The sequence below is a fragment of the Phoenix dactylifera genome, chromosome 14 (assembly GCF_051530095.1).
Source record: "Phoenix dactylifera cultivar Ajwa chromosome 14, Ajwa_hap1_PhDact_Kaust_v1.1, whole genome shotgun sequence".
Classification (NCBI taxonomy): domain Eukaryota; kingdom Viridiplantae; phylum Streptophyta; class Magnoliopsida; order Arecales; family Arecaceae; genus Phoenix; species Phoenix dactylifera.
This window is the reverse complement of record NC_143203.1, coordinates 10,741,053-10,813,141: the sequence shown is the minus strand read 5'-3', so window position 1 is coordinate 10,813,141 and position 72,089 is coordinate 10,741,053. Positions and strand designations below refer to the sequence as shown.

General features: G+C 38.9%; 1 protein-coding gene across 2 annotated transcripts; it reads right to left on the bottom strand.

The window, feature by feature from the left end:
* Positions 1-39,290: 39,290 nt before the first annotated feature.
* LOC120112754 (DNA-damage-repair/toleration protein 111-like) lies at positions 39,291-51,889 on the bottom strand. Of its 2 annotated transcripts, none has more exons than XM_089927166.1 (3): positions 51,748-51,889; positions 50,085-51,043; positions 39,291-40,072 (listed from the first exon to the last, which is right to left on the bottom strand). In XM_089927166.1, exons 2-3 carry the CDS (start codon positions 50,964-50,966, stop codon positions 39,776-39,778), a joined length of 1,179 nt encoding a protein of 392 aa, XP_089783292.1. In that variant the 5' UTR covers positions 50,967-51,043; positions 51,748-51,889; the 3' UTR covers positions 39,291-39,775. The 2 variants fall into 2 exon arrangements, with proteins under 2 accessions (XP_089783292.1, XP_088566567.2); XM_088710441.2 differs by having other exon boundaries at positions 50,085-50,994; positions 51,748-51,884.
* Between the last annotated feature and the right edge of the window lie 20,200 nt (positions 51,890-72,089).

Below are 72,089 nucleotides of genomic sequence, written 5' to 3'. Positions count from 1 at the left end.
AAGAAGATGTGCCAAAGAAGAAGTCAATCGCACTCAAGACTACTTCAAGTGTTTGTGAAGAAGAAAGCAGTGAGAGTGAAGAAGAAAGTGAAGATGAGGACTTGGGTTTAATAGTAAGGAAGTTCAAGAAATTCATGAGAAGAAAGAAACCCTTCTCAAGAAAGAAGTTTGGAGGGAGAAATGATTGGGAAAAGAAAAAAGAAAAAGAAAGAGACCCAATCATATGTTATGATTGCAAGAGACCGGGACACATCCGCTCCGAATGCCCTCAACAGAAGAAGCACTATGGAAAGAAAAAGAAGAAGGCATTGAAGGCAACTTGGGATGATAGTGACACATCCTCCTCCGAGGAAGAGAAGGAAGAGACCGCCAACTTATGTTTCATGGCATTCGACGACGATGAGGTATGTCAAAGCTCAACTACAGATTTTACTTTAGAAGAATTATATGAAGCTTTCCAAGAGCTCATGAGTGATTGTAGTATGTTAGGAGCAAAAAATAAAGAGTTAAAGGCCTCCAATCAAAAACTAAAGGATGACATTGAAAATCTATTGATTGAGAAGGAAAGCTTTGAAAATGTTAACACCATTGACCTAGAGAATAAAAATTCAAAACTTAGCTTTGAAAATGAAACGGCAAAAACACTCATTAAGGAATTAAATCTAAAAGTTAAATTCCTACTCAATAGTAATACCTCACTTGCACAAAATGTTGAATCCCTTAAAAATGATAAGGAAGAATTGGCTAAAGAAAATTTGGATCTTAAAAATGAGGTACATAAATACAAACCAATTGTGGAGAAATTTACACATAGCTCTGAAAAATTAAATCTTATTCTATCCAATCAAAGAGCTGTATTTAATAAAGCCGGATTAGGATACAAAACTAGCAAACAACAAAAATATCTAAAGAATTTTTTTGTGAAAGCAAAAGATATCAAAACTGAAAAACCTACATGCTTCCATTGTGGGAAAAGTGGACATAAAGTCTATTCTTGCATTCAAAGAAAGATTCAAATTAACAAGAATACATTTGTAAAGGGCAAAAACACAACTAAAGTGTGGGTGCCTAAGGGAACCAATTTCACTAACCAAGAAGGACCCAAGAAAACTTGGGTACCTAAGAGCTTCACATGATTATTTTGCAGGTATGCCTTGCAGCCGGGAGTAAAAAGAGAATGTGGTATCTTGATAGTGGTTGCTCAAGGCATATGACCGGTGACAAGAGCCTTTTCGTCACCTTGAAATCAAAAAAAGGAGAAGTAGTCACATTTGGAGATAATGCTAAAGGTCAAATCATTGGCGTTGGTAAAATCTCCATATCACCCTCCTCATTTATTGACAATGTATTGTTAGTTAATGGATTAAAACATAATTTATTAAGTATAAGTCAATTTTGTGACAAGGGCTTTAAAGTGTCTTTTGAATCTTCACTATGCATAATTAGTAGTCCAGTTGACAATGAAATCATACTTACGGGGCATAGGCGTGGAAATGTTTACATGGTAGATCTTGATGATCTCACCATGAAGGATGGCCAATGTCTTGTAGCCATGGATGCCAAAGTCAATGAGACTAGCTGGTTGTGGCATCGTAGGTTAGGGCATGCTAGCATGGATTTAATTTCTAAATTGATTACAAAAGATCTAGTCAAAGGACTACCAAAAATAGACTTTGAAAAGAACAAAATTTGTGCTGCATGTCAACTAGGGAAACAGATAAGAAGTTCCTTCAAGTCTAAGAACATAGTCTCAACATCAAAACCTCTAGAACTAATTCACATGGATTTATTTGGACCCACTAGAACTGCTAGTCTAGGGGGTAGGAAGTTTGGTCTTGTAATTGTTGATGATTTTTCACATTTTACATGGGTTTCATTTCTTGCACACAAAGATGAGTCCTTTTCCGCTTTTATCAAATTTCATAATAGGATTTCGAATGAACTTAATCTAAAACTAAAAGCAATTAGGAGTGATCATGGTACCGAGTTTGAAAATCAGCATTTTGAAAAATTTTGTGAAGAAAACGGTATCAATCACAATTTCTCGGCCCCTAGGACACCCCAACAAAATGGGGTGGTAGAAAGGAAGAATCGCACACTAGCAGATATGGCTCGTACCATGTTGTGTGAATCGGATCTACCAAAGTACTTTTAGGCTGAAGCAATAAATACTGCTTGTCATATTTTAAACCGTGCTTTAGTTAGGTCTATTTTAAAGAAAATCCCTTATGAATTGTTGAAAAATAAGAAGCCTAATATAAGCTATTTCCATGTTTTCGGTTGTCGCTGCTTTATTTTAAACAATGGAAAGGACAATTTAAGTAAATTTAGTGCTAAATCAGATGAGGGGATCTTCTTAGGTTATTCCTCATCTAGTAGAGCATACAGGGTCTTCAACAAGAGAACTCTCGTTGTTGAAGAATCCATTCATGTTGTTTTTGATGAAGCTAATGGAGATTCTTCTAGAAAAGAAGAAGATGGTGATGCAGGTATACTTGAAGACAGAATGAAGGAATTCTCCATACAAGACAAACAACATGAGGATGAAATCAAAGAAGATACAATTCAGCAAGATGAAGAAGATCAACCTCCAGCGAGAAATCAAGATCTTCCTAAGGAATGGAGGTATGCACATGGTCATCCAAGGGATCTAATCCTTGGTGATCCTTCACAAGGGATAAGGACAAGATCCTCTTTAAGAAACACTAGTAATTATCTTGCATTCGTTTCACAAATAGAGCCTAAATCACTAGGAGTAAGCCGAGAAAGATGAAAATTGGATAAATGCTATGCAAGAGGAATTAAACCAATTTGAAAGAAATCAAGTTTGGACTCTAATGAAAAGACCCCGTAATGTTTCAATTATAGGCACCAAGTGGGTATATAGAAATAAACTAGATGAAGATGGAATAGTAATAAGAAACAAAGCTAGGCTAGTAGCCAAAGGATATAATCAGGAGGAAGGAATAGATTTTGATGAAACTTTTGCTCCTGTTGCTAGGTTAGAGGCTATTAGACTACTTTTGGCATATGCATGCTTCATGGATTTCAAACTCTATCAAATGGATGTAAAAAGTGCCTTCTTAAATGGTTATATAATGGAGGAAGTTTATGTAGGACAACCTCCAGGTTTTGAGAACCACTTACATCCAGATTATGTTTTTAAATTGCATAAAGCATTGTATGGACTTAAGCAAGCCCCTAGGGCATGGTATGAAAGATTAAGTAATTTTCTAATTGAAAATAAGTTTAAGAGAGGAAATGTAGACAAAACCCTCTTCATTAAAAGAAAAGGGAATGACTTATTGCTTGTGCAAATTTATGTGGATGATATAATTTTTGGTGCTACTAATGATAGTCTCTGTCAAGAGTTTGCTAAGCTTATGCAGGGAGAATTTGAAATGAGCATGATGGGTGAGCTCAACTTCTTCCTTGGGCTACAAATAAAACAATCAGAGGAAGGCATCTTCATCAGTCAGTCCAAATACATCAAGGAAATGTTGGAAAAGTTCAAGATGAAGGATGCAAAGGAAATCAGCACACCCATGGGCTCAAGTTGCAAGCTTGACAAAGATGAAAAAGGTAAAAGTATAGACTGTAAATTGTACAGAGGTATGATAGGTTCTTTACTTTACCTTACTGCTAGTAGACCAGACATATTATTCAGTGTTTGTATGTGTGCTAGATACCAAGCATGTCCTAAAGAATCACACTTGCAAGCTGTTAAAAGAATATTCAGATATCTAGTAGGGACATCTAATGCAGGCTTATGGTATTCTAAACAATCTGATATAAATTTAATTGCTTATTCCGATGCTGATTTTGCCGGGTGCAAACTCGACAGAAAAAGCACAAGTGGCACATGTCAATTCTTGGGTGCTAATTTGGTTTCTTGGTTTAGCAAGAAACAGAATTCAGTTGCCTTGTCCACAGCTGAGGCTGAGTACATTGCAGCTGGAAGCTGTTGTGCCCAAGTTCTTTGGATTAAGCAACAACTTGAAGATTTCGGTATCAAAATGGACAACATACCAATTAGATGTGATAATACAAGTACAATTAATTTAACAAAAAATCCTGTTCAACACTCTAAATCAAAACACATAGAGATTAGGCATCACTTTATAAGGGATCATGTGCTGAAAAATGATGTGATGATTGAGTATGTATGTACTGAAAATCAATTGGCCGATATCTTTACAAAGCCCCTTTGTAAAGATAGGTTCAACTTTTTAAGGAATGCTTTGTGCTTGTATGACCCTAGCAAATAGATTGAACTTGTAATGGAATGCTTTATAAGCTCTAGAGATACATGTGAATGCTACTCAAACTAATAATACACTTCAAGGTCACAAATAGCAAACCTAATATCTAATAAGTGAAAACATGAATCTATCAAAGTTAGATGACGAATTGTTTGACTTTCCGGAGGATGGTTACCCTCCCTTGGACTCTTCATGGAGATATTTTCAGAGCCTATTTCATAGGCATTCAAAATTTGGTCAAATATTCCTCATTTCAATATTGATAATTCAAAAAATCATTATCAAACTTTTATAGGATGTATTATTGAAGGGAAGGATCACAAGCAAACTCACTCTATATTCACCAAAAGAAATCACGCTGATTATTGTGGTTGAATAAAATAAATTGGGAAAAGATAGAAATCATTGTGAAATTTTTCAGTGCCGGAGACGTCTCTGGCAAATCACAGAGACGTCCCCCCGGCGAGACGTCTCGCATTAGTCGCGGAGACGTCTCGGGGACCGAATGAAAGTTTTTAAATTAGGTCGAAACAGCTCGAGCCGACCCGAGCTACCTTCTTTCGTCCCCAACGAAAACACAAACCCTAGCCTCCATTTTCTCTCCACCACAAACCGAACCAAAATCTCTCCCCATTTTCCTAGATTTCCAATCCATGGCACCTAAGAAAGCTAGGCGAACGGGTGGGAGGCGTCCTAGAGTAGCGAACGACGACGAGGAACGGAGGGAAGAGCCCTCCGCGCCGTCTCCTCCGGTTGCTCCGCCAACTGTGACTCTCTCCTGTGCAAATCGCACGGTAACCACAGGTAGATACATAGATTTCCAGTTTCTAGCTAGTGAGGGGTTCTCTATTGGAGAGAGACTCCATGCCCAAGGTTGGGAACATCTATGTTCCCTAAAAATTTCAACCTATCCCGACCTAGTGAGAGAAATGTTTAGCAATATGGCCTTAGGGGACTCGGGGTACACCGGATATGTCCGAGGCACATTGATAGAAATCAATGAGGACATCCTATCTAGCTTGTTACAAATCCCCAAATACGGTGAGGCTCCGACCTCACATCCCCAAAGAGAGATTGCCCTAAACCTAATTTTAGGAAGAGAGGACTGCGACCCTCTTGACATAGTTAAGTCCCAAGACCTCAATGCCAAAATGAGATTGCTTTTGAGCATAGTTAACCGGCTCTTGTTTCCAAAAACCGGTCACTTCGATTTCGTTTCGGAGCGAGACTTAGCTATTATGCAACATATCTTGCTAGGGATTCCCCTAAACCTCCCTAGGCTCATGTTAAACTACATCTCCGTATATCATAGGTATTCCAGATTTAGCATACCATATGGGATGGTTTTCACCCTTCTGTTCAAACATTTTAAGGTTCCAATTCCAGAAAATGAGCCAGAAAAACCTTTGAGAAATACTGACTACTACAATGAGAGCACATTACATAGGATGGAGTTTCACAAGAAAAACGGGTCTTGGGTTAAGGCCCCTAAAAGAAAATCCCAAACCATAGAGCCTGAGATCCAACATCAGGAGCCTGACCACCTCTCTCCTCCACATAGTCCTATGGCCTTCCCTGATGTACCTTCCAGCTCGGCTGGACCATCCACCTCAGTGCCTCCTCCTCCTCCAGTCAGTGGAGCATTCACTTTATCAGAGGAACAGATGCACACTCTAGCATCTGTGATGTGCCAGCAGATGAGGGAAGAGATGAGATCCATCATTTCTGCTGAGTTAGCTGTAATAACCCCAAATTTTTTTTTATATAAAAAAGGGATAGAATAGTCCTTTAAAATTGATATAAGGGGTAAAATTGGAAGGAATCAAAAGTTAATGGCATAATAGTAGATGCGTTGAAGTGTTAGGGGCAAAATGGGAAGGAATCAAAAGATAATGGCATAATTGCAGATATATCGAAGTGGCAAGGGCAAAATGGGGATTTGGTTTTGTTTGATGTGACTTAATTGGTGGGTTGAGTGTGCTGTCGGTGGAATGAAACCGAGAAGGAGGGGAGGGGGTCTCAGGCGGTAGAAACACAGAGAAGGAAAAAGAGAGAAGAAGAGAAGAAGAGGGAGAGTCCAAAAGAAGAAAAAGAAGAGAAGGGAAGGGGGGATCCCGGTTGTGTGCCGGCGGAAACAAAAAAAGGGAAGTGTCGGTTTCCTTTTCCTCTACGCAAGGACCCAAGTTTCACAAGAAGAAAAAGGTAAATACCCGTCCCTACCTAGTATTCTAAAGAATTTATGCTATAGAAAGGGTAGATGATAGTTGTAAAGGGTGTTAAAAGGGGAAGAATCGGATTTCAACAAATTTTTCCGGCACTACGGAAAAATCGTGTCAAAGTCCCAACTTTGGCGAATTATTTAGGGGGTCAAACGGCCTCCGATAGTGATGCATGTTACCTTTTTGGAATCCCCTATGAGTGTAGAATGTTAAGTAAAAATTTCATCAAATTTGGAGTCTGGAAAGTTGATCAAACCCGGGATGAAGTAACCGGCTGTCGGTCCAGGTTACTGTTCATCCGGGTGGAAAATAGGAGATTTCATGCTATAATAGGGTATTAAGCCTAGATCAAGCTAAAAGGGACCTTGTACTCGTGCAAGGGAGTTCCTAATACACATAAATGATGAGTTAATTAATAGAAAAACAAAAAGAGAAAGAAAAGAAATGATTTAGGGAACGGGGGAGTTGAATCAATTAAAGTTCCCTATATTATAATTGGCACGTAGATTATAGCCCTTGATACAAAACTAAATGTATTGTAAATGCATGTCACAGTTGGGCAAGAAGCTAGGGAACAAGAGGAAGAAGTCCCCTGCTGCCTACTGTAAAATTCTAGAGGCGTATCGAGGCCGTGCCGGATTGGCAGGTGAGTGGGAGTCATGTACTTTGCATCATGAGCTTCCTTAATTCATTTTCATGAATGTCGCCAAGTGTGAATTGATTCCACTTGAGCATATTGATTGATATTGTAGTAGATTCCTCTATAATCTTGATTCTCTATGCTTGATTATTCTGTACATGCATTTGAGGAAACATTGAGAGGAATTACGAGGGGTTGATGAGTAATCAAATTGGATCTGAATTGTGAAATGATTTCTTTTGTAAATTGATTTCATTTCCTCTATTTCAAAGACTTATGAGTGGTAGCCTTGATTATACTCTTTATGAGTAATTAAATTGGATCTGAATTGTGAAATGACTTCTTTTGTAAATTGATTTCATTTCCTCTATTTCAAAGACTTGTAAGTGGTAACCTTGATTATACTCTTTATGAGTAATTAAATTGGATCTGAATTATGAAATGACTTCTTTTGTAAATTGATTTCATTTTCTCTATTTCAAAGACTTGTAAGTGGTAGCCTTGATTATACTCTTTTATGAGTAATTAAATTGGATCTGAATTGTGAAATGACTTCTTTTGTAAATTGATTTCATTTCCTCTATTTCAAAGACTTGTAAGTGGTAACCTTGATTATACTCTTTATGAGTAATTAAATTGGATCTGAATTGTGAAATGACTTCTTTTGTAAATTGATTTCATTTCCTCTATTTCAAAGACTTGTAAGTGGTAGCCTTGATTATACTCTTTTATGAGTAATTAAATTGGATCTGAATTGTGAAATGACTTCTTTTGTAAATTGATTTCATTTCCTCTATTTCAAAGATTTGTAGAGCCCATTTCAGTGGTATATTGAGTTGCATTGCACACCCTTGACCCCTCACTCCCAAACCTGATGTTAGTTTATGATTGGGTCGGAGTCGAGTGAGTGGTAGTCTTAATTATGCTCCTTTTAGTAGAGTATTGGGAGGGTGCATTATGGCATTCATGCATGGCTTGACAGTATCTGCAGGACACCTATAGTCGATGGGGTTGAACATCGGCCTTTGTGCACATAGTAGCCTTCTGGGTGGGCGGAGCCCAGTCCCTTCCTAGGGGGGACACGGCCCTAGGCGTAGGATTGGCCAGTCCTACGACTTATATTCTGCTTGCCGTCGGGCATAGTAAGACCTCGCGAGGTGCAGTATGGCTTTCCGCGGATGTAGAATTCCCGCGAGGTGCCGTTTAGTATATAGATGTGAGATGGATTTCTGTTCTGGATACTGGCTTGCATTTATATTATCAGTATGGTGTCTTATTCTGCATATGCATGTGATACTGGGGAGTTGTTGCTGGTTCGCCTGGGGCGTAAAACCCACCTCCCGATAGCTATCTAGCATTTATATTATTGGTATGGTGTCTTATCCTGCATATGCATATGACAGTAGGGAGTTGTTGCTGGTTCGCCTGGGGCGTAAAACCCACCTCCCAATAGCTGTCTTGTTGATGATTCAGCATATTGACACCTGATTTGTATGTTCCAGCATTATGATCTGTTGAGCATATTCATGAGTAGTATATATGTTTACTCGATTATTCCATATATGCTTCAGATGAGTTGATTGTGATTGTGGTGATATTGATGATTTACTCCATATTCTTTATGTTGAGTTCATGTTCATCTTGTTATTGATCTGGAGATTTCACCTCGAGCCATGATTATATCTTGTCTCATGTGCATAGTACTCTCTACTCCACTCACTGAGTATTTATATACTCACTCCCCAGTTTGGTGTTTTTGATTGCAGGGCAGGTATTGTATAGAGAAGAGCAGGGTTAGAGATTGCCTGTTAGCTGTGCCGCTCCATAGTATAGTATAGTATAATGTAGATAGAGGTTTATACCTTTTGGTGTATTATAAACCTTCTATTGTATATAGTGCATAGTTACAGTCATAGATCCTGTTGTGGATATGGGTTTGACCATGGATGGATTGGGAAGCAGGTATATATATATATGTGTGCAGATCAGTTGTGTGCCTGTGATAATGTATTGCTATATATTGTCCAGGTTTATTATGTGACAGATTATGTGATTGCTGCTCTGACAGGTAGTGTGTTGTATATATTGAGATAATCCTGACAGGTCACTATAGAAAAAGTGATCATTTTGTGCATGTATCATGCCAAATTTTTCAAGATCTATTGATGATTGATAGGTAGTAGGGTTCTACGCGGTGGCTGGTGGCCTTATGCCTACCCGCACCCTAGGACCGTCGCGGCGGCCTGCCGGGAACGGGGCGGGGGTCGTGACAAGAAGTGGTATCAGAGCAAAGATTAAGAAGAGTCCTGTCAGAGCAATAGGGTGAGTCAGAATTAAGTATAGGATTATACTATGGAGCATAGGGTTTTTCTATATGTTATTTTATGAGTCATATACAATTCTGTAAAATATATTTGGGGATGAGACTTAAGAGTTCTTTTTGGCTCTACTTGAGACAAAATTGTATATCATTCAGTTTACAATCAAGATTTATATTTTGACAGAAAGTCAATTAATAAATTCGGAGGATATTGATCAGAGTTGTGTAGCGAAAGTATAGTGGATCGAATCAATTTAAATTGGTCAAAAATATTGACTGTGATGGGAGACTAGATTTTTCAATAATGAAGATTTGTGTTAATAAGAGAAGGTGAATATTGTAGATTCTCAGATTTATTATGATATGACTATGTGATCTCTTTGATGGTTTTGCTATTTTACTATGTTAAGAGATAATTTATGTAAACTCATCATAAACTCTTGATTGCTAGGTAGCCGTAAGCAATATGGAGGATGAAAGAGAAATAAGGGCACCTTCTCCGAACCCTGATAGCCAATCAATTTCACAAACTACTCCACACTCCATAGCAACCCAGGCAGATTTAGCAGGAGTGTACCAGTTAATAGCACAACTGCTTGAGCAACAGCAGCAGATGCAGTTAGCTGCCCAACCTGTACAGCCGATAGAATCCTATTACGAGAGGTTCCGTAGGCTGAATCCACCGATGTTTAATGGTGGGTCCGATCCCATGATAGCTGAGGCCTGGATCCGGGAACTGGAGAAGATGTATGAGTTACTCCAATTTTCCGAGGAGGTAAAAGTCAAATTAGCTATCTCTATGCTAAGGGGGAGTGCTGACTCTTGGTGGACTGCTATGGAGACAGCATATGAGGTCAACGGAACGGCCTGGGGAGATTTTAAGAGAATATTTTATGCTAAGTACTTTTCGGACTCAGTTAGGCAAATGAAGCAGAATGAGTTTTTATCGCTGACTCAGTCCGAGGATATGACTGTTTCGGATTACATCAATAGGTTCGATGAGCTGGGTCGATTCTACCCCCAGTTTATGGAGGATGATATGAGTAGAGCCAACCGGTTCGAACAAGGGCTTAGACATGAGATCAGGTCCCGGACATCTTCACAGTTAATTACCAGCTATATGGATATTTTGGACAGAGCCTTGAGAGTAGAGGCTGAATTGAAAAGATCTGATAGAGAAAGGGCTGACCTGATGAGATCCAGATCAGATAGAAGTCAGAGTGGCAGGCCATGGGATCTCAGGGGCACTCCAATTCAAGAGAAGCCCAGGGTCCGCAATTACTCTAGCAGATCCCATAGTGGAATCATCAATATCACCATAGCAGATCCCAGAGCCCGCACTTACTCTAGCAGATCCCATAGTGGGCCCTATATGAGGAGAGCGAGGGCATGTTATAGTTGTGGGCGGACTGGACACCTGGCACGTGATTGCCCATACAAGAGGAGGAATGAACTCAGACCTCCTGTACCTGGTGACCAGAGGCCAAGAGGTAATGCTCGAGTTTTACACTGACCTACCAAGATGCTAGTGCCAATGACCGGGTGGTAACAGGTATATTACCAGTCAGCTTGATTGATCCCTCTATTTTGTTCGATTTTGGCACTATGCATTTCTTTATTTCAGTTAGTTTATCTAGATAACTACACTGCATACTTGAGGAACTAGAAGAATCACTGTGTGTTCCTACACCCCTATAGGAAACAGTAATTGTTGACATTAGTGCAAGAATTGCATAATTCAAATAGGGGTAGGAGAGTTAGTGACAAATCTTATATAACTTGACATGCAAGATTTTGACATCATTTTGAGAATAGCTTGGAGGTCTCAGTACCACACTCATATTGACTGCTACAGTAAAAGAGTGATATTCTAGATACCTGAAGAACCAGGGTTCTTCTTTCAAAGCGATGCACCCGTGTAATGTAATTCATCATAACATTAATTTCTGCCCTGAAAGCTAGGAAGGCATTAGAAAAGGAGTATAAGACTTATTTAGTCTGTGTAATGGATACCTGAAAGGAGACCAAATTAGAGGATATTCCAGTAATGAATGAACACCCTGATGTTTTTTTTCAGAAGATCTTCCTGGTTTGCCACTAGAGAGAGAGATTGAATTTGCAATTGATTTGATTCCCAATACCATACCAATCTTCAAAAACCCCCTATAGAATGGCTCCAACTGAAATAAAAGAATTAAAGGAAAAGTTGCAAGAATCGCTTGATAAAGGCTTCATTCGACTTAGTGTGTCATCTTAGGGAACTCTAGTATTGTTTGTAAAGAAGGAAGATGGAAGTTTGAGGTTATGTATTGGTTATCAAGGATTGGACAAGGTAACAATACAGAACAAATATCTTCGGCCATGTATTAATGAATCTTGTAAGGTGTATACTGATCATAAGAGTTTAAAATACCTTCTTACCTAGAAGCTACTCAATATGAGACAGGAAAGATGATTGGAATTGATAAAAATCATGCCTTGTCTATACACTACTCTCCGAAAAAAAAAAAAAAAAGCTAATGTTGTGGTAGATGCACTGATCAGAAAAGGTTTTAGTGATACAAGAAAGGTTGAGGATAGTGTTTAGTAGGCAGAAGAGCTACGCAGATGTCAGAAGGAGAGATGTGCAGTTTGGCACGGGAAATCATGTGTTCCTAAAGATCTCTCCTATGAAAGGAATAATGAGGTTTGGAAAGAGAGGCAAGCTTAGTCCTAGATACATTGGCCCCTTTGAGATATTAGACAAGGTTGGCACTGTATCTTACAGATTAGCACTGCCTCCAAACCTCAGTCATGTGCATTCAATATTTCATGTATCTATGCTCCGGAAGTATGTGCCAAATCCATCCCATGTGCTGTCAGTGCAGGAAGTTACAGTAGAGGGAGACCTTTCTTATGAAGAGCTTCCTCTAGCTATCCTTGATACTCAGATCAAGAAGCTAAGAAATAAGGAAATATGTATGGTAAAGGTCCAATGGCACCGGCACAATGTTGAAGAATGCACTTGGGAGTCGGAGCAAAGTATGAAGAGCAAATACCCTCACCTCTTTGAGTAATCAGATAATTTACCCTTTTAAATTCGAGGACGAATTTTATATAAGGGGGGGAGGATGTAATAACCCCAAATTTTTTTTTATATAAAAAAGGGATAGAATAGTCCTTTAAAATTGATATAAGGGGTAAAATTGGAAGGAATCAAAAGTTAATGGCATAATAGTAGATGCGTTGAAGTGTTAGGGGCAAAATGGAAAGGAATCAAAAGATAATGGCATAATTGCAGATATATCGAAGTGGCAAGGGCAAAATGGAGATTTGGTTTTGTTTGATGTGACTTAATTGGTGGGTTGAGTGTGCTGTCGGTGGAATGAAACCGAGAAGGAGGGGAGGGGGTCTCAGGCGGTAGAAACACAGAGAAGGAAAAAGAGAGAAGAAGAGAAGAAGAGGGAGAGTCCAAAAGAAGAAAAAGAAGAGAAGGGAAGGGGGGATCCCGGTTGTGTGCCGGCGGAAACAAAAAAAGGAAAGTGTCGGTTTCCTTTTCCTCTACGCAAGGACCCAAGTTTCACAAGAAGAAAAAGGTAAATACCCGTCCCTACCTAGTATTCTAAAGAATTTATGCTATAGAAAGGGTAGATGACAGTTGTAAAGGGTGTTAAAAGGGGAAGAATCGGATTTCGACAAATTTTTCCGGCACTACGGAAAAATCGTGTCAAAGTCCCAACTTTGGCAAATTATTTAGGGGGTCAAACGGCCTCCGATAGTGATGCATGTTACCTTTTTGGAATCCCCTATGAGTGTAGAATGTTAAGTAAAAATTTCATCAAATTTGGAGTCTGGAAAGTTGATCAAACTCGGGATGAAGTAACCGGCTGTCGGTCCAGGTTACTGTTCATCCGGGTGGAAAATAGGAGATTTCATGCTATAATAAGGTATTAAGCCTAGATCAAGCTAAAAGGGACCTTGTACTCGTGCAAGGGAGTCCCTAATACACATAAATGATGAGTTAATTAATAGAAAAAGAAAAAGAGAAAGAAAAGAAATGATTTAGGGAACGGGGGAGTTGAATCAATTAAAGTTTCCTATATTATAATTGGCACGTAGATTATAGCCCTTGATACAAAACTAAATGTATTGTAAATGCATGTCACAGTTGGGCAAGAAGCTAGGAAACAAGAGGAAGAAGTCCCCTGCTGCCTACTGTAAAATTCTAGAGGCGTATCGAGGCCGTGCCGGATTGGCAGGTGAGTGGGAGTCATGTACTTTGCATCATGAGCTTCCTTAATTCATTTTCATGAATGTCGCCAAGTGTGAATTGATTCCACTTGAGCATATTGATTGATATTGTAGTAGATTCCTCTATAATCTTGATTCTCCATGCTTGATTATTCTGTACATGCATTTGAGGAAACATTGAGAGGAATTACGAGGGGTTGATGAGTAATCAAATTGGATCTGAATTGTGAAATGATTTCTTTTGTAAATTGATTTCATTTCCTCTATTTCAAAGACTTATGTGTGGTAGCCTTGATTATACTCTTTATGAGTAATTAAATTGGATCTGAATTGTGAAATGACTTCTTTTGTAAATTGATTTCATTTCCTCTATTTCAAAGACTTGTAAGTGGTAACCTTGATTATACTCTTTATGAGTAATTAAATTGGATCTGAATTGTGAAATGACTTCTTTTGTAAATTGATTTCATTTTCTCTATTTCAAAGACTTGTAAGTGGTAGCCTTGATTATACTCTTTTATGAGTAATTAAATTGGATCTGAATTGTGAAATGACTTCTTTTGTAAATTGATTTCATTTCCTCTATTTCAAAGACTTGTAAGTGGTAACCTTGATTATACTCTTTATGAGTAATTAAATTGGATCTGAATTGTGAAATGACTTCTTTTGTAAATTGATTTCATTTCCTCTATTTCAAAGACTTGTAAGTGGTAGCCTTGATTATACTCTTTTATGAGTAATTAAATTGGATCTGAATTGTGAAATGACTTCTTTTGTAAATTGATTTCATTTCCTCTATTTCAAAGATTTGTAGAGCCCATTTCAGTGGTATATTGAGTTACATTGCACACCCTTGACCCCTCACTCCCAAACCTGATGTTAGTTTATGATTGGGTCGGAGTCGAGTGAGTGGTAGTCTTAATTATGCTCCTTTTAGTAGAGTATTGGGAGGGTGCATTATGGCATTCATGCATGGCTTGACAGTATCTGCAGGACACCTATAGTCGATGGGGTTGAACATCGGCCTTTGTGCACATAGTAGCCTTCTGGGTGGGCGGAGCCCAGTCCCTTCCTAGGGGGGACACGGCCCTAGGCGTAGGATTGGCCAGTCCTACGACTTATATTCTGCTTGCCGTCGGGCATAGTAAGACCTCGCGAGGTGCAGTATGGCTTTCCGCGGATGTAGAATTTCCGCGAGGTGCCGTTTAGTATATAGATGTGAGATGGATTTCTGTTCTGGATACTGGCTTGCATTTATATTATCAGTATGGTGTCTTATTCTGCATATGCATGTGATACTGGGGAGTTGTTGCTGGTTCGCCTGGGGCGTAAAACCCACCTCCCGATAGCTATCTAGCATTTATATTATTGGTATGGTGTCTTATCCTGCATATGCATATGACAGTAGGGAGTTGTTGCTGGTTCGCCTGGGGCGTAAAACCCACCTCCCAATAGCTGTCTTGTTGATGATTCAGCATATTGACACCTGATTTGTATGTTCCAGCATTATGATCTGTTGAGCATATTCATGAGTAGTATATATGTTTACTCGATTATTCCATATATGCTTCAGATGAGTTGATTGTGATTGTGGTGATATTGATGATTTACTCCATATTCTTTATGTTGAGTTCATGTTCATCTTGTTATTGATCTGGAGATTTCACCTCGAGCCATGATTATATCTTGTCTCATGTGCATAGTACTCTCTACTCCACTCACTGAGTATTTATATACTCACTCCCCAGTTTGGTGTTTTTGATTGCAGGGCAGGTATTGTATAGAGAAGAGCAGGGTTAGAGATTGCCTGTTAGCTGTGCCGCTCCATAGTATAGTATAGTATAATGTAGATAGAGGTTTATACCTTTTGGTGTATTATAAACCTTCTATTGTATATAGTGCATAGTTACAGTCATAGATCCTGTTGTGGATATGGGTTTGACCATGGATGGATTGGGAAGCAGGTATATATATATGTGTGCAGATCAGTTGTGTGCCTGTGATAATGTATTGCTATATATTGTCCAGGTTTATTATGTGACAGATTATGTGATTGCTGCTCTGACAGGTAGTGTGTTGTATATATTGAGATAATCCTGACAGGTCACTATAGAAAAAGTGATCATTTTGTGCATGTATCATGCCAAATTTTTCAAGATCTATTGATGATTGATAGGTAGTAGGGTTCTACGCGGTGGCTGGTGGCCTTATGCCTACCCGCACCCTAGGACCGTCGCGGCGGCCTGCCGGGAACGGGGCGGGGGTCGTGACAAGAAGTGGTATCAGAGCAAAGATTAAGAAGAGTCCTGTCAGAGCAATAGGGTGAGTCAGGATTAAGTATAGGATTATACTATGGAGCATAGGGTTTTTCTATATGTTATTTTATGAGTCATATACAATTCTGTAAAATATATTTGGGGATGAGACTTAAGAGTTCTTTTTGGCTCTACTTGAGACAAAATTGTATATCATTCAGTTTACAATCAAGATTTATATTTTGACAGAAAGTCAATTAATAAATTCGGAGGATATTGATCAGAGTTGTATAGCGAAAGTATAGTGGATCGAATCAATTTAAATTGGTCAAAAATATTGACTGTGATGGGAGACTAGATTTTTCAATAATGAAGATTTGTGTTAATAAGAGAAGGTGAATATTGTAGATTCTCAGATTTATTATGATATGACTATGTGATCTCTTTGATGGTTTTGCTATTTTACTATGTTAAGAGATAATTTATGTAAACTCATCATAAATTCTTGACTGCTAGGTAGCCGTAAGCAATATGGAGGATGAAAGAGAAATAAGGGCACCTTCTCCGGACCCTGATAGCCAATCAATTTCACAAACTACTCCACACTCCATAGCAACCCAGGCAGATTTAGCAGGAGTGTACCAGTTAATAGCACAACTGCTTGAGCAACAGCAGCAGATGCAGTTAGCTGCCCAACCTGTACAGCCGATAGAATCCTATTACGAGAGGTTCCGTAGGCTGAATCCACCGATGTTTAATGGTGGGTCCGATCCCATGATAGCTGAGGCCTGGATCCGGGAACTGGAGAAGATGTATGAGTTACTCCAATTTTCCGAGGAGGTAAAAGTCAAATTAGCTATCTCTATGCTAAGGGGGAGTGCTGACTCTTGGTGGACTGCTATGGAGACAGCATATGAGGTCAACGGAACGGCCTGGGGAGATTTTAAGAGAATATTTTATGCTAAGTACTTTTCGGACTCAGTTAGGCAAATGAAGCAGAATGAGTTTTTATCGCTGACTCAGTCCGAGCATATGACTGTTTCGGATTACGTCAATAGGTTCGATGAGCTGGGTCGATTCTGCCCCCAGTTTATGGAGGATGATATGAGTAGAGCCAACCGGTTCGAACAAGGGCTTAGACATGAGATCAGGTCCCGGACATCTTCACAGTTAATTACCAGCTATATGGATATTTTGGACAGAGCCTTGAGAGTAGAGGCTGAATTGAAAAGATCTGATAGAGAAAGGGCTGACCTGATGAGATCCAGATCAGATAGAAGTCAGAGTGGCAGGCCATGGGATCTCAGGGGCACTCCAATTCAAGAGAAGCCCAGGGTCCGCAATTACTCTAGCAGATCCCATAGTGGAATCATCAATATCACCATAGCAGATCCCAGAGCCCGCACTTACTCTAGCAGATCCCATAGTGGGCCCTATATGAGGAGAGCGAGGGCATGTTATAGTTGTGGGCGGACTGGACACCTGGCACGTGATTGCCCATACAAGAGGAGGAATGAACTCAGACCTCCTGTACCTGGTGACCAGAGGCCAAGAGGTAATGCTCGAGTTTTACACTGACCTACCAAGATGCTAGTGCCAATGACCGGGTGGTAACAGGTATATTACCAGTCAGCTTGATTGATCCCTCTATTTTGTTCGATTTTGGCACTATGCATTTCTTTATTTCAGTTAGTTTATCTAGATAACTACACTGCATACTTGAGGAACTAGAAGAATCACTGTGTGTTCCTACACCCCTATAGGAAACAGTAATTGTTGACATTAGTGCAAGAATTGCATAATTCAAATAGGGGTAGGAGAGTTAGTGACAAATCTTATATAACTTGACATGCAAGATTTTGACATCATTTTGAGAATAGCTTGGAGGTCTCAGTACCACACTCATATTGACTGCTACAGTAAAAGAGTGATATTCTAGATACCTGAAGAACCAGGGTTCTTCTTTCAAAGCGATGCACCCGTGTAATGTAATTCATCATAACATTAATTTCTGCCCTGAAAGCTAGGAAGGCATTAGAAAAGGAGTATAAGACTTATTTAGTCTGTGTAATGGATACCTGAAAGGAGACCAAATTAGAGGATATTCTAGTAATGAATGAACACCCTGATGTTTTTTTTCAGAAGATCTTCCTGGTTTGCCACTAGAGAGAGAGATTGAATTTGCAATTGATTTGATTCCCAATACCATACCAATCTTCAAAAACCCCCTATAGAATGGCTCCAACTGAAATAAAAGAATTAAAGGAAAAGTTGCAAGAATCGCTTGATAAAGGCTTCATTCGACTTAGTGTGTCATCTTAGGGAACTCTAGTATTGTTTGTAAAGAAGGAAGATGGAAGTTTGAGGTTATGTATTGGTTATCAAGGATTGGACAAGGTAACAATACAGAACAAATATCTTCGGCCATGTATTAATGAATCTTGTAAGGTGTATACTGATCATAAGAGTTTAAAATACCTTCTTACCTAGAAGCTACTCAATATGAGACAGGAAAGATGATTGGAATTGATAAAAATCATGCCTTGTCTATACACTACTCTCCGAAAAAAAAAAAAAAAAGCTAATGTTGTGGTAGATGCACTGATCAGAAAAGGTGTTAGTGATACAAGAAAGGTTGAGGATAGTGTTTAGTAGGCAGAAGAGCTACGCAGATGTCAGAAGGAGAGATGTGCAGTTTGGCACGGGAAATCATGTGTTCCTAAAGATCTCTCCTATGAAAGGAATAATGAGGTTTGGAAAGAGAGGCAAGCTTAGTCCTAGATACATTGGCCCCTTTGAGATATTAGACAAGGTTGGCACTGTATCTTACAGATTAGCACTGCCTCCAAACCTCAGTCATGTGCATTCAATATTTCATGTATCTATGCTCCGGAAGTATGTGCCAAATCCATCCCATGTGCTGTCAGTGCAGGAAGTTACAGTAGAGGGAGACCTTTCTTATGAAGAGCTTCCTGTAGCTATCCTTGATACTCAGATCAAGAAGCTAAGAAATAAGGAAATATGTATGGTAAAGGTCCAATGGCACCGGCACAATGTTGAAGAATGCACTTGGGAGTCGGAGCAAAGTATGAAGAGCAAATACCCTCACCTCTTTGAGTAATCAGATAATTTACCCTTTTAAATTCGAGGACGAATTTTATATAAGGGGGGGAGGATGTAATAACCCCAAATTTTTTTTTATATAAAAAAGGGATAGAATAGTCCTTTAAAATTGATATAAGGGGTAAAATTGGAAGGAATCAAAAGTTAATGGCATAATAGTAGATGCGTTGAAGTGTTAGGGGCAAAATGGGAAGGAATCAAAAGATAATGGCATAATTGCAGATATATCGAAGTGGCAAGGGCAAAATGGGGATTTGGTTTTGTTTGATGTGACTTAATTGGTGGGTTGAGTGTGCTGTCGGTGGAATGAAACCGAGAAGGAGGGGAGGGGGTCTCAGGCGGTAGAAACACAGAGAAGGAAAAAGAGAGAAGAAGAGAAGAAGAGGGAGAGTCCAAAAGAAGAAAAAGAAGAGAAGGGAAGGGGGGATCCCGGTTGTGTGCCGGCGGAAACAAAAAAAAGGAAAGTGTCGGTTTCCTTTTTCTCTACGCAAGGACCCAAGTTTCACAAGAAGAAAAAGGTAAATACCCGTCCCTACCTAGTATTCTAAAGAATTTATGCTATAGAAAGGGTAGATGATAGTTGTAAAGGGTGTTAAAAGGGGAAGAATCGGATTTCGACAAATTTTTCCGGCACTACGGAAAAATCGTGTCAAAGTCCCAACTTTGGCGAATTATTTAGGGGGTCAAACGGCCTCCGATAGTGATGCATGTTACCTTTTTGGAATCCCCTATGAGTGTAGAATGTTAAGTAAAAATTTCATCAAATTTGGAGTCTGGAAAGTTGATCAAACCCGGGATGAAGTAACCGGCTGTCGGTCCAGGTTACTGTTCATCCGGGTGGAAAATAGGAGATTTCATGCTATAATAGGGTATTAAGCCTAGATCAAGCTAAAAGGGACCTTGTACTCGTGCAAGGGAGTCCCTAATACACATAAATGATGAGTTAATTAATAGAAAAAGAAAAAGAGAAAGAAAAGAAAAGATTTAGGGAACGGAAGAGTTGAATCAATTAAAGTTCCCTATATTATAATTGGCACGTAGATTATAGCCCTTGATACAAAACTAAATGTATTGTAAATGTATGTCACAGTTGGGCAAGAAGCTAGGGAACAAGAGGAAGAAGTCCCCTGCTGCCTACTGTAAAATTCTAGAGGCGTATCGAGGCCGTGCCGGATTGGCAGGTGAGTGGGAGTCATGTACTTTGCATCATGAGCTTCCTTAATTCATTTTCATGAATGTCGCCAAGTGTGAATTGATTCCACTTGAGCATATTGATTGATATTGTAGTAGATTCCTCTATAATCTTGATTCTCCATGCTTGATTATTCTGTACATGCATTTGAGGAAACATTGAGAGGAATTACGAGGGGTTGATGAGTAATCAAATTGGATCTGAATTGTAAAATAATTTCTTTTGTAAATTGATTTCATTTCCTCTATTTCAAAGACTTATGAGTGGTAGCCTTGATTATACTCTTTATGAGTAATTAAATTGGATCTGAATTGTGAAATGACTTCTTTTGTAAATTGATTTCATTTCCTCTATTTCAAAGACTTGTAAGTGGTAACCTTGATTATACTCTTTATGAGTAATTAAATTGGATCTGAATTGTGAAATGACTTCTTTTGTAAATTGATTTCATTTCCTCTATTTCAAAGACTTGTAAGTGGTAGCCTTGATTATACTCTTTTATGAGTAATTAAATTGGATCTGAAATGTGAAATGACTTCTTTTGTAAATTGATTTCATTTCCTCTATTTCAAAGACTTGTAAGTGGTAACCTTGATTATACTCTTTATGAGTAATTAAATTGGATCTGAATTGTGAAATGACTTCTTTTGTAAATTGATTTCATTTCCTCTATTTCAAAGACTTGTAAGTGGTAGCCTTGATTATACTCTTTTATGAGTAATTAAATTGGATCTGAATTGTGAAATGACTTCTTTTGTAAATTGATTTCATTTACTCTATTTCAAAGATTTGTAGAGCCCATTTCAGTGGTATATTGAGTTGCATTGCACACCCTTGACCCCTCACTCCCAAACCTGATGTTAGTTTATGATTGGGTCGGAGTCGAGTGAGTGGTAGTCTTAATTATGCTCCTTTTAGTAGAGTATTGGGAGGGTGCATTATGGCATTCATGCATGGCTTGACAGTATCTGCAGGACACCTATAGTCGATGGGGTTGAACATCGGCCTTTGTGCACATAGTAGCCTTCTGGGTGGGCGGAGCCCAGTCCCTTCCTAGGGGGGACACGGCCCTAGGCGTAGGATTGGCCAGTCCTACGACTTATATTCTGCTTGCCGCCGGGCATTGTAAGACCTCGCGAGGTGCAGTATGGCTTTCCGCGGATGTAGCGAGGTGCCGTTTAGTATATAGATGTGAGATGGATTTCTGTTCTGGATACTGGCTTGCATTTATATTATCAGTATGGTGTCTTATTCTGCATATGCATGTGATACTGGGGAGTTGTTGCTGGTTCGCCTGGGGCGTAAAACCCACCTCCCGATAGCTATCTAGCATTTATATTATTGGTATGGTGTCTTATCCTGCATATGCATATGACAGTAGGGAGTTGTTGCTGGTTCGCCTGGGGCGTAAAACCCACCTCCCAATAGCTGTCTTGTTGATGATTCAGCATATTGACACCTGATTTGTATGTTCCAGCATTATGATCTGTTGAGCATATTCATGAGTAGTATATATGTTTACTCGATTATTCCATATATGCTTCGGATGAGTTGATTGTGATTGTGGTGATATTGATGATTTACTCCATATTCTTTATGTTGAGTTCATGTTCATCTTGTTATTGATCTGGAGATTTCACCTCGAGCCATGATTATATCTTGTCTCATGTGCATAGTACTCTCTACTCCACTCACTGAGTATTTATATACTCACTCCCCAGTTTGGTGTTTTTGATTGCAGGGCAGGTATTGTATAGAGAAGAGCAGGATTAGAGATTGCCTGTTAGCTGTGCCGCTCCATAGTATAGTATAGTATAATGTAGATAGAGGTTTATACCTTTTGGTGTATTATAAACCTTCTATTGTATATAGTGCATAGTTACAGTCATAGATCCTGTTGTGGATATGGGTTTGACCATGGATGGATTGGGAAGCAGGTATATATATATGTGTGCAGATCAGTTATGTGCCTGTGATAATGTATTGCTATATATTGTCCAGGTTTATTATGTGACAGATTATGTGATTGCTGCTCTGACAGGTAGTGTGTTGTATGTATTGAGATAATCCTGACAGGTCACTATAGAAAAAGTGATCATTTTGTGCATGTATCATGCCAAATTTTTTAAGATCTATTGATGATTGATAGGTAGTAGAGTTCTACGCGGTGGCTGGTGGCCTTATGCCTACCCGCACCCTAGGACCGTCGCGGCGGCCCGCCGGGAACGGGGCGGGGGTCGTGACATTAGCTCCCATCCGTACCTCACATGAAGCACTGCTACAAGAATTAAAGGAAATCAAAGCTCAGATAGAAGCTACAGCGTCAGAATTGGTTCATGTGGGAACAAGCCAAACCTTAAGATCAATTGAGATACAGGCTGAATTGAAGATCATATCGGATGGTCTTCAAGAGTTGACGAGCCCTGGAGGCAATGTGGGCACTGTGGCTGCCCAACTTAGAGGAAGAATTGAAAGGGCAACTTATGAATTTGAAGCACTAGTGACAGCCTTCAATCAGTCTCAGGGAAATCAATTTAAAACCCTAATGGATGCAATAACTGGGTTTATAGAGGCTGCTGCTGGGGCTATTGAGCGTGGTCGCCGGTGAGGGACATTTTGTAGACATCTAGGGTTCATCTTTTTGTAAAACCCTAGGCTTATTTGAAACTTCTTTTGTATTAGCCATCAATACTTGTAATGACTTCAAATGATTGTAATACAATATGAAGGCCATACCTTTCTTTTTGAAACTTTGTGTATATTTCTAATTCCGGGGTATCAAACTCTGTGTATGTTTCTAATTCTGATGCTTTGAATGATCAAACTTAACAATGTGCAATAATATTACTCCTTTCCCAACTTGACAATGCATATGAAAAAGGGGAGCACAACCTGTAATAACTGCATTTGAAAGGTCTGAAATGAACTCCAAAACAAAGGGGGAGTGAAATGAATGCTGAATTCATTAATAGAAATAACTTGGAAAGAGGGAGCATAACTTGAATATACTTGAGTGATTCATGGTAATATGCTGAATTCTAATAGGAATTGCGTTTTAGGTACCTAAGGAAAATTTGTCCCCTTCATTGTTGATGACAAAAAGGGGGAGTAGAACCAATATATGGAATAGAACCAATATATGGAATAGAACCAATATATGGAATGCAAAATACAAAATTTGCACTCATACTTAAAAGTTGAATTAGAAAAGATAAAATTGAAGAATATTGGCTTTAAGACAATTGCCCTTCTGGAAAAGAAAGGGGGAGTCAAAAAGTATTTAGCTTTCAATTGTCTTTAGCATCAATATTTCATTAATTTACATTTTAACTTGATTCAAATTCAGTTGATATGCCAAAATTGCTCAAGAGCTACTAAGATCAATACTTATGCATAAGGATAGAACTGAAAGTTGACTATATTGAATTATGCACACTGTATCTAGCTCTAACCAAAACATAATACTTGTACATCTGAACAAATACTGTGTATATGTTTAAATTTTAAATTTTGCATATACTCAGTGTTTTGTTATCATCAAAAAGGGGGAGATTGTTGACCCCCTAATGGATTTTGATGAATACAAAACACTAGAGTATAATTCCCTTTATATTAACAATTTATTTGAGGATTTCAGGTGTTTAACTAAGAATATTGTTAAGAATTATCAAGGCATGTTTCCATATTTTTCAAGGATTTTTTGAAGATTTTTTGAGATGAAGAAAACAGATCAGGGACAGCCGAGACATCTCCGGTTTGTCCCAGAGACGTCTCTGGCACGAAGAGGATGAATTGGCACGTCTGGAGACGTCCCCGGCACCTGGCGAGGCGTCCCCGGCACCTGGCGAGGCGTCTCGCAGGGTCGGAGTCGACTCTCTCAGAGACGGCAGAAAGGCCGATTTCAAGGGATGCGCGCGAGTCGTCTCCGAAGGACGCGGAGTCGTCCCCACGCATAAAAAGTAAACTTCCCGAGACGTCCCTAGAAAGCGCGGAGTCGACTCTCTCAGGGGATTCCAGAGGACCTGTTTTTCGGTGATAAAACTGCGGAGTCGTCCCCGACGTCGCGGAGTCGTCCCCATGCATAAAGCGCAAACATCCCGAGACGTCCCCGTAAAGTGCCGAGTCGACTCTCTCAAAAAAACAAAAAAATAAGCATTCAAGCTGTTCTTCTTCAGAGACGTCCCCGTAAAGCACCGAGTCGACTCCAAACAACGTCAAAAGAAATTTTATACAGCCGAGACGTCTCGCGTTGAAGCGGAGACGTCTCCGGAGCGCCTGGGACGCGACTGACACACTTTTGCAGGTTTGTTTGAATTTCAAACGGTCATATTTTTGTGTCTAATGGATCTATTGCTTTTTGGGCTATAACAAAAGGGAGCTTTTAAGTGCCTTCAAACAACTTCTCACTAACCAAAACACAAGATCATTCAAGAGAGAAGAAAGAGAAAGAGGTTCAAGGGAGTTAGTGCATTCAAGAGGAGAAATCAAGTGCATTCAAGCTTTCCCATCTGATTTCGTGCTCAACTACTCACTCCTACTCGGCATTCAAAGCTCACATTCAAGCCAACGCGATCCACATCGGAAGAACCACCATTACCCGCGCTTCCAACGGCAAAAAGGGTTCTTCCGGGTTTCATTGTTTTTCATTGATATATTTGCTTTCTTAAGAGCTTTCAAATCTTTGTAAAACATTTGATTATTGTGCTTGTTCCAGTCAAGGGACTTGGAACAAGAGATAGGCGTCCCAAGCCTAGGTTAAATTGGGGGATTGTAGGGTTCGTTGTTAGCCCGGGGTAAAACAACGAGTTGGGTAGTGCACTCGCAAAACTACCGGACTGTAATCGCTGATTATAGTGAAAATTCCCAAAGGTGTTTGGGGAGTGGATGTAGGAGCAGTGGAAGCTCCGAACCACTATAAATCTTTGTGTTTGCGATTGACTGTTCTTATAACTCTACCTTTACTTTAGCATATACACTTGTGTGTTTTGTTTTAATTAGACAAAAAGTTTAAAAACACCCAATTCACCCCCCTCTTGGGTGACCATCTCTGGGCAACAGGATTCAATTGATCAAATGGGACCATGTAATTCCTAATTGGATTAGGAGACCCATGCATGGAAGGCAGGGAAAGATCCCTTCCTCCATGCGTGTGAGGCAAAGAAGGAAAAAGGAAGGGGCGTCCGCCCCTCCTCCTTCTCCCACACCCAAAGGAAGGAGGGGCGTCCACCCCTCCTTTCCTTTCTGGTCCACACGGCAAGAGGAGGGGCAGATGCCCCTCCTCCTCCTTATTCACACGGATTGCCACATGGTGGAAGCACATCCCTTAGATTCTCTCCAATCTCTTTTAAGTAAGGAGTGTGATAGAATTAAGTAAGGAGTATGGTAGAATTTGGAGGGATGAATCAAGGAGTGATTTTTCATTAAAATTATTCCTGATTTGTATGGGGCATGAGATACCTATAAAAGGAGACCAGACGTGAGGTATAGAAGAGTATTAGAGTCCCTAGAATCAGCCGCCCACCCCCTTCCTCCTCCTTCTTCCTGGCATGAGCAGGAAAGAGAGCTGTGCCCTCTTCTTCTTCTTCCTCCTTCTTCCTCTCAAAGCAGTCAAAGGGTTGATTAAAGAGAGAGAAAATCAGCCATCAAAGGTGATCTCTGCATTAGAGCTATTACCCCAGTGAGATCTTGGAGCGATCTGTACCTCGTATGGATACTTGTAGAGGTCGGACACTTGTGCGGCTTCAAGCGAACCAAATCCAACGATAATCAGATAGCGGTGAAGTTCTACCCGCTCAAAGGTAAAGATTAGATCTTTATAAATCCTTTACAATTAAGAATTGTAGTAGATCTGAAAATTAATCTAGTCTTTAATTTTAATCTTCCCTTTAGATTTCATAAATCTGGGTTAGAGAACTCAAATTTTTTTTTTGAAATCTATGTTTCTTAGGACGTTCATGAGATGAACGACCCCGTGCATGTCTTTCCGCTGCGATCGTCGCAACGCGTGCAGGGGTAACCCGATAGTGGTATTGTGAGTTAGTTGTATCAGTTTGTGCACTTTATAAATGTTAGAATCCTTACATTTTGTCATCCAAAATATTGATGCTTATATATAACACCTTCCTATTATCTAGTTGCAGCTATGGGTTCACTCCTTTTTTCTTATAGATAATGCCCACCTATTGTCTAGTTGCAGTTATAAGTTTGCTCCTTTTATTCTTTTTCTTTTTTGTTTTTTGAGATATATGGTCATGATTCCACGACTAAGGTTGGTTCCCTCAACCTTTTCCAGGTGAAGAGAGTTGCCAAACAGCTAAACTAACACTTGTTGGCTACATTGATTTACTTCTTGTCTGGACAATAGTTTAGGATATTTGATTTTATTCATCTTCTTGGTCTCTTTGTCGTACATTTTCGCAAAATTCCTGGAAATTTTAGTTGAATAGAAAACTGATGTTAGTTTAAAAAATATATATAAAGGGGTTAAAGCCATTATTCATTTCAAAACAGGGGCTCCGCCCCTATCCTACACTCTGAAGGAGAGAGGGCTTCCCCACTCCCTCCGTCTCTTTTGCTCTCTGCCGCCCTCCCTCTCTCCCTCCCTCCCCCCTTCTCTTTTCTCTCTTTCCTTCTCCTTCTCCCGCTCTCTTGTTGGTTTCCCGATCTAAAGGTCAGAAACATTTTGGTGGACCTCCAATGCGACTCGGTATGTCCTGAATTGGGTAGTTTGGGACAATACCACCAACCTTGTCTAGATTGTTGAGAAGTATCGAAAGGGTATAGTGAAATGAAAAATTGCAGCTGCAATTTATATTATTTAACACTTTTATTACATTAAAGTGACTTAGAACCTGTTTGGATGATTAAGCTGAAAATTCTATTGGATTCATAGATTGAGCTAGTACAAGCAACAAAATCATAGAATTGCAGACTGGGGTAGGCCTCTATTCACAAGTACCCAGCAAAAATTGTAGCAGATCTTTTTTCTTCCTATAGGATTCGGGTCAGTCCACTCCGAAGCTATTCTTGGAATATAGGCCTAATCCAGCCTGTAATCATATGATTTTGCTGGTTGTACTGGCTCAATCCACGAATCCAATAAGATTTTTAGCCCAATCATCCAAACATACTCTAAACAGTAGTTACGGCTTTAAGCCTTTATATATATATGTATATCTCATGATAGCAGGCCTTAAAATTGGCTGTCATTATAAACTTCATGTGTTGTATATAAAGTTTATGCATTTTGTGTATAAAACTTTTAATGTGTTTTGATCTCCAGATGAGGGAGCTACAACAGCTCAAAGATATAGCAAACTTGAGATGGCAGATGTTTTTTTTTCTGTAGAATAGATGGGACATCAGCAGACTGTTAGTTGGCTACGGCTACTGCTGAGAGGTATAACTCACAGCAAGAGATTTTGTCTCGCCATAGAAGATTATGTGCCCATGTAATTACAAATATTTTGGCTCAAGTCATAATACGAATGAGATTATTTGATTTTCTACATAATAATGACTTTGCTTCTGTGAACGAAAGTTCAGCTGTTTAAGAATACTCTCAAAATTGATATTAAATTTTGGTAGTCCAGAATGATCATCTCATTACTATTGACAGATGTACAAGACTAATTACCACTGACCTGTGTATAAAAATCATAATGAGAACCATGCAAGCAAGATCTTACAACTGATGAGGGAAGGTATTGGTCCAACATCACTCAATAATCTATAATTGTGATTAGCCAAAATTTGCATTGCCTTTGCTCTCTAGGGACCCATCATAGGATGCCACTTGACATAATCTCATCTCTTATGTAAATTTAAATATTTGAAATCTAAGTTCAAATATTTGAAATCTAGTCATTGATTTATCTGTTACTCTTTCAACCCAAAATTGCGAGGCAAGGATATAGCAACCACTACATACTCATAAAGCACTTGCCACAAACTGTGAGGATCCGTGCGGGCGTGTGTTTAGTCCCACATCGGTTATTCGCTGGGTAGATCTTGGGTATTTATACAGGATCAAGGAACCCAAATAGTACCTTCCGGCTAGCCATTTTGGGTGAGGTCCTGTGTTGTTACAAATGGTATCAGAGCGGATCCGGCCCATAATCTATGTGGACTAGGGGACACTGCAGCACGGATCCATTGGGGCTAACCATGAGCCGATGGTATTTGTGATTAGATTTGAATGGATTTGAATCCTTAGCCTGACGAGGACGTCAGGGCTTGAACGGGGGGAGTATGTGAGGATCCGTGCGGGCGATGTGTTTAGTCCCACATCGGTTATTCGCGATCTCGGGTATTTATACAGGATCAAGGAACCCAAATAGTACCTTCCGGCTAGCCATTTTGGGTGAGGTCCTGGGTTGTTACACAAACATTGAAGGCTTCCATTATAACATAATATTGCAGCAGAATCAAAGCAATTAAATCCAAATTCTAATAATTAATAAGTCCAATTAACAAGGGATATCTAAAGTTTTCTTGTAAACGTTTTATGCCAATTATTCTTCAAACACTAATCAAAATAAAGAGCGTATAACATGTTTTCAATAATAAACTAAGAAAGAAAGCTAATTCTAAGCTCCGATGGTATGATTGGCTCTCGCTTCTAATCATATATTCATAGTTGTATTCCATCAACATCTAATTATCCAAATATATTATGAGAGAAAAGTCCAAATTATGAGCTCAATAGCCCGGTAAATAATGAATACCTTATCTAAGTAATTCAAGTAATAAATTAGATATTTTCTTATTAATATTAATTATATAAGCAACACTAATATGTTAAATAATATAAATAAGAATATCCATAATTTCTTCAAATATTCAATTTATATTCATAAAAATAATTTAAAATATCATATTTGTATTCATATTTTTATTCATGAAAATAATTTAAAAATATTGTAATTCAGCTCAACATCCTTTCCGATTATGACTATACTTATAACATGTAGTCGAACCCAAAAAAAAAGCTTGAAAATAATCAAAATATCGATGCATAATCCTTAATAGAAAGATATCGAAATCCCAGCATATAAAACCTCCACTAACAAGATATCTAAGTATCAATACGTAGCCTCTCAAGACAAGATATTGAAGTGCTAACATATAACCCTCACTAACAAGTTATTAAAGCATAGTCTAGACTGAGAGTTCAAATCCAAAACGTATTAATGTTCTTTTTACAAAATAATATAAGTTAAATTCCAATTAAAATATGCGTATTCCATATTAAATATATAACTGACATGCATGATTATCTATAATAAGAATATTACTTCCAAATTTCAAGTTATTTTCTATTCATAACATTGCTTCATAAAATTCATAAGTCATACATAAATTGATTTATAATTCATTTGATGCCAAAAACTATATTATTTAATTGACTAAGAGTCCAAAACCAAAACATATTATTGTTATTTTTACCAAATAGTCTAAGTCATATTCCAATTAAAATATGCATATTTCATATAAAATCTATAATTGACATGCATGATAATCCATAATAAGAATATTACTTCCAAATTTCAATTTATTTTCTATTTAGAACTTCGTTTCATAAAATTTATAAGTCATATGTCAATGGATTTATAATTTATTTGATATCAAAAAATATATTATTTAATTAAAAAATATAAGAAATATGGATTATTATTTATCTTGCGAGTACATAGGTAAATCCAATAAATTCTAAAATTTTTGTTTCTAAAATTTTGATTTAATGACTATAGTATAGTACTACCTTGTCATACTACTTGTCCAAACAATTGCATTTGTATACAGAATCAAGTCCAATAATTAAAAAAATCTAGATTATTATTAAAAAATAGATGGAAGAGTTGAAAAATTAATAGGGTAGGTCGGGTGGTAGTGTTCGGTAGCTAGGTGGTGGTGTTCGTCAGCCTAGGTGGCAGCATCCAGCGACTCATGTTGCGGAGTTTGGTAGCCTAAATTGGTCTAATCAGTAAATCCAACCAACCAAATTAAGAAACGAGGGTCATATTAAAGTAAGGGTAATACAACAAAGATCAATGATTATGGAGTCCTAGCTAGTAAATGGCAAAGGTCGGGATGGAGACTGACACGTTGTGCGGCCACCAGTACAGTTTAGCATATCTTTACTATGATCAACTAAGATCATAGAGGAAGGACCCTCTACTAGGGTCCACCCGATCTAGGAGAGAGAGTGGGAGAGTAGGCAAGAAAGGAAGGGAGAAGAAGAGAGAGAAAGAGAGGAAGAGAGAAAGAGAGAGAGGAGATAGAGTAGGTGAGATGGTGAGAAACAAGGGAGGGGTCGGGCCTTCTACTAGGAAGAGATAATGGGAGAAGAGAGATGGTGGAGAATTGCAGTGGCAATGGTTTTCATAGTTGGAAAGTTGATGGATACCAAAACAGGGGTTCTCACTGGAACTAGACCAGCAGCAGTGTTTTTCATCAACGGAGAACAAAGGAGAGAGAAAATTGAAAAAGTGGATGGGCATTTACCTCATCTCTGACAAGGATCAGCTACGGCCACAGTGACGATGGTGGATGGTTGAAAAAAATCTAGAAAAAATAGAAGAGAGGGAGAGATAAAAGAAGAGTAGAGAGAGTGTGTGGGGTGCTACCTCACAAGAATCGTAGGGAGATTAAATAACGGGCATGACTCTCCTATCTTGCTGGAGTTTTAGGAGAAGGCAGAGTCCACTTCCAACTCTGGCTCAAACAGGGGCCCTGATTGTGATTAGTTTCTATGCATGCATATATATATATATATATATATATATATATATATATATATATATATATATATATGTGTGTGTGTGTGTGTGTGTGTGTGTGTGGTTTACTATCTTATAATAATGATATTCCATGAGATTATATGGAGATTGAATTCCAATCATATAGCAATATCTCATAACTACTGAGAGGCTATTTGGAGCTCTATGGATGAAGCCACACTATAGCTCAAGCTACAACTTGAATTACAAGTAGTTGAGTTGCAGGGGCTTCATCTCTGCTGTTTGGAGAGAAGATAAGGGGGAGTGCAACAGTTCATGTGCATTTGATTAACATTTCAAGTGAAGGCCAAAGACAAGAACACATCTCATCTGTAGTGTCTGGTTATGGCGGTTTATTGGGCACAGCTGTAACATCAGATGATGGAAGCGGGACGATAGATGAGAACATGCAGTAAGGCTATCGCGAGAGAAGGGGGAGGAATAGAGATGGCCATCTTTGATTTTTGTTTCTCTGTCAATAGTAGCTAGCTAGCAAGCTCCACGAACAACAGTGGCTAACTCCTAACTCGGAGTACTGGCGGATACATGGTTATGAATCTCAGGGAGTATATATACAACTACGAGTACAAAAAATAGACAAGATTTTATCAAGCTTTAGCTATGTTTATTGGGCAAATGATGATGTCATCTCAAGAAAATATTACTCCGGCTTAGCTTTAGGGTGTGGCTAAAGTTGATTGTACAATTCCCTTACTACCCCTAATAATTGGAAAAGGACTTTAGAAAGAGAACTAGATTAGCATGGTACGAAATGTATATCCTTGTCATGCAGAAGGGCAAGAAAAAACACATATATTAATACACTATGATAAGGTATGTTTTTAATCGTACATATGTGACATTTATGTGGGAAAACAAAGGATACCTTAGGGAAGCAAGTGGGGTCAGACATCCTTCTCATACTTAGCAGACTAGAAGGAAGATAGAGAAGCTCATCACTAACCCTCAAAAAAGTTTGATATCCAAGTGTATATATGTATTAGAAAGAATATTCATGGAAAAGAGAGCAGGGGCTTCTTCCATACCTTCTTTTTTCTCCAGTTGAAAAGGATCCCTTGACAATTATTGTCGCAAAATCCAGCCTGGCCATGAGGTGCTTGGAGATTAGTGCTGATGAGGTCAGAGATGCTGGTTGGATCAGCAAGATCAATCGAAGCAGAATATGGTGAGTTGGAGAGAATGATTGGCAGTGATTGTGCTCAGATAAAGAAGTTGGTGCTAGATGTCCAATCTAAAATAAGAAAAGAAAGTCTACTTGTCAAGGTTTATCCGGCAAGCGACCCTCCTATATCCAAGTCATACGAAGATTTTGGAAAAATAGTAGAGACTCAAGAGAGAGTGGAAAAATGTAAAAAAAAAGAGAGAGTGGAAAATTAGATAAATTGTAACAAAAGCAACAAGAAAGCGTATTTGGATGCCCCTCGAGTGCTACATATATAGGCAAGGGTTGGCGTCCATTACCAAGTAAGACAGACGTGCACCTTAATTGCTCGATAAGCATCCACCGATTATGCACGCCAGCTTAATTGCTCAAGATCATAGGCCAAGCCAAAATGGCGGAAAAAATTTAACTATCTTCATGGCATTTTTGATGAATGCAACGCGACGAACTCCCATTGATAATCATATCCACATCGGTAAAGATCGGTTTCAAGGCATATCGGCAACTAATTATATGAATTTTGATTCTAATTTTCTTGATATCTAAGCATATACCAGTAGAGTCTAGAAGAACAAATTATCATTTATCTGTCTGCCTGCCTCTTGTGCATATAACAAGAAGGAAATTTTATCTCCTTTAGAGTTGATTGGATATCATGTAAAGAAGCACAAATATCGTTATCACACATTCCAAGACATTATATGCATACACAAACACACGCACATGTCATGGTACGTTCTATGTAAAGTAAAGCAAACGTGAACGTTAATTGCTCGATAACCATCCGCCAATTACACGCGCTAGCTTAACTGCACCTGATCATAGGCTAAAACCAAAATGGTGGAAAAGATTTAACTATCTTTATGGCATGTTTAGTGAACGCTACACGACGAACTCCTATTGGTCAGCATATCCACATCGGCAAAGATCGGTTCCAAAGCATATCGACACCTAATTATATGAATTTCGATTCTAATTTTCTTGATATCTAAGCATATACCAGTAGAGTTTAGAAGAACAAATTGCCATTTATCTGTCTGCCCACCTCTTGTGCATATAACAAAAAGAAAATTTTATCTCCTTTAGAGTTGATTGGATATCATGTAAAGAAGCACATGTATCGTTATCACACATTCCAAAACACTATATGTGCACACAAACACACACACACACATCATGTTCTATGTAAAGTAAGGCAGACATGCACCTTAATTGTTCGATAACCATCCACCGATTACGCACGCCAGCTTAACTACACACGATAATAGGCCAAAGCCAAAATGGCGAAAAAGATTTAACTATCTTTATGGCATTTTTAATGAATGCCATGCGACGAACTCCTATTGGTCAAGATATCCACATCGGCAAAGATGGGTTCCAAAACATATCGACAACTAATTACATGATTTTTGATTCTAATTTTCTTGATATCTAAGCATATACCAATAGAGTCTAGAAGAGCAAATTGCCATTTATCTATCTGACTGCCTCTTGTGCATATAACAAGAAGAAAATTTTATCTCCTTTAGAGTCGATTGGATATCATGTAAAAAAGCACACGTGTCGTTATCATACATTCCAAAACACTATATGCGCACACAAACACCCACACACACATCATGTTCCATGTTGATTATAAATCGTGCATTTTATCGAGTGCCCTTTTGCAAGAGAAGCTTTTTGTGGATTGGTTCCTTACAACATTTGAAAGGTTGTATACTAAAGTTGGAATCTTGGCGGGATGCTAATTATATCTTTTCTTCGCCAGTCGAGCATACAAAACTTATTTTTTGTACCCTTGTGGTGAGAACAAAATGCTAAGCCTACTTGCTTATGTCTCTTTCTTAATTCTCAACTTGGCACCTAGCTTGGTTCATGCGAGACTACTCAATTATAGTTGGCCTTGGAGCTTCCAAGTTCCCTTTCATAGAAATTAATTACGAGTCTAAGATAAATGCCTCTCCAATAATTCAAATGCGTTATTCTTTTTTCCAAAAAAATATATGTGAGTATCTGATGTTAAATTCATAATTGCAGCTATTTTTATATTTTTGGCACCTAATAGTCTCTATTAAGAATGTCTTATCTTTTAAAATATAGTCTTATGAGCATTTTAGAGAAAAAATAATAACATGAAAGGCTGAATTTTTTTTTTCTTTTTATTTTTAATGATTTTTTATATGTATGATAATTGATTAAAATATAAATATATATTAATTTTGTTAAACAAATAATGTGGTCCCTTGCGGATGCCAAATAGTGTTTTTGGCAAGTCATTAAAGAGTAGGTACCAATGATAAGGGCTTGAGTCCTGCTTTCACCTAGATTTCAGTAGGGGCTTTTAATATAAAACAAAAAGTATAGTTTCCATCAGAGAACACTAAGTTTGCCCACCCTGCTTATAAAAGAAACCTTGGATGAAAGAGAGAGGGAAAAAAAAAACTTGCAAGACATTGTTGTGGTAGCACACCATGAATTGGTCTCAACTCTTAGTCTCTAATTTCTCTTTGAATAAAGAACCATTACTGCCCAAAGTTAGGTCATTTCTGCTAAAGGTTCGGATTAGGACCGTAAATAGGTCGGATTGACCTGTCACCTGCCCCGACCCGACCTGTTTAGACTCGATCTAACCCATTTTAAAGGACCCATGGTGTCGGGTTGGGTTCTAAGATTGGACCTATTTTATTTTTTGGGTCGGATCTGGGTATACTAAATTCAGACCCGACCCGACCCAACTTGCCCTATTTGATTTTTAGGACAATTTTGAAGTTTTTACCCTATGACCTGATCCGACCCGACTCGAACCCGATACACTATTAGGGCCCACAGAGGTGCTCAAGGGTAGGGATAGCAATCGGGTCGGATCGGGCATAAATGGGTCGGGTCATATTCAGGTCAGGTCAAAAAATTATAAACCTAAACATGTTAGAAATTACAACCCGAACCCGACTTGTTTATTAAACAGGTAACCCGATCCGACCCATTTAACCTGTTTAATAAACATGTCAGTTTAAACAATTTCTTCTTGAATCTTATCTTGACCTGTTTAAACACTCGTGACCCGTTTAAACACCCGTGACCTATTTAAACTTTAAACACCCTCCCCTCCCCTCCCCGTTCTTCCCTCACCCGTCTCCTCCATAACCTTCCTCAGTCCTCACCCTTCCAGCCCCAAAGAGTAAAGAGCCTTTTCCACTTCATCCGCTTCCCCCTCCGTCTGCCGGCGGCGGCGGCCGCCCCCCTCCCGAAAGCCCCGCCTTGGAAGTCGGAAGGTCCAACGACCCCAACCGCGGCAAGCCCTGGGCCGTCGACGGTCGACCCTCGCATCTCCCTTCGCGGCCACCACTCCCTCCTCCGCTCCTCCGACGACCCCCGGATTTCGATGAAATCCTCCGACCCTTGGCCTCCTCCTCCGACCCTGACACCGGTGGCGCTGTCGTCGTCATCGAGTCCCTCCTCATCGACCTCCTCGGCATCATCGAAGGCTTGCCGTCCCCGGATCTCCTGCTTCTCCTCGGCATCATCGAGTCCCTCCTCACCGACCTCCTCGGCTCGTTTGTTCGCCGAATCTGAGAGGACCGAGGTGAACTCCCAAGAAAAGGGGCGACGGCCGGAGGGGCGACAGCCGGTGGGGCGATGGCCGGCTGCGGTCTTCGACGGAGGGGCGATGGCCGGAGGGAGACCTTCGGGCTTCGGCGGCTTGGTAGCCGAGGGAAGAGAGGGAGAGATGGAGGAGGGAAAGAGGGAAAGAACCCGGGGGCTCTAGGGATTTCTCACTGTTTTCATCTGGTGATCTCATCTCCCCTCCCAGTCGTTGGATCTTAGCCTCCATCTATTTTATTTGGGATAAAATTAGGCCCAATGAGGCCCATATATTAAAAGATTATACGGGTTAAATGGGTCAGATATCTAAAACCTGTATCCGACCCAATTAATAAACAGATTAAACGGGTCAATCTGTTTACGACCTAAACCTGTTTAGGCCAAACCTAGGCCTGTTTATGGCGGGTCGAACACGGGTCGGGTTGGCGGGTCCGGTCATATTTTGCCACCCCTACTTAAAGGTCTCTAACTCCCTATTCCTCTAACCTATTACGTCCCGAGTCCCGACCCGTCTGTGACTATTCCCAAATCGGCAAATCTCCATCGCTCTCTCTCCTAGACCTTAGTATGGTCCTGCATAATCTGCTTTCTGTAATTTTCACTCATTGCAAAAGAAATCAAGTTCAATGAATGACAAGTACATGGATCCAACCCAGTCCTGATTTAGATCCAATCCAGACCTATTTTTTTTGGGTTGCGACCTGCTTATACATGGGCCAGATCTGACCCGAATAACCTGTTGGGTCAGAAATTTTAGCCATGGATCCAATCCGATCTTCTATTAGGTTGAGTCTCGGTCCAACATTAAGACCCCAACAAGGAACTGAGTTGGGTCGGGATCACTTATGACCCAGTCTGACCTGACCTATTTGTACCCCTAGTTCAAAAGAGCTCCAGCAATGAAGTGAGGATATATGGATCTAAGAACATCTTTTCCATTTCTCCACAATCATAAGAATGGGAATGCAAATTCTAAGCTAAATATTTTGCACGAGATATATTCTAACTGGAATCCAATCCTCATCATTGACTCATGATTTATTTGATAAGATTAATTTCCTAAAATTTTGAGCCATTTCTCAAGAAAAATAAAAGGCTTATAAGCTGGGATAATAAGATAGATAAAATAATATATATTTAAATAAGAAGGAAGAAGTCCTTTTCATTGGAGATTTGAGGACTTATTTCCCATTTGGGGAGTTTGACTGGCGCTGTCGATAAGACCCACGGATCCATGCCCACTGGGGATCCAATATGGCATTTTAGGCATGCACTATGGTTCAAAGATAGACGCATTACCTTTTTGGGCCCAATTCTGGCTCAGCTAATACTTTACCCAAGCCAATTTAATCATATCTTAAATTAACTAAGGTACAAATTTGTTGCAATGAGGGCTAAGTATGGCCCGTGGACCTCAACAAAAACAACTCCATCTAGAGGGTGATCTGTGCGCATGCTCTGATGGTGATAGCCAACACAAGATGGCTGATTAGGGACGAGAATGTGTGTATGTTATGAGAGATACTTGGGTGGATGCTCTCCCCTCAAGGCAATGGCCGACCGCAATTAGCACTGAAATGGTGGACAATATGCAGGTATGCAACATGTTCCTTAATGGCACAACGGCTCACCTACCCTAGCCACATCACCCAAGCGTTCTCTTTCAGATGATCCCCTAGATCACCACTGTTCCCTAAACGTTTAATCGTTGCGCAGATATTCCCTCCATAATGGCAGCGCTTCAGAAATAGCGAAGACAATCATGCCTTTCATAAATTCAATATCGAGAAAATCTCCACACCAAAGCTGAAAATACAGCCACAAGGGTACGAACCCGCTGCTTGGCTCGGCTTCATAGGTTACCTCGGTTGGTCGGTCTTATCAACAGAACTACTTCCGCCACCTGAGCTAACAAGTCTAGCTTGGTATTGAAAGCGGAGGGCAAGTAATATACCTCAAAACCAATCAAAGTTCACGTGGAAGTCTGGCCAATTAGACCCTCCATAAAGCCTCTAATCCGCCGATCAGGGTCTGCGACGTGGCAAGCCTAAGAAGCATGCCAACAACCCTTTGAATCTCAAAATTCCTGCACAATTGGCAACACCTCAACCACGATCATGGGTAGTTTCTCAAACCATGCCTATGAAATACGCATGGCATGATATGGTGCAAAATGACTGCGCATCATCCTCAGAACATGCGGTGGTCTGCCAAACACGGTTGACCCACGTGCCTGAATTCTCCGACTACAGATGTTTGGCCTTCGCTTATGCAATCCCCTCACAGGAGGATCTTATAGATAAGTGCTCTAGAGCTCTAACAAACCATCGTGCTAACGTTCTCTAAACCTCCACTATTCTTTGAGTGTCTTTCTGACCTAAGCATCGGAGGATTCCTACCAGACACTTTCCCACAAAAGAACTTCTTCGTTTTTGTTGTTTCCAGCCAAATTCGATAACGAATAGGAACCCTATGCACGACCTCAACCTCCCGATATGGTTTTGGATGCATTACCATTCTGCACAGCTCAAGCACTAACTACCGAGCCCTCCAGCAACCTTTCCCACTCCGTGCTTTGGTCGTACCAACTATCTTTAGCAGCAGTCATCATACCATATTCATTTGTCAACCAATTCATAGTCTATGCAACTTCATCCCCAAAATCAAGGAGGCACATGAAAATGTTTAGATGTTCTATATTTGTACTTTTTTCATATTCCATAAAGTTTGACCCCAGTATAAAGGCAAATCTATAGATGTGATTCAACTGGAGAAGAACTTGTTTTAACATATTCTAGCTTCTGATAACTGAGGCTAGATATTATTGGATCCTTGATCTTGAGAGCTAAGGCTAAGATAATATTCAGATAATATTAGATCCTAGATATTTGATCACAACCACCGTCCGCAAGGAAAAAACAGAAATGTATTTTCACCTCAGACAACATTGCCGAGGTTTCACTTCTCCAAGAATCCCCAATCAGAAAGAGAGCATCAAAATTGCAAACTTCCTAACTTTCATAAACATTCGTACATATCAAGCATTTTCAAATACATTTTCCTACTCTAAGAAAACTCTTCCGCTCGCACACCACCCCATGATTGAACATCATTTATTTATTTATTTCTGGCACTAGCTGGGTGATACTGCGGGATCTACCTGTTTGTTATCATGGACTTGCATTTCACAAATGTTATACATGTAAGGCCTGATAGAAGGATAGAAAGAAGGGAAAACAAAAGGAGAAGAATATGGTAGTTTTTTGGAGGTAGTGGTAGGAGTTTGCTATTCCTGGTTTTAGAGATTTCTTCACGCAATAGAAAAAATGCACTGAGGAAAAAAAAAGGAGAAGAAATTGGAGATGTTCTACCAAATTGTCGGCCATAACCAAACTTTCACAAGCCAAGCTTTTGCAAAATCCAAATCACACAAGCATGCACACGCACGCACGGGCACGCCACACACACAGAAAGAGAGAGAATTATGTCAAAAAATTTATATAATTAGGATCACAAAAAGAACTTCAGAAGATAACCCACTTCTTTGCTCGAATAAGACATCAGTAGCTTTAAGAAGAACGCAAGCAAATGATGCCCAGCTGTTATTCTTACAATGTTGACAGATACCGTGAGATAATCAGCTGCCTTGTTAATGCATCCAATACAATATCAGCATAATCATCATGTACTTCCATAAGTTCATGAGACTTGATTGGGGACACACAAGCACTCTGAGGATTAGTTACATTATAGAATTAAGATTTTGACCTGCAACAACAGTGATCGATATGAACTGCTGATGAGCATTGCTGCAAGTCTTGTCGCAAAGATCTTGCCTCACACTTGTACTGCTTTGAACAAAATGCAATGATTAATTATAATGGTAATCCTCACTCCTGGTATTGGTAATTAATTATAATGGTATCCTCACTCTTTGTATTGGTCAAGGTTCATCACCCAATCCATTTCAAGGATAACCAGGAATTTCTCCAGGAACAGGAGCCAGTTCATTCTTCCCAAACCTCTCCTCATCATAGAATGAAGCATGCACCACCCTGCCACCAAAGAATCGGCTTTCTAGATCAATTAATGCCTTGGTTGTTTCCTCCGACCTCTCAAACTGCACAAAGATCCTGACAGCTTCATCTTCTGGGAAGTTTGGCTCAGTAATCTCAAATATCAGGACACGTGTAACAGTACCATATTTGGCACATTCTGAAGCAACCTCATCTTCAAGCTCATCATCCACCTCTCCTGGCCCAACCTGGAATATGAGAACAAAAAAAAAAAGTTATAGCAACTCCGTAATTTGTACTCTTTATTTTTTATTATTTACTATTAACTTTTTTGCGATGCACCAATCTCAAGATTATGGTAGGCTGTTGATTGCTTTCACTGGCAGATATGAAACCAGATAATAACAATAAAAGTTAATTCCTTCTTGTTTTTTCTATCTTTTCCCTTCTAGTAACTTAATTTCAGAAAATAGTAACCTTCATCACTAGGGAATTTGTCATCAGGTCAAAATTTTCTTTAGAGTTCTAATGAATGATTTATGTGTTAGATGAATGACAATGGTGAGTGTTTTTGCAACAACAACAGCTTTAAACATTAGGCCAAGTAGCTCGACTCTTTAGCTTTAATGCATTTATGTATGGCAATCCTCAAACCAGGCACCACATGGTCTTGAAGACGCAGTTTGGGAGCAAAAGCAGCTAGCACTTACCATAAAATTACAGAATATATTACTTGTTTAAAACATTTTACCATGAAGTTTCAAGTCCAACAAGCATAATAAATTCATATTCGTAAGTCTTTCACCCATACAGGCCACTGTAATTCAGAATCCTTCCAGAAGTTTCTTGTGGAACAATGGAAAGTGGAGAACATATTTTTTATATATTTCTTTATATATTTCTGTATCATTGACCGCATTCACATAAAAGTGAAAAAATATATAGTCTGGTATAGTTTATGTATTGTCTGCCTGTTACCTATCCATTAATTGAATGCTTGGGAATGAAGACCAACAAGTATAATAATGGATATTTCGATATTTACAAAATAATCTATGTGATATATGGTGCCTTTGTAACTGGACCAGGATCAAATAATCAGATCAGGTGTTTTGCCTTTTATCAAACCCTTGAATGAAAAAGTTGTGCTTTCTACATTGTCCAAGCAATGAAAAAGATTGCAGGCACTTTAACCGCTACATATGCAATTAAGGGGGATTAGACTTCAGCCCAGTGCACTGATTGGAAGATGCACCCTAGGAATAAAAAAGCAATAAAAAAAATGATTTGTTTCATGATGCATGATTGGCTAGTTTCATACCATAAGCCATCTAGCACATATTTAATATGTAACTGGAAATTCAGATAGAACAGATTGTAACTAGAGAAAAAAGAGTCAAGATATAAGTTAATTAAGGTATTGATGAAAGAAATTTATAAAAATAAATGGTCAAAAGTAGATGTCCCCAGCATGACTGAGTCAATGATCATTTAGCAAGGGATTTGGTGGCCCGGGGTGAATACTGATGATAATGATTGAGACTCTCATCTCCCTAGATATGCTAGCTAATTTGGACCACAACATTCTTAATTGAGGATAAGACAATAACAGACAGGGAACATTACTTGTTTGTCACATTCAACTCCAATTATATGTATAACCTATTAGAACTTTCAACATCGCAGTGTTGTTAAAGGTGGCTATCTAGTCACCTAGGCAGCTGCCTTAGTGCTTAATTTGCCGGGGCTTCCTAAACCAAGCCTGCTTAAACGCTACTTCTTTTCTCATTTTCTTTCCCTATTTGTGCCTCAGATGGGCCATGTGGGAGGGCAGCAATGGCTACCACTAACCTAGTTGACAGAAGACCATCCAAAAAGAAATCAAGATGTACTTCTATTAGGTGCAAATATAAAAATTAAAATATTTTATTTTATTTGAAAATTAGAAAATTTTATTCTTGTGAGGACTCTAGAATTAGAATTTTGTGTAGTCTAGAATTAGAATTTTATGAGGACTCCAATGTTTTATTTTATACGGACTCTTATTAGAGTTTAGGTGAATACAATTTGCATTATTGAGATTTGAAAATACAGAATGTTGAGTTTTTCTCTCCCTCAGCCTTCTTTCTCTCCTTCTCTTCTCTCCCCTCTTCTTCTTCTCTCTCCTCCAATCCTGCATCAATTTGGTATCAAAGCATCCTATTCTCCCTACATCCCGAACTTATCGTGCATTAGTTGGCATCAAAGAAAAGCTTGAACCACCAACACTATCATAACATCTCCGTTGCACCATCACTGCAGCCCCAGCAACCCAATGCACCACCCTTTGCAAATCATAGATCTACCGTTCCACGCTCCAACACCACCTCGAGATATGTGCTCCACCGAATCAACACCAAAAAACAAAAAAGAAAAAAAAGAAAAAAAAGGGAAAAAAATTGTTGCCTTATTTTTTCACTGATCCCCTGTTTTCCTTAATCCCCATCTCCATCCCAACCACCGGCAGCCCACCATCGGAGCCCTCTCGCTCTCAACCCACTGTCGTCCTCCTTCGTGAGCTTGCCGGCCCATCAGACGAGAACATTCATGAGGCTGCCCACCACAAGCTCAACGATATCCTATATCGAAGCCACTCCCCATTGCGGTCGATGGCTGAATCTTCACCTCCCGTTCCTTCGCCACCCTTTGCTCCTACAGCAACAACTTCCTCTCCCCTACCGCCACAATCTTGAGTCCTGGCTAACCCTTCGTAGTCGTTTCTAGCAGTAGAAGCCCACGCCCACGCGATCCCCCTCCCCGATCTCTCGTCGTCTCACTCCCTACTACGAGATGATCCCATCTATGACCTTCCTTCACCGACTAGGTCGAGGTCTTCCCCTTTTCCATGGCATCTCCATCTCCGAGCACCGTCAACCTTCAGCCGCCTTCTCTTCGAGTGCCAAAAGGCAGCCCACTGTCAATCTCCCACCTCTCTTTGCTAATTTCCCCTCTCACCACCGAACTCCCCATCTCCTCTCCACCGAGCTCTACCGTTTGTCACCACGAAAGAAGCCTCCACCACCCTCTTCACAAGCAATCAGGACTATTGGGGCATCAAAGAGGTTGCAGATCTCGGTTCAATTCGGCCTGATCAGACCTGCTGCCCAATTTAACATTCAGACCCGAATTCGACTCATTTAGCTTTAATCCGATCATGTCAGCATCCAGTCGGTGACATCGCATTAGCACCCGATTATCAACATTTCAGACGAAGCCTGTCCCTAACTAATTTTGACACATTAATTGCATTTTTGGCATCCATTTTTGCTAATTCTGCCTCTATATTGATTTTTTTCTTCGCTAGAAAGTGAAGTAGTGGTTCAAAATATTCTTTGTGAGGTATAATCTTTCCCTTTGAGAGCTTGATTAATATTTATTCGATTGTATAATTCCTAAATTGCTTAGTACCAATTTTAGTTTAATCCATTTTCCTTCCACTACTGGAAGAAAAAAAAAATCTATATTCTTGCCCTTACCTTATTTACATCTAGCCTTCCTATTGCTGCAATTAGCCTAGTTTTTGGACTTTTGCATATGTAGACCTTTGAACTGATCTACAGATAGCCCAAGATTAGATTTGTAAAAAGCATTTTAGAATTATTCTCACATCGGAAATCTTCAGACAATCCTGTTGAAAGTCAACGAGAGAACATTAACATTTTAGAGGTTGATCCTCAAGCCTGTTAAAGTTATGAAGTACAAACGAGATGTAGAAAGGGTGATACAGGGACAAGAATCAGCAACTCCCTAAATCATCTAAAATCTGCAGATTTTTTTCGAGCGCATAACTATATAGCTTTATCGCCTCGAAAACTGGTGAAGCTCATCACAGCAAGAAAAAAAGGTAAACAGAATATCGAACAGCACCTATTTTAGTTGACAAGATAGAGCCACTAAGAGCTACCATAGGGTGGGTGACCTTTTCCTTCTTTCTCTTATGCTCCTTAGTCCATTTCTTTTGTCTCTTCTCTGTGCATTCGCCTTCGCTTCTCTTCTGCTTCTCCTAATTCGTAATTTCTCTCTTTACTACACTTTTCTTCCCTTTTTTCTCTTTTCCTTCCCCACTCCCCCTGGACTGATGCTCAAATCCTCTTAAATAGGCCATCTGACCCTTCAAGACCCTCTCCTTCCTATTTCTCTGCAATACAGCCACCTTTAGGCTATAGCTCTCCCCTTCTCCTCTATATGTAGTGAGGCATGTGAAAGATAGTAAAATCTCAAAACAAACCCAACTACCTCTCTATCTCTCTCTCTCTCTCTCTCTCTCACACACACACACACACACCCCCCCACCCACCCACCCACCCACCTACACATACACAAACAAAACTAAGAAAAAAAGTAAACAATAAACAGAAATAGAAAGCTAAAGACTAGAAAAAGTTAAATGCAGAAATGGCATGGTAGAAGAAGTGAAGTAACAATAGTTGGTGATGAAATAGAAGGAACTAGCCAAGATGGTAGAGACTAGTGTCATGACGACTTAAGAAGGATACCATATAAAGTCACTTTAAGTTTGTATTAGTCAAGAAAGAGGTAAAGACTTAAGAACACATGAATTAGATTACGATGAGAGATTTAGAAACAATGGTGGTGACAATGGATTTACAAATCTATAGAGAAGAACTGAAATGCAACAATAATAACGCTGATCAGATCTAAAAAACAATAATGGTGACAAAGAATATAGCTGTTTGCAGAAATAAGAAGAAGAAGAAGAAGAAGAAGAAGATCTTGAGTGAGTTGTGCTAGAACTAGCTGTTACTAAACACGTGAATTCCTGGGTCAGTAGCCTATACCAAGAGCAAGGTCCCAACATCTCTTAGCTCCTCACAATTAAACTTCATTATGATATTCAGAACAATCAATCATGTAAGCCACTCTCATATGATACATCTTATTTAATTAGATAAACTATAAAGAAAAAAAAAACACGCATGCTTAATTAAGAGCCTTACATTGTATAGGGACTTTCAGTGAGAGTCTAAAATCAGCACAATGAAAAAGGAATACACAAAATGCAATCGACTGGAAAAACAAATAAACAATGCTAATTGGAAACATGATGGCAATAGGATACAATGCAGTTATCCACCTTCACAAAGATTTTAGAGAAAGGGAGGGGATCTTATCTTACAAAATTAGAGTCACGACGACTGGAAAAACATATAAAAAATGTTGATTGTAAACATAATGGAAATAGGATACAATGCAGTTATCCACCTTCACAAAGATTTCAGAGAAAGGGAGGGGATCTTATCTTACAAAATTAGAGTCACAACGACCGACAAATGCCCTTTAATCAAGAAAATAAATCAAGAAACAACAAAGAAACAACATTGTATAGTATAAACTACAGAGATGGAGTAATATAGTGGGTTCAAGAACATAAGGCTAACATAGGGGAATGAGAACTAGAAACTATTTGGGGACAAGTAAGAGACAAGCAGTATGAAGAAGCAAAGTTGCACTGAGGACAAAGTTATGAATGAACTCATAAGATGGCAGAAGTATAGCTAGGATCTATAAAATATGGGCCACCCAATAAGAAATGAGATATGTTTGCAACAAACTGCACAAAAACAATAGATGTGACTTGCAAGAAAGAAATTTTAAAAGTTGACAGTGATACAAATGTAGCTCTCGTAAATAAGAAACTGTACAGAAGGATTCATGAAGGTCACACAAAATATTTTGCTGGCTAAATTGTGGGTAAGGCAATGATGATTGTTTCCTTAAACCTCAATTTGTCCATCGGAGCACCAAATCAGCATACTGCAATGTTGAAAATGCACTTCGAATGGGCTACAACACTTTCCCTTGAAATAACTGTATGTATTTCATTTTTCTTTCACAATGCTTTGACTTTACCATTGTTTGAGCTGATACATCATGTAATGACCCAAGACCTCACCGAAAAATGTTAGTCAGAAATTGTAATTTGGGATCCTTGGTCCTATTCAAGTGCCCAAGACTTTCCTAGAACACAACTAATATGGAACTAAACACACACCTGCATGGGTCCTCACACACAAAAGAAGTGCAACACAAGGACTTCCTAGGGGTCAACCGTCCTATTACTACTCTCGTCCAAGCAATACTTGACTTCGAAGTTTTTATGGAATCCATGCTCAACCAAGAAGGCTAGCCAAAAGTTATTAACTTGTGATCCTTAGCCCTGTTTAAGCACTTAAGATCTTCCATATATACAACCAATATGGGACTAAACCCACCTTTGCATGAGTCCTCACACAATCCCCTCAATTTAAGCTCTGGCATCCTCACTAAAGGGTCTAGTCAAAAACACCACAATCGGATCATGGTCAGTCCAAAAGGACCCATGTTGCAGTGTTCCCTAATCACATATGGATCATATGTCGGGCTCGCTCTAATATCATTTGTAATGAGTCAAACCTTAAGCTAGCTAGAAGTTATTAATTGGAGTCCTTGGCGTTGTTTAAGTAGCCAAGATCTCCTTAACACACAAACAGTATAGAAACTAACCACGTTCTTATGAGTCCTCACATCTTCCCCCATTTAAGCTCCATCATCCTCGATAGGGGAAGGATGTAATCACAAAAGTCATATCACAATCACCACGATCGGCTATATTTCAGTCATAAAAGGGCTTGCCTTATAGTGCCCATGGTGCAGTCTATAATCGACTACTATAGGTGTAGACTGATTTCATAATAGTCAATTATGGTGCGATTGATTAGACACTTCAGCAAATGCTCTTCATCCTAAAAGATCATCACAAAGGTATGTGAACACAAAAAAGAACATGATAGATATCTTATTAATGAAGCCTAATCAATGAAATATAACTAGTGCAACAAATTGAAAATAACTACAACAGAACAATGAAAAAAAATACTGCCAGTAAACTCGGGTTCCAAGAATGTGATAGATGACAATGATGGTAATGATGATGGGTAGAGATAATGATTGATGGATGAAGAAACGAGGGTTGGGTAAAAGATGGTGTTAAAACTAGTCAGATAATTACCTCTGCGAGTTTAGTCCCTCCAATCCAATGATAATCTTCAGGCCGCGCTCCACCAAAGCATCAAGACAAAGGATGACGGGTCGAAAAGGTGGCTTCAAGAAGAAATAGGTCAAGAAGTAGGATGAAGGTGAAAAAAAAGAATTTTTTTGGGCTTCGCCTGCGGTGGCACTCACCTTTCAAGGTTTTCTTCTTTTTTTTTAATGGTTGTTGTCCCTTCTTTTTATCAGCGCCAAAACAGCTAAACAATTTTCTAAAATTCTCCAAAACGGTTCCTATAACCTCTCCACTAATCCTTATCCAACAACTTTCCCAATAGCCCTTATCTTTCTTCCACTCGTCCTTATCTTCCGTCCAACAGCCTATTACTGTGCCATGAACAGTAACTTTTTTAAAAAAATTAATTTTTTTTGTTCTTTTTCCTAACTTCCTTCTTCCCTTCTTCCATACATTCACATGCACAATTCTATCTTCAAGACTTTCACCCATCATCCTCCGTTCCTAGAGATGAGTGATGGTCGTGGGCATTGAAGAAAGGTCAAGGCTCAAGCAATTAAGTGTAATGGTTTGTGGTTGGATTAGGCTTTCTATCACACCTAGGTGGACCCTTTTTGCTTGACAGTCCTTGTACATGACTCGACTGAAAATTCAAGCCTAAACATGGCTTTGGATGGAAAACACAGAAATTAAAAAAAAAATATAAACTATGTATAAAATGGAGTCCTAAGCCTACATTAGTCCCCTAGTCACATATGAGCTGCGAGCTGAGTTGGCTTGGATACAATTTGTAACGACCTAGGACCCCAGCCAAAAAGTTAGCTAGAAGATATAACTTGGGATCCTTGATCTTGTTTAAATGTCTAAGATACTCCCAGCACATATAGGACTAAACACATACTTGCATGGGCCCTTACATACTCCCCCCACCCTAGCATCCTTGCCAAAAGATAAATCCAATCATAAATACCATGACGAGCTCATGCTCAACCTCAAAAGGGGCCCATGTTGTAATGTCTCCTAGTCGTATATGGGTCGTAGATCGGGTCCGTTATGTTACTATTTGTAATAACCAAGGACCTCTCCAAAAAAGCTAGACAAAAATTAATAATTAGGATCCTCGGCTATACTTAAGTACTCAAGGTGTCCTTAAAACGACCAATATCAGGCTAAACATATGCCCATGCTGGTCCTCAAACATCATCGATGCCTAAAAACAAGGAACAGATTTTTCTCTCATGGTAAAGTCAATGTTTGACTGTATCCTCACATTGAATTGAATTGCTTCAAGGGTCCAAAAGCTTGACATGTTAATGTAGTTTCTCTCCATTCATAAATATTAGAAAGGTTTATGTTTTGAACAAATGTCAAGATCATGATATCTTTTAGCGTTATCAATCCAAATTCTATATTATGATATTCTTAAATCAAGAATTAAAGTACCCATGCCTTGTTAAACTGGCACAAGCACTTTCTATACTATGCCATGCAAGTGCTTAGCATGCAATAGCACCACATCATGCCACGCAGTGATATGTAGTTGCAGAATATGTTCTGGTCCATCATGACCAGCACACAAATCACTACAATCTGTGATAAATTTATTCCATTATAACTTTCCATGAGGGCATAAGTTACATGGTTTTCCCCTAAAATAATCTTGTACTGCATTTAGACTAGGAAGCTGACGTACATTTTTTTCATGAATGGCTTCACATACATGTTAATTATTGTCAGCAATCTAGTTTCAATCATGAGAAATATATTTATTTGATCCCAGTTATTGATGGAGTAAAAAATAACAATGTCCTCTCCATAGCTTGTATTTGATTTTCTTTCGGCCAAGATATTGTGCTACATCTGTTATTGACTAGCATTAGAGCATGAATTATGGTTCTTGCAAATCATTTATCTTCACTTGAAATAAGAAAAACAAAGATTGATGTAGTATAGTGGCGGTGGCTTAGTTTCACGGCAAAAATCGCCAGAAATAATATTATGCCTTCAACCATTCATTTGGAGTTCAGCATGAAAATGTGAGGGAGTATATCTTCCATAAGTATGATTAGAACACTGGGAACCTATGTCTCACAAGCTGATTCTGATACGGATTTGAGAATGATATTATCGGATTAATGGCTGATATTCTTTCATCGAGCCTACAGCTTATATTTGGACCTTGGTTCTAAAATTTGTGATTTTCATCAACTGCTAATAATGCATTGGGTTTCTTCGAACGGCTACGTTTTAACTGTTCCTAACAAAAGAAGGTCCCAGTTATCGTGGCTAATGTGGCTCAAGCTGAGAGCAAATGATATCTAAAAATGAGATTTTTTTTTAGTTGTCAACGAATTTGCATGATAAAATGGTATTATCTCACATGCATAATTAAAGATTAACATTAATAGTACTACACAATCTTGGTTGAAAAACAACAAATAATTTTTCATTTTTGATTCTAATCGTTTCTTGCTATTATAGTATCCAATGTGCTTTTCTTTGAAAGGCATGTGCATGGTTTTTCCTTTGTTCCCATCAAAACTGGACAAAAAAGTGCTGTCATTGTTGGCTACTTGGCTTAGATTACGAAACTAAATTGTCTTATTCAAATTGTATATTTTAACCCATGAATAGATATTGATTCAAGCAACTAAAAGAGCCACCAACAAGAGCACCAGTGCAATGAGCATAATAGTATTACCTTGTTAAATGCACTAATATTAATCCTTTATTGAAGTAAATAGAAATCTGCTTAAACTGAAGGATCTTGTAATAAACATATGTGAAGAAACAACAAAATAGGGTTCAAATATCAACATGGAGAGATGGCAAGACAACAGATTACATATAAGCTCCGATAATGGTAATGGACGGTTGTCAAAATCTGCTCCTTATAAGGATAGAATTTTCAGGTTATTGATTTGGAGTTTGTTATTGTAAACAACACAGTAACTTGCCTGTTGTTCCTACTGTTCATTGCCCAATCACATTAAGAATGCAGAAGTTTCAAAACAATTTTAAGTTAGTTTCATCTCTGACTCAAAAGGAACCTATTACAAATATTCAGACAAAAGAATCATAATTAACTGCAGAAAGGAATATATTGCAAATAAAGACCAAATATGATCTTAAAATAATTGGCCATAAATACTCCAAATATGAGATATGATCGAATGATTCAAAATATATTCATATTAAAGGAAGAAAAGCTCAATTACCAAGTTTTGGAGTAGTAAGACTCGAGTTGGAGGGCTGGTAAAATTCGCACTCTTTAATTTCTTATCACCTTTAGTCTCACTAGCATTCACAATCACCCCAGCTCGTCTATCGGTCTTCTTGGCCATCAAAGGAGTGGTAATACCTTGCTCTCGTTTCCCAAGTCCCTGGCCTTTTTTCCAGCCCATCTTTGCCATCATCCTTTGGGCAGCAGTCATCTGCCCACCTGCACCAACACCCAACCCAGCTGAACGTGACTTCCCAATGCTGAATCCCTCTCCATTTGGTGGTGGAGAAGGTGACCTTGGGCCAACACCACCCATCCCACTCATGGCAGCACGCCTTTTCCATGCCTCTTCGCCAGAAATATTTAATGATGAAGACCTAGACTGATAATCTCTCTCCTCTCTCTCTGCAGCCTCCTGTTCCCTTTGTTCCCTCTCCCTTTCCCTCTCCTCCTCTTCCCGGCGCCTCCTCTCAAGTTCCCTCTTCATCTCCGCTTCCATAGCCTGCCTCTTCTTCTCCATCCTGTACTCCTCGTAATCATTTGGCCTAGCAGGATCATACTCCTCAATCACAGTAGATGTGAGCCCTACAAGAGCCGGTTGAAATGATGGGCTTTTGCCATTATCCGACAATGTTGGTGGAGGGGTTGAAGAACTCGGGGTTTTTATCTGGGGTGTGATCGAGTTTTTAGCCTTGCTTTGGGATTGCTGGCTCTTCAACACAGTCTGAGGGGGAGCAAACATGGAAGATGGCTTCCGCAGTGTAGGTGGTGCCATTTTGGTACTACTCGACCAAACAGCTGAACTACTGCTCTTCTCTTCATCAGCTGAAGGTGTTGAAGAAGGGGGAGGGAGATCTCCATATAGACCACCCAACATTTCTTTGTTTTTTTCTCTCCAGGAATTACTTTGTGGTTAATTTTCAAGATTGCAATTAGAACTTGAATATACTGATTCTATGCATAGAGAACCAAGTAATTAGCCAAATCGCGTATTATCTATATTTAAGTCTAAAAAATAAAAAGAATGTCTCTTTCAAAACTTTTGTTCCTTACTAACAAAATTTAATATTGACAATAAAAATAGGAGTCAGGTTTTTATATGATCAACAGAAAAATGGTTTTCTTGAGCTAGGGTTTGCAAGGACTTCTGAGATGAACCCATAATAGGGACAGAAGCAAATGGGTTCTTCCTATGACATATCACTAGATTCGCAGAGGCAACGCAAATCTTCAGAAAATTGAAAATGGATTTCTATGTCGTATTTTCATAATAATGAGAACTCGATAAAAAGAAACGGAGCAAAAATTGGTGAGAGGAACAATATATACAACAATTTGATTGCAGATTTGTACGGTCCAGATTCAGTTTAGCACCCAAAAGAGAAACATAAAATCCCGAAAACCCAGAAAAAGATCTGGCTATCCAAGTAGAACAGTTCTCCAGTTAGGGTTTAAATAAAAACCTCGATCTTTGAAAAGAAGTGAAAAAACCATAAAAAAAATGAACAGCTGAAGTCTTGAAACTGATCAGCCAAATTATTCTCATATCCGAATCAAAAAACCGCGAAAAACGCCATAATCCCAAAGAGAAGAAATTCTTTCGAAGGGTAGAGAGCATAAGAGAGGCGATTCGTCGAAAATTTGGAGAAACAACCTACCAGATTTCACGGCAGAGGGGGGTTGGAACGGTGAAGAAATCTCTCCGCGTTCCCCAAAATTCGCTCCTAAGGCTCGCAGCGTGGAGCTTTGAGAGGAACCTGCAGGGCCGGGCGCTAGCCTGAGAGGTTTCGTCGCGGAAAGGGAAATTTATGTGCCGGGCGGCAGTGGGCCGGTTCGGATCGGGCTAGCCTCGTGTCGTGACGGGTCCAGCCTTCGGATGCTCTTGGCTCACTTGACTCCCTGCTTTTAGATTAGAGCTATCAATGAGCTTCTCACGAGCCAACGGATCCGGGTAGTTGCTTTCGCGCGAAAGAAGGATTCACGATCCTTTGCATGATTCGCGTTGGATCACGCACCGCACGGAACTCAAAGCGATCGACCTCTGTCATGTATGGGCCTGTTTGGATCTAAAAGCCACCGATGGGTGATCCTTCGCATGAAAGAAAATCCTTTTCACGTAAAAGATACACCCACAATCAAGCTCGCTTTTTGTTTACAAACAAGCCAAGCTCAAACCCTATTTTTTTTTAGCTCGGATCATCTACCATATGTTATTTGCATACTCTATGCAATTAAAGTAAGCGTGCAAAATTTTTGAAAGTCTGCGTGGGCTCAAATCGGACCCGACTCAGATCCAAATTGGACTCAAATTTTTTGGATTGGGTCTGCATTATACATGGACCTGATCCGACCCAAATGATCCATTGGATCAAAAATTGTAGCAATGGATCTGACTCGATCCGACCCATGGGTGGGATTTGGATCTAAAATTAGAACCCAAACAAGAAACTGGATTGTGACGGGGTCACTTATGATCCGATCTGATCCAATCTATTTGCATCCCGGTAAAGTTTGAAGTATTTTAAGATCTGCACGATGGATGGTCTGACAGTCAACGAGTGCAAAGAAACATGCGCCCTTCTTTCGCGTAAAGGATACAGTCAGGACTCAGGCACGCTAGTGCACAAGTTCGAACCTCACAAATGGTATATAACTTTTTCCTCAAAAAATATTACACAGGCTTTTGAAAAGAGTCGATTATGTCTGCAAAAGGAAAAGTGGTGAGTGTTTCATGCTCGCCCTCCTTGGAGGGCAAAGGAGAGCGTTTGAGGTCCTCTATGGAATCGGACGCGGCTTCACCTCCTAGTGTTGATGCTGACCGTGCTACTTCCAAATCCTGGGATCCTGGCCAATCATGGTCGCAAGATTCATCAGTAAGTTCCTTGGCCATGGTTTGTTAGTTGATTTTGTGCAAAGGGAACTGAGGGCCAGGTAGAGCCTGGGGGAGGACCTCCAGGTTGTGTCACTGTTGGACGGGGTTCTCTTGTTTCACTTACCTTCAAAAGAGGTGCCGGAGAAGGTCTTGGTGAGAGGGCCCTGTCCTTTTGCCTGCCAACTTCTCACTCTTGAGAAATGATAGCCTAACTTCAAGTTAGGAAGAGATATGCTCAATTGTGCTTCCATTTAGCTTCGAATTCCAAACTTACTGATTGAGCTATGGGATAAACAAAAGATCATGAGAATAGATTCTGTGGCTAGGAGTCCTTTGTTCATGGATGAGTAGATGGAAACAATATCCAAAGCTAGTTTTGCAAGAGTTTGTATCGGTCTAGATCTCACCTGTAGCATCTTCTCGGGGATGTTCATCGAAATCAAACTAGTCCTAGGCTCCTAGCTAGTACTACTTCAAAGGTAGAGAGCACAGGCTCATCCACCTCCATGGCTTCTACATCTGCAAATGTGAAAGACTGGGCTCAGGCGAGGAGGAAAGCTCACTACCTGCCGTCGAGCTATCTAGCAACCTAGTGTGCCGACATTTTCAGCAAACAACAGTCCAAATTTGCTACCCTGGCAATAGATTAAGAGAAACGCAAGTACTCGCACCCAAATCACTAGGTGAAGTGTGCTCTCGAGGGTCCGAATCACGACCACAAGCAAAAGTCCTAGTTATAGAAGAAATAAAGGTTAATTAGATAGGGTTGCCAACATGAGAAGCTTCAAATGTCTAGCTGAAGGAAGATTGGGATCCTACCACTATGTTATCCTCTATGACTAGCCATTATGCAATCGAGACAACTGCCAAAGAAGAATTGCAGAAGCAACCCAAAGTATGACACCTGATGGATCCAATATCTGTGAGCAGAAATTCTGGTGATATCCTTCATATTCAGTCCATGTATTTTGGACAAGTGAAATTTTCACTAGGAGCATCCACTGTTATAAATTGGATTAACTCTTTTTCCAAATGCAAGGCAACATGTAATATAATCTTTTGTTATGGGTCCTTATTCAATGGAGAAGGTTCCTCTTTGCATTTCAAGCGATGCATTTTATCGTGAGGGGAACCGAGCCGTTGATTGGATAGCAGGCCAAGCTTTGCAAGGGACTCCACCATCAATAGTTAGGCAGCAATTCCATCAGACACGGGTCAGATTTTGAATGCCGATGATCGTCGGATCATGTTCTGGCGGGTTTAGTTTATTTTAAGCTTAGCATCTCTATGTACCAAAAAACCATTCTATAAAAAATTAAAAAATAATACTATAAAAATCAATAAAATGATATTACAAGTTTATCCTTTACTTTTTATAAATATAAATAAAAATAATAATGTTATTTTGATGTTTACAAAACCATGAAGGCCATAGGAAAGTACCAATGCAATTAACAAAGTTAACCAAGGAAGAGAGAAGTGATACACTTTCGATACATCTAACAAACTTGATACACTCATGGTACACTCATCTACAATGCTTAATAAGATCCTCAAGAACTTATTCAAGGATAATTCTACTAAAAGAACTTGAGAGAAAATCTAATTTTCAGTTTGATAAAACTAAGAGTGAAGCTTCTCTTGATAAGAAGCATTTCTGTAATTCTGTTAATTAAGAATGAAACTTGAATGTGCCATACTTTATCAATTTCATTGGAATATCTTTTTATTACTTCATTGTGCTAAACTAATCTTCAAGTGCAGAAAAACAGGGTTAGAGTCGACCCCAAATAGTTTGGAGTCGACCCTGATACATTTGGCACGTCCTGGCATGATATAGCACAACCTTGGAACACTTGGCATAGAATTGGAGTCAACCCCAGAAGTAATAGAGTCGACCCTAGCACTCCTTGGTACATTGGCACAAGATGACACAAGTTGGCACAGACCTTGGGTCGACCCCAGAAAACCTTGAGCCGACCTTAGGTTAAGCCGATCCCAAGATATGATGAGTCGACCCCAGTGAAAAGAGCCAGAAAAGCAACTCTTCCGAAATCCTGAGAGGGTCGACCCCAGATGACTTGAGTCGACCCCACTGAATCTTGAGTCGACCCCAGCCTGAGGAATCAGAAAATCGGGTCTCTGGAATTCCTAAGAGGGTCGACCCCAGAAAAGATTGAGTCGACCCCACTGAAGCTTGAGTTGACCCCAAGAGAAGCTGAGTCGGCCCCATCCCAGAATGACGGAAAGACAACTCTCTAGAAACCCTGAGAGAGTCGACCCCAGAAAAGTTTGAGTCGACCCCACTGCAGCCGGAGCCGACCCTAAAAAAACTTGAGTCGACCCCAGTCTGAGGAACAGTAACTTGAGTCGACCCCAGATTTGCTTGGGTTGACCCCAGCACGACTGACAACATAACAATTAGTTCTGCAGAAGTACTTTTTGAGTCTCTAACGGCTAGAAACGGCTAGTTTCTCCATTCAAACAGTTAGAGAGGTACTATTAGAGGTTGGAGAAGTATTTAAGGGGCACTATTCATCAATGGAAAGAATCTTTTACAATTAAAAGAGCATTCAAGTGAAAACCCTAGTTTTCAAGTGTTTCATCAATTTGCTTCATTCCAAAGTCAGAAGAAGGTGGTTGAGCACATTTAAAGAGAAATCAAGAGCTCCACCAAACCTTGAAGAGTGAAGCAATCTCAGCGAAGAAAAGAAAAGCGTCTTCAAAGAGATAATATCTTTCTTTTTTTCTCCTTAGTGCAAATTTGATTTATATGCTCATTTAGGAGCATTGTTTTTTGTGTTCTTAATATTGTTGTAATGTTTGTTGGTGAGCCCGTAAAACCAACGGAATAAGTTACTAGTGAGCCCGGAAAACTAACATAAGTTTTTGGTGAGCCCAGAAAACCAATTGTAAAGATTTTTAGATTGTGAGCCCGGAAAATAATCCAACTGTAATCCGAGGGATTATAGTGAATTTCCAAGGGGACGCTTGGGGAGTGGATGTAGATGCCGTGGGGTGCACCGAACTACTATACTTCTTGTATGTTTGTACTATCTTGTTTGTGTTTTCAATTTCACATACACACTTGACACTAACTAAATCACATACACACATCCATTAAGAAGAGTTAAGATCGAAAGAATTTAGAAAACTCAATTCATGCCCCCCCTCTTGGGTTGTCACATTGGGCAACAAGTGGTATCAGAGCAGGAGCTCTTGTATTAATTATTGATCCAACAATCAAGAACCAAAGATCATGACAACTCACATAGGTAGCTCTCTATCCGAGGGACAATCAACAAATAGACCATCCTTATTTAATGGCACTAACTACACATATTGGAAAGCACGAATGAAAATATTCATACAAGCACTAGACTATGATATATGGGGAATCATAGTCGAAGGACCACACATACCCACCATTAGCTTAAATGGCATGGTCATCCCTAAGCCACAAAAAGAATGAGATGATAATGATAAGAGGATGGCTCAACTAAATGTCAAAGCCATGAATGTCCTCTATTGCTCACTTGATGCAAATGAGTTTAATAGGATATCAACTTGTAATTCAGCTAAGGAAATTTGGGATAGGTTAGAAGTCACACATGAGGAAACTAATCAAGTAAAAGAGTCAAAAATAAATATGCTAGTTTATAAATATGAATTGTTTAAAATGGAGTCTATTGAGCCTATAATTGAGATGTTCACTAGGTTTACAGACATTATAAATGATCTTAAGAGCTTAGGTAAATCATATACTAACTCTGAATTGGTGAGGAAAATTCTTTGGTCTCTTCCAAGGATGTGGAAGGCCAAGGTAACTACTATTCAAGAGGCCAAGGACCTCAACACTCTACAGTTAGAAGAACTTCTAGGGTCCCTCATGACCCATGAGCTAACAATGAAGCAAAATTTGGAAGAAGAAGGCAAGAAAAAGAAGACAATTGCCTTGAAGTCCACAATCCCCAAAGAAGATACCGAGTCGGATGAGTCCGATGATGAAGAAGGGTATGATAAAGAAGAAGCAGCAATGCTTGCCAAGAAGTATAGAAAGTTCATAAGAAACAAGAAAGGATTTCACAAAAGAAAGCCATTCTCTAAAGGCAACACAAGCAAAGAAAAGAGTAAAGACAAAGAAAAAGAAAGGGAAGTGCCAATCTGTTATGAATATAATAAGCCCGGGTACTTCAAAATAGATTGTCCACAATTGAAATGGATGGCAAGAAAACTCAAAAAGAAAGCTCTCATGGCTGAATGGAGTGAGAGTGAGGAATCTAGTTCAGAAGAGGAAGATCAGCAACATACAGCTCAAGTGTGCTACATGGCAAACGATGATCAAGTAGATGCTGAACTTGATTGTGATTTTACAGTAGATGAATTACATGATGCTTTTCTAGACCTAAAGGAAAAACATAAGAAACTAATTCACAAACATAAAATATTAAAGAATGAAAATCAGATTCTTATGGTAGAAAAATCAAAACTATCTAATAATCATGAAACTGAAAAATTAATTAAAGAAAATAGTGAACTAAAGAAAGTGGTTAAAAAATATAAATCCTGAAAGTGCATCCTAGGTTCTTCGGTGTTTAGCATGCTGAATTTTTTTTTTTTTGGAAAACCATGGCTGAACCTGATCGGGATGCCTATATACCCCTTCATAAGAGGGATCAAGCCACACGTAGTTCTTTTTAAGTTTCAAAAATGCAGCGAAAAAATAAATCAAACAATTTAATTCATGCATGTTTACAAGATCAAATCTAGAAATCAGCACATTAAGAACACATAGGATTATGCCGGAATCGTTTAAACAATTATGCTAAAACTTTTATGCATGATTAACTATCAGATCTGAAACTTAAGAACTCTATTCAAATTAATCTCCGAATATCCATCGAATGGATTCTGGAGATATCTCCGTGAGGAGCCCCAAAAGAGGGTAAAACCTCGAAAAATCGGACCTAGACCTTGACACCATAATAAATGATTAATGCTAGATTAATACCTTTTATGATGGATGAAAGTTGTGGATCTGATCCTTGACTTCGCAGCCACACACACGAATGGCCTCTACGAGAAGTACACGCGAAGCCCTGAAGGATCTTATTTCGCAACAGTGCTAGCAGCTGCAGAACACTTGAAAGCTGAAATCTGCTCGCCGAGATTCAATCAACTCTTGATCAATCGTCTTGAAGCAGATGGAGATGAGGTTTGTAAGGAAAGTAGAGAACTCAGATCTGATCTTGAATCTTTTAGAAATTCACCCTGAAAACCCTATCTAAAATGGAGAAGAAGAGGAGGAGGAGGCGTGTGAGGAAGAAGGCTGCAATGGATGATTTGCCGGCGCCCATGTTTGACCCCTTTTAATGGCCTCCGAATTTCATTCAAAATTCAAAAATTATCTTCAGAAAACATCCTTTAGTTGGCGCATGCAATGGAATAGGAACAACCCAAATCAGATCTCAACCAAATCTAATTTAAATTCAAATTTTAAACACATGTGCAAGTGGGGAGGAATTTGAAATCCATGTGGCATAATTTTTCTTCCTCTTCTCGCATATATTTCATTTTGTTTTTATATATTATGTATGTACTAGTAATTAGTGTATAAAAGTATAAAATACTTACAATCAATATTTTATTTAAAAAGAACATTCTTTGAAATTCGAATTTAAATAATTCAGAGGTTCACACGCTAGCTAGAGAAGTTATTTGATGTATGAAATCATTTAATATATGGCTTAATGTTTGAATTCAAATTCAAACAACAAACAATGTCGCCATGTGTCAAGCAATGGGTCCATGCGCCATGCAATAATTTTGGTTTATTTAAAATTCATGAAATCCAATTCCATGTCACCACTAATTGCCACATCATCTGAGCCTAATCCTCTTGGATTGCACCTAATCAAATTTGGTCAAATTCAGATTAAAACAAAGCAATTTGGTTGAACCCAATCTAATCAGGTTAGACCCTGATTGAGCTCAAATTGAATCCAATTCAATTTTTGGCTCATCCAAACTCAATCAAATTGAATTAATTACTTTGTGTTGAACCTAATCCAATTAGGTCAATCCTCAATTAAGAACAAATTAATTTAAAATTAATTTGATCAGCTTAAGTCCTTTTGGTTCTGACCTAATCCAATCAGGTTAAAACCCTGATTGAGCCCAAAGTTGAATCCAATTCAATTTCGCTCATCCTTAGCTCAATTACTCAATCAAATTGAGTTTATTAATAATTTAATTACTAATTAATCCTCCAATAATTACTTTAATTATTTTATAAGATAATTTGCCAATCAAATTGACCAAATTATCCCTGAATGATTCTTAATCATTCATCAGCCTTCTTGATCAATCAGAAAACTTCTATGCGTGTGACCTCATAGGTTCGAAACTAAGCCGGTAGTATAGGAACGACTTCCTACACTAATCGATGTGACCATCTAGCAATGGTACCCGACGTCCGGATAGGCCGAATATATGCGAAGCAAATATTCTGAAATCCTGAACTATGGTTACTGTATAATTCAATCCCTTTGACTCCTAATGCCAGGATGACTTAGAGCTCACTGTCAACCCTATAATTAGTACATCCATTATGTGATTAACTTTAGATATCCCGTGACTCCTCACTGGGATTACCCTGGCCAAGGTTTTGCTAAATTAATCACAAGACATTATCTCTTGTTTTCAGGAGGGATCAATTTCATCTCGACTCACAACTGACTACGCAAGTATTTAACTGCACCCAGTGACCTTCCGTCACTGAATTAGAAATCCAGGTAGTCCGGTACCAAAGTACAATGAGTTGCTTGCTAGTCATAGGTTGCGGTCTCAGGTCAGAGGGCCAAACTTATACCCATATCCACTCGGAACATCTCTTGACAGTAGAGCGTTCCGGAATTGGTCACGTTCAGTAAAATGTACTCCTACACTTCACCTGTGTAGCATACTAGTGTCTCCACACTCCTTAGTTAAGAGGACAACCAACGTATATGTCACACAACGACCTAATCTCGACAATATTGTTGTCCTTGTAACAACATATCATTTGGTCGCGAACTAGTTTAAGGACTCAAAGATAAATCCTCCTTTATCATTAATAAGTCCTGAGGACTTCATCATATAAGAGTTCATTTAAAGATGTAAAATGATGAATAATACCAAAAAATACTTTATTGATTTGTCAATTTATTTACAAAATTCAATCATCAACATGCGGACGATTGACATTTAGGATACAATTCCCAACAACTCCCACTTAGCCTAAAGCCAATCGGCACAGTATCTAATACCCATCTTTGACTTGTGTTCGTTGAACTCTTTGATGCTGAGGACTTTGGTAAATGGGTCAGCCAGATTTTCTTTTGTATCAATCTTCTGAATATCAATATCACCTCGTTCGACGATCTCTCGAACCAGGTGGTAGCGACGTAGAATATGCTTGGTCCGCTGATGTGCTTTGGGTTCTCTTGCTTGAGCTATGGCCCCAGTATTGTCACAAAATACAGGCACTGGACCATCAATGAAGGGTGTCACTCCAAGCTCGGTGATGAACTTCCGCAACCATACAGCTTTCTTAGCGGCATCAGATGCTGCGATATATTCTGCTTCACATGTAGAATCTGCCACTGTATGCTACTTGGAACTCTTCCAGCAAATGACCCCACCCTTAAGAGTGAAGATATATCCTGACATGCTCTTGTTATCATCTTGATCTGACTGAAAACATGAATCGGTATATCCCTCAAGTTTTACGTCAGAATCACCATAGACAAGCCACTGATCTTTAGTATTTCTTAAATACTTAAGGATGGTTTTTACAACCTTCCAGTGGTTGCTACCTGGATCAGACTGGTCACTACTCCCAATGAGTATGCCACGTCTGGTCTAGTACATGTCATGGCATACATTATAGATCCCACTGACGAAACATATAGAATTCTATCCATACTCTCTCTTTTTTGAGGGGTTGTCGGACAATCCCTTTTAGAGAGGTTAATTCCATGACCCATCGGAAGATAGCCTTTCTTGAAATTAATCATACTGAACTTTTTCAGTATAGTATCAATGTATGTGGATTGGAATAATCCAAGCAATCTTATAGATCTATCTCTATATATCTTCATCCCTAGGATGTAAGATACTTCTTCCAAATTCTTCATGGCAAATTAAGATGATAGCCATACCTTTATTCCTTGTAATGCAGGAATGTCATTTCCGATTAAAAAAATGTCATCACATACAAAATAAAAAATATAATAACTGAACCATTTGCCCATTTATAAATGCAAGGTTCCTCTTCATTCTTAATGAAGCCATATGTTTTGATTACCTTATCAAAACGTATATTCCAACTCCGTGAAGCTTGCTTTAATCCATAAATGGATTTTTGAAGCTTGCACACTTTAGACTCATCTGCAGATGTAAAACCTTCAGGTTGTATCATATACACTTTCTCTTCTAAATCTCCATTTAGAAATGCAGTCTTTACATCCATTTGCCAGATTTCATAGTCTAAATGTGCTGCTATCGCAAGCACAATCCGAATGGACTTGAGCATTGCCACAGGAGAAAACGTCTCGTTATAGTCAATACCATAACGTTGACGATATCCCTTGGAAACCAGATGGGCTTTATAGGTCTCTACCTTTCCGTCTGCGCCCCGTTTCCTTTTGAAAATCCACTTACACCCTATGGGTTTAATCCCTTCGGGTGGGTCAACTAATGTCCATACATCATTGACCTTCATGGATTCAATTTTGGATTGCATGGCTCCAAGCCATGCATCAGAGTCATGCCTCTGCATAGCATCCATATAGGTGATCGGATCCTCATCGTTTTCATCAAGTTCGACAGGATCCCCGTCCCAGACCAAAAAACCGTAGTATCTGTCCGGCTGACATAGTACTCTACCTGATCGCCTTAATGGTGCATCTAAGATGGGTTCTGGATCTGATCTAATCAAATCCGACTCAATTGGTTCAATGGATGGTGTCGGATCTTCTACATGTTGAACTTCCCTAAGCTCAACATTAGAGCTTTTAGTTCCTTCACTAAGAAATTCTTTCTCTAAGAAAACAGCTCTATTGCTTATGAACAACTTTTGTTCCTCAGCAAAGTAGAAGTAATATCCTTTAGTTTCTTTAGGATAACCGACAAAGAAACATTTGTCAGACTTGGGTTCAAGTTTATCTGTTTTCAAACGTTTGACGTACGCCGGACACCCCCAAACCCTAAGATGAGAGAGCATCAGCTTACGTCCAGTCCACATCTCATGTGGTGTTTTATTTACCGACTTACTTGGAACCTTATTTAGAATGTAGCAGGCTGACTCAAGTGCATATCCCCAAAAGGATATGGGCAGACTCGCAAACTCCATCATGGATCAAACCATATCTAACAGAGTTCGATTTCTCCTTTCTGATACACCTTTATACTATGGTGTACCAGAAGGAGTCTATTGGAAGAGAATCCCATTCTCTCCCAGATATCAAAAACTCATTGGAAATATATTCATCCCCTTGATCTGATCGAAGAGTTTTAATACTCTTTCCAGTTTGTTTTTTATTTCATTACGATACAATTTGAACATTTCAAATGCTTCAGATTTACGTCTCATTAAATAGACATAACCATACCTCGAAAGGTCATCTGTAAACGTAATGAAATATGAATACCCATCTCTAGCATCTGTGCTCATTGGCCCACATACATCAGAATATACAAGGGTCAATAAGTCACTGGCTCGTTCACTTTTTTCGGTAAAAGGTAATTTGGTCATCTTACCAAGAAGACATGACTCACAGGTTGCCAATGATTCACAATCATTAACATTGAGGATTCCCTCTTTACTTAACCTGTTCATCCTGTTATTGCTAATATGACCTAGCCTATGATGCCAAAGGTAGACATCCGTGACATTATCTATTCAAGGGCGCTTACTTGACGTGTACATTACATTAACAGGTTGTGATAACAAGTAGATGTCATTGCTCAATCGTCCATTCATTACAGTAACACCATTCATAATGATATCACAAGAACATTTCTTTATTGAAATTTCATAACCGTTCATGGCCAAAAAGCCTACGGAAATTATATTCAATAAGAACGTAGGACAATAGTGATAATCACTCAAGACAACTACATGAGAATTGAAAATAAGTTTGAGATTTTCTAAAGCTAGAACTGGAACAGATCTTCCATCTCCAACATTCAGAAATTTCTCGCTATTTTCAAATCTCTCATTGACATGAAGTCCTTGCAACGAATTGCATATATTAAACGGACTTCCAGTATCTAATACCCAGGTCGAATTATCACATATAGAGAAATTACAAGGTGTTATCATATAAATACCTTGATCAGCAACTGATTGTCTTTTCTCGTGCTTGACCTGTTCGGATCAAGTGAGGTAAGGTACTGCGGACAATTCCTCTTCCAATGCCCCTGCTTCTTACAATATAAGCATTCTGCCTGACTTTGATCATCCTTAATCTTTTTGGTCTGACTATGCTAAGTTTTCAGCTTTCTATACTAATTATAGAAATTTGGACCGGTCAACTTGTCATTATCCAACAATGAGCGAAGTGACAAATTAGTGGCCATTTCTGCATAAAAAGAAAATTTGGCTATTAGTATATGAATTGACTAAACTCAATAGACTTGAATTTTAGTCTAAAGGTACTTCCACTATTTTATACAAATTGTAGCCTCTACCTCTAATTCGAAAAATTACTCCTAATTCTTTAGTGGGCACTAGAACCCAATAAATCGCATATAGACCCGAGTGTGGCTCGGCTAACCTATATGCACCTATTGATAGGTTCTAAACCAATTGCTTCACCAAGCAACTTCTAGTGATGATTTTGCCCTAGATTTTTCGGCAGGCGTATGGCGCCTCCACCGAATATCCTAGTTAGGTCCAACCATTAAATGATAGGGTTAATTCTAATCAACTAATAGACGACCAAGTCCGAGTGTGGCTCGGCTCACCTGACCGCCTATTGAAAGTATACTTAACTCATCATATATTGAATGATAATTCCAATGCTTGATAAGTACCAGGCGTGTGGCGCCTCCAATAATTATCAAAATATTGGACCCATTATCACCCAACTTAATGAAAGGCTATGACCTAGTTATCCCCATAACCATTTCATTTTAAGGACCTAATAATTTTAGAGGATTTCATAATTAGGATAGATGAGAAGATCCGGTTAGTCTAATTTCTCCCACTGACTTCACCAAATCAGATTAGACTCAAACCGGTTAAGGAGGCACCTAAATCAGTCAAACTGATTTTTTTTATAGGCATGGGCTAACTCGAATCATTAAGTGATCCAATCAAAATGTGATTGACCATATCGGCCAGGTAAGTGAGATCGGTGGAAGGGATATGCCATTAACTCGACAAAGACGAATCAGTGCGAGTAGCTCCCAATTAAAAACCACCGATCAAAACTGCCAAACTTACCTTAGACACCGATTGGTTAATCAATTTCGATTTGATTAATCAAATGACTCGAGCTACACCTCTGAGCCTAAATCAAGTTCCATCTTAGTCTAATCAAAGACATGAAATTGATCAATCTACAACTATGGTATTTGACCTAGAGTTTTCTTGACCTAATCTAGTTACTACTTAATTAGATTTGATCAATTAACTCTAATTAGACCATGTTTGATTCTAACCTTAGGTCTAACCCAATCCTAAGAACTTGATTTGAGCTAACCCAAATGCCTCAAGAATTATGGAATGTCAATTAATTGAGTTACAATTCTATTTCATAACACTTAATTCTCAATTAAGTTTAGACTTATGAAAGTTTTGATCATTGCATATTTCTTTTTAATTACATATTAATTATAATCTTTCAGTTCTTAAAACTCATTTTCAGATCTGAGTATTTGTAATCAATCATATATAATCAGATTTAATTCATATTTAGGTCATTATGTTTTATGTTGATGCATCACATATACATAACTACATGAATTAATTCAAACAACATACATCTTATGTAATTAATTTTTTTTTTAATTTTTAGATCTGATAATTTCTTTAAAAAATAGAGAACATATGAATCATAAATTTATTTAGATCTAATCTAAACAATATTATGATTTCAGATTTATTTATGTTACAAATCTTAACACAAACATACATTATATGCATCCAAAATTTCAGATCTACTTAATCATGCATAATCAGCAATTAAATCAATCATAAAAAGTACTTTAGATCTAATCTAAACATGTTAATGATTTCAGATTTAATTGCAAGAATTAAAACATAAAAGTTTAAACATGAACCTGGCTCTGATACCACTAAAAGTGCATCTTAGATTTTTCGGTGTTTAGCATGCAGATTTTTTTTTTTTTGAAAACCATAGCTAAATCTGATCGGGTTGCCTACGTACCCCTTCACAAGGGGGATCAAGCCACACGTAGTTCTTTTTAAGTTTCAAAAATGCAGCAGAAAAATAAATCAAACAATTTAATTCATGCATGCTTACAAGATCAAATCTATAAATCAGCACATTAAGAACACATAGGATTATGCCGGAATCGTTTAAACAATTATGCTAAAACTTTTATGCATGATTAACTATCAGATCTGAAACTTAAGAACTCTATTCCAATTAATCTCCGAATATCCATCGAATGGATTCTGAAGATATCTCCGTGAGGAGCCCCAAAAGAGGGTAAAACCTCGGGGAATCGGACCTAGACCTTGACACCATAATAAATGATTAATGCTAGATTAATACCTTTTATGATGGATGAAAGTTATGGATCTGATCCTTGACTTCGCAGCCACACACACGAATGGCCTCTACGAGAAGTACACGCGAAGCCCTGAAGGATCTTCTTCCGCAACAGTGCTAGCAGCTGCAGAACACTTGAAAGCTGAAATCTGCTCGCCGAGATTCAATCAACTCTTGATCAATCGTCTTGAAGCAGATGGAGATGAGGTTTGTAAAGAAAGTAGAGAACTCAGATCTGATCTTGAATCTTTTAGAAATTCACTCTGAAAACCCTATCTAAAATGGAGAAAAAGAGGAGGAGGCATGTGAGGAAGAAGGCTGCAATGGATGATTTGCCGGCGACAATGTTTGACCCCTTTTAATGGCCTCCGAATTTTATTCAAAATTCAAAAATTATCTTCAGAAAACCTTCTTTAGTTGGCGCATGCAATGGAATAGGAACAACCCAAATCAGATCTCAACCAAATCTGATTTAAATTCAAATTTTAAACACATGTGCAAGAGGGAAGGAATTTGAAATCCATGCGGCAGAATTTTCCTTCCGTTTGTCGCATATATTTCATTTAAAATTTGAATTTAAATGATTCGGAGGTTCACACGCCAGCTAGAAAAGTTACTTGATGGATGAAATCATTTAATATATTGCTTAATATTTGAATTCAAATTCAAACAACAAACAATGTCGCCATGTGTCAAGCAACGGGTCCATGCGCCATGCAATAATTTTGGTTTATTTAAAATTCATGAAATCCAATTCCATGTCACCACTAATTGCCACATCATCTGACCTAATCCTTTTGGGTTGCACCTAATCAAATTTGGTCAAACTTGGATTAAAACAAAGCAATTTGGTTGAACCCAATCTAATCAGGTCAGACCCTGATTGAGCTCAAATTGAATCCAATTCAATTTTTGGCTAATCCAAACTCAATCAAATTGAATTAATTACTTTATGTTGGACCTAATCCAATTAGGTCAATCCCCAGTTAAGAATAAATTAATTTAAAATTAAGTTGATCAGCTTAAGTCCTTTTGGTTCTGATCTAATCCAATCAGGTCAAAATCCTGATTGAGCCCAAAGTTGAATCCAATTCAATTTGGCTCATCCTTAGCTCAATTACTCAATCAAATTGAGTTTATTAGTAATTTAATTACTAATTAATCCTCCAATAATTACTTTAATTATTTTATAAGATAATTTGCCAATCAAATTGACCAAATTACCCCTGAATGATTCTTAATCATTCATCAGCTTTTTTGATCACTCAGGAAACTTAAATGCGTGTGACCTCGTAGGTTCGAACCTAAGCCGGTAGTATAGGAACGACTTCCTACACTAATCGATGTGACCATCTAGCAATGGTACCCGACGTCCGAATAGGCCAAATATATGCGAAGTAAATATTCTGGAACCCTGAACTATGGTTACTGTATAATTCAATCCCTTTAACTCCTAATGCCAGGATGACTTAGAGCTCACTGTCAACCCTATAATTAGTACATCCATTATGTGATTAACTTTAGATATCCCGTGACTCCTCACTGGGATTATCCTGGCCAAGGTTTTGCTAAATTAATCACAAGACATTATGTCTTGTTTCTAGAAGGGGTCAATTCCATCTCGACTCACAACTGACTACGCAAGTACTTGATTACACCCAGTGACCTTCCGTCACTGAATTAGAAATTCATGTAGTCCGGTACCAAAGTACAATGAGTTGCTTGCTAGTCATAGGTTGCGGTCTCAGGTCAGAGGGCCAAACTTATACCCATATCCACTTGGAACATCTCTTGACAGTAGAGCGTTCCGAAATTGGTCACGTTCAGTGAAATGTACTCCTACACTTCACCTGTGTGGCATCCTAGTGTCTCCACACTTCTTGGTTAAGAGGACAACCAACGTATATGTCACACAACGACCTAATCTCGATAATGCTGTCGTCCTTGTAACAACATATCATTTGGTCGCGAACTAGTTTAAGGACTCGAAGATAAATCTTCTTTTATTATTAATAAGTCCTGAGGACTTCATCATATAAGAGTTCATTTGAAGATGTAAAATGATGAATAATACCAAAACATACTTTATTGATTTGTCAATTCATTTACAAAATTCAATCATCAACATGCTGACGATTGACATTTAGGATACAATTCCCAACAAATCCTTGGTAGACAAATTTATACTCAGCTCAACTAAGTTAAACATGATTCTTGATAGCCAAAGAGCATGATTAGGATATAGAACAAATAAAAAGCAAAAATATTTGAAAAATATATTTGTAAAATCTAAAAATGAAATTACTACTTGCTATTGTGGTAACAAATTAGGACATAAAGCGTATGAATATGATTTTAGGAAACTTAACAATAACCAAAAATCAAATATAAAAGGCAAACCAAGATTTAAGAAAATTTGGATTCCAAAAGGAACCATAACTACTAATCCTAAAGGACCCAACATAGTTTGGGTACCTAGAATGGATCCTTGATTTTATTTGCAGGTATGTCTTATATCCAATGAAAAGAATCGACTATGGTATCTTGATAGTGGTAGTTTAAGACATATGACAGGAGATAAGGATCAATTCATCATCATGGAATCTAAAGATGGTGGAATGGTAACCTTCGGTGACAATGCCAAAGGTCATATCATTGGAAAGGATAACATTCGCATCACTTCATCTACGTTCATAGATAATGTTTTGTTAGTTGATGACCTAAAGCATAACTTGCTAAGCATAAGTCAACTTTGTGATAAGAATTTTGAAGTTTCTTTCAAGGCTTTAGCATGTATAATCACAAGTCCCAAAGATAATAGTATTGTGCTCATAAGACATAGGCATGGGAACATTTACATAGTAGACCTTGATGATCTAGCAAAGAAAAATGGATTATGGCTAATTGCCAATGAGGATAAGATAAATGAAACTAGTTGGCTATGGCACCGAAAACTAGGTCATGCTACTATGAAATTAATTTCAAAGTTAGTTAAAAAGGAGTTAGTGAAAGGTTTACCAAAATTAACTTATGAAAAAGATAAAATTTGTGGTGCATGTCAATTGGGTAAACAAACAAAATCATCTTTCAAATCTAAGAATATAGTCTCAACTACTAGATCATTACAGCTTATTCATATGGATTTATTTGGACCAACTAGAATTGCAAGTCTAGGAGGCTAAAAGTATGGACTAGTAATTGTAGATGATTTTTCAAGATATACATGGGTGTCATTTCTTGCACATAAAAATGAAGCATTTTCAGCCTTTTTGAAATACTACAAAAATATTATAACTGAAATGAACACCACTCTAATCATAATTCATAGTGATCATTGAACCGAATTTAAAAATCAATACTATAAAGAATTTTGTAATGAAAATGGAATATCTCATCAATTTTCAGCACCTAGAACGCCTCAACAAAATGGGATTATTGAAAGAAAAAATAGGACCTTGGTAGAAATGGCTCGCACTATGCTATGTGAGTCAAATTTTCCAAAGTATTTTTGGGATGAAGCTGTAAACACCTTCTGCTATATTTTAAACTATGTTTTAATTCGTCCAAGAACAAAAAAAACTCCCTATGAACTTTGGAAGAATAAGAAACCAATTGTTAAATATTTTCGAGTTTTTGGTTGTTGATGCTATACTTTAAATAATGCAAGGAAAATTTAAGTAAATTTGATGCCAAGTCAGATGAGGGTATCTTCTTAGGATACTCCACATCTAGCAGGGCATACAGAGTCTTCAACAAAAGCACTATGGTTGTTGAAGAATCAATAAATGTTATATTTGATGAAACTAACGGTGAGTCCTCGAGGAAGAAAAATATTTTTGATAATGATACAGGAACGTTCGAGCTTAAGAAGCTAAGTATCCATGATACACCGAATCAAGAGCAAGAGGATACATCAAAGCAAGGTGAGAAAGAAAAGGAAGATGACCTAAGTTCACCACAACATTAGGATCTACCTAAAGAATGGAGGTATGCACATGGTCACCCCAAAGACTTAATAATAGGTGATCCATCACAAAGGGTAAGAACTCGATCCTATCTTAGAAATATTAATAACTACCTTGCCTTTGTGTCTCAAATAGAGCCTAAAACTTATGAAGAAGCTGAACACGATGTAAATTGGATCAATGCCATGCAAGATGAATTAAATCAATTTAAAAGAAATAATGTATAGACATTAATTGAAAGACCTAGAAACAAATCTACTATTGGAACCTGTGGAGTGATTGATTATAACCCTATTTGATTTTGATGAGCTCAAAGCATTTGAGTATATCTTATGTTTACTAATAAATTCAATCTAGTGTTTCAGTGAAATTCTTGTAAATTTATGGTTAAGTGTCTCTAGATTTGGTTCAAGACATTTTGGATAAGTTAAGAAGTCATTTGAACCAAAGTCTGAGACTCGAGTCGACTCCGGGATATTACGAGTCGACTCCAAGCGTATCAGAAGCACTGGCACAGGCTCGAGTCGACTCCGGAACATTACGAGTCGACTCCGACTGAGAACTGACAGACGAACAGAAAGATCCAACTCAAAACCTGTCAGCGAGTCGACTCCTGAAGAGCGCGAGTCGACTCCGATGCTTGCCGAGTCGACTCCAGAGTAGTATGAGTCGACTCCAGGGAGTTACAGACAGAAAGACAGAGAAGTTATTTTGGACCCTGAGAGCCGAGTCGACTCCTGAGGAATGCGAGTCGACTCCGATGGTTGGCAGGTCGACTCCAAAGGAAGCGAGAGTCGACTCCCAGTGTAATGCAAGGCAAAAGTCAGAGAGCAACTTTCGGACACTGAGAGCCGAGTCGACTCCCACAAAGCCCGAGTCGACTCCGAGACAGCGCTACCCCAAAAAGACAGAAGACTGTTTTTCGGATACTGAGAGCCGAGTCGACTCCGAAATAGTCCGAGTCGACTCCAAGACGGCACGAGCCAAAAGACAGAAGATCGAGAGTTCGGACTCTGAGCGCCGAGTCGACTCCCAGAATTTTCGAGTCGACTCGAGTGAGCAAAGTTGAAGAATACATCTATGGATTCCTTGGAATGAGTCGACTCCAAAAGTGCCAGATCAGCTCCAGACTTTGGGGAGTCGACTCCGGGTTAAGTCGAGTCGACTCCCAGTCGAGAAGAACACTTTAATTCAAATCCGGAATAGTTGCCGAGCCGACTCCAGAAAAGCATGAGTCGACTCCTGCTGCAGCCGAGTCGACTCCAGATCGCGCGAGTCGACTCCGATCCCAACGGAAACATTGTCAGGATGTGCAGAATGTGCAGAACGGCTAGAAGATTGTGTCTAACGGCTAGTTTCCGTGGGGAATGGCTTAAATAGCCACAGAGGACTGTAGCAAGGTAGAGAAGTGATATTCCTTTCAAAGAAAATACAAAATCTTCATCTGCAAAAGGATTTCAACGGAAAAGAAGGAAGAGGGCCATTAACTCCATTCAACCAACTCTTCCCAGCATTAAAGAAGTCTCCTTCAGCCTTCAAGCCTTCAAGACATTCAAGAGGAGATCCAGAGTTCGAGAAGCCCTCCTCTACATCATCATAAACTTGTTTGAGGGCTCTTAACTTCTCTCCTATTTATATTGCTGAATATCTGCTTGTTTAGAAACTGTATTTTTCTGTTTGTCTTTCTATTCATCCGGTCCTTACTTGATTCAATCAGGGGATTGAATCAAGGGTGTAAAGGTTTGTTGGTGAGCCTAGGTTGAAACCAACGTGTAAGGATTTGATTGTGATCCCGGGAAAACAATCGGGTGGTTCTAGTCGGTGAGCCTGGGAAAACCGACCGAGTTCGTTGTGATCTCGTAAAACAACAAGTTAGGTTGTGAGCTTGTAAAACAACCGGCTGTAATCCGAGGAGTTTTAGTGAATTCCCAAGTGAGGCTTGGGGAGTGGACGTAGGAGCAAGGGTTAGCTCCGAACCACTATAAAATCATTGTGTTTGTGATTGCCTTATTGTCTTCTACTTTCATTTCATTCACTGCACATAGCATCTAATTAATCAACTTGCAAAAAGTATTAATTAGTATTTCACAAACCATTTAATTGCAATAATTATTTTAAAATCCAATTCACCCCCCCTCTTGGGTTGTCTATCTGGGCAACAGAACCAAATGGGTATTTAAAAACAAACTTGATGAAAATGGAATAGTAACTAGGAACAAGGCTAGGCTAGTAGCTAAGGGTTATAATCAGAAAGTAAGGATTGATTTTGAGGAAACATTTGCCCCAGTTGTTAGATTAGAAGCCATTAGATTACTACTTGTATTTGCTTGTTTTATGGATTTTAAATTATATCAAATGGATGTAAAAAGTGTCTTTCT

What these genes read in the sequence shown, in the direction of transcription:
- LOC120112754 (XM_089927166.1), bottom strand. Translation starts at nt 50,966, where the DNA reads ATGTTGGGTGGTCTATATGGAGATCTCCCTCCCCCTTCTTCAACACCT. An exon ending in TCTTACTACTCCAAAACTTG is followed by an intron (nt 40,073 to 50,084) that starts GTAATTGAGCTT and finishes CTCATATTCCAG; the next exon opens with GTTGGGCCAGGAGAGGTGGA.